The sequence below is a fragment of the Bidens hawaiensis genome, unplaced genomic scaffold (assembly GCF_021521415.1).
Source record: "Bidens hawaiensis isolate Kalapana, Puna unplaced genomic scaffold, B.hawaiensis_p1.1 tig00025172_1, whole genome shotgun sequence".
Lineage (NCBI taxonomy): Eukaryota > Viridiplantae > Streptophyta > Magnoliopsida > Asterales > Asteraceae > Bidens > Bidens hawaiensis.
In genome coordinates, this window is record NW_027493998.1 from 145,963 (window position 1) to 218,051 (window position 72,089).

Sequence of the window (72,089 nt, forward strand, 5' to 3'; positions counted from 1 at the left end):
ACCCGCCGCAACGCGCGGGCACTCCCACTAGTATATATGTATATATATATATATATATATATATATATATATATATATATATATATATATATATATATATATATATATATATAAATTATATATAACGTCATCCGGGTCAAACACCGATCTGCCCTCCTGGGTCGGTGATGGTCGGGTATTTTGTATATATATTAGTGTATTAATTATGTAGTTTTATTGAATATATTGTTAGAACTTTGTTACTTCATACGTGCTTTTGTATTTCAGGTAATTGATCATTAAAGATGCTAAATTGGAGACTTGTACGAGCATGGAATGATATCTCGGGAAGACCGAAGCATGATTTGATGTCTTGGGAAGTGTTACAAGGATTCGGGAAGAGTATGGATGAGTGATCATAAGTCGATGCTAAAACTGAACAAGATGGGTTGACAAAATGCGACATTGAAGTATAACGAGCATATTCTGAGCTAGAAAATGAGTTACGGGAGCCATAATATATGAATTTTGGGTTTCTCGACGAGAGGAATCTGAAAATGAAATTTTCTTAGGTCGAAATACGCGATGGGATGGTCATATGGCTATCGCATATCGTGATAGACATAAAAGACGGGAAAATTAGGTTTTAAGCATATTATTCATGAAAAAGAACCCTAACTCCGTTTTGACGACCAAGAGGCGATTCCAGCAGCTACAAGAGGCGATTTTCACCACCATAGCTTGTGCCAAGACCCTACATATGATTCATATAATCCGTATTGAAGATCCAATGATGTCAAGGCTCGGCTAATCTCCTAGAATCGCACCCGGGATGTATAGTTTGTAATCTTTACAGTTTTTTTCTCATGTGACTAAGAATATTATTGTATTATTATTGATGATTGATATATGATTATTGACGTTTGGTATTTCTGAGTGTTCAGTCGGTTTAGGTTTACGTTAGTCTGAACGATCTATTACCAGTTGCTAGATAATTGATCATATGACTGTTTGGTTAGATTGAATACAATAAAACATACAATTACCCTTAACTGGGTCACACTGGCAAGGACTGTTTGATAACCATTGCTTTGTGTAAAGTGATTGTTGATGTCTAAGGTTTTGTCTGATAGATCAGTCTTTAGTTAATCGTTAATAATTAATCTGTTAGGTTTCATGAGATAACTGTTGGTTGCTTACTTGAATTCTCGGGTGTGGTTTGCTTTGCTAATTGCTTGAAACTCGTTTGCTTGTTTGTTACTTAGTTCTCTAAATTCACTTTAATTGCTTGTGTGATCAGCACTAAAAACCAGTACTTCATAATATTAAAACTATTTACACGAATTACATTGATTACATACTCCTGGTGGATACGATACCTTACTTATCCTATCTAGGTAGTTTAATTAGGTTTTTGATTGACTTGAACGACGATCAAAATGGCGCCGCTGCCGGGGAGTTAGTGCGCTTAGTGTTTTTCGTGTTATTTGATTTCTTTGTTTATTTTAGTTTAGTTTAGTAATTTTTAATTTTATTTTTGGTTTTTATTTTATTTTTCCATTTTATGCGGGGTGTGTTTGTGCAGGTAACAGGTTTTTACACACCCGTCACTCGGGCAGACAGTCACCGCTTATGGGTCAAAACCAAAACCCATCCCGAAACCCGAGCACACAACTGTCACGATGAGAAATTATGGTGATTTTTGTTATTGTGAAGGCTCGTATCATTATCGGGATTGTCCAGTAGTTGCACAAAATTGGCAAGAGCGTTGCCATGGGCGAAGATATATGACGACATGCTATGAAGATAAAGAGATTTTGTCATATTATTCACACTCTGAATAACACACATCACCAAATTATGATGAAGATTATCAATCAGACATGGATGACCAATATGATCAAGAGCCGTATTATGCAAACTGCGAACCGGAGATGCCCTATTCCTCAAGTTCCCAAGAAACGGTGGAATCCAAACTTGACAAATTGATAAATATTATGGTTGAGCATAACAAGGAATTAGAACAACAAAGGAAATATCTCGAGGCTAAGTGGACCAACCAAATTAATGAAGAGATTATACACACTGAACCAGACTCGGATGAGGATGATTATGAATATTCTCATGAAGAAGATGATTATGAAGAAGATGATTATGAATATTCTCATGATGAAGATGATTATGAATATCCTCAGTCGGTTGATGAAGACAACACAAAATATTCTGCACTCTAAGCTCGATACCATCATGAACACGTTAATGGAACATAAGAGACAGATGATGGAAGAAGAAAAGGAATATGAGCTAAGACATGAAAGAATTTTGGCCTCGCTCAATCCGAATATTGAGGACAATACTAAAATCAAACGAGACCAAGAAGAGTTGGCTAGTGGTACTGTGTTTGATGGTGATGAAGAGAATGAGGTTGTTGATCTTCCAAAGCAATAAAGTGAAAGTGGGATTCAAGTAAAATATACAACTCCTTCAGAGTATGAAGAGCCCAAGGTAGCCAATGTGAATCCTATGCCTTCTCTAGTACTTATTATTCAAAACAACAAGTGTGAGGATGGAGGCTTGGTAAAGAATGAAAACAAAGTAAGCTTGCAAGATATTGGGCAAATAATTAAGAAGCGGCCTCACAATAATCATTCAAGTAGCATGCCAATCACTGTAAAGCGGTTATGGACTTCGCATGTAAGCTACCGAGCGCATATTGGAAACTCGGTGGGTAAGTGTGCACTTCGACCACCGTGAGAAATTCAGGTATTGTCTAGCTGTAGACATCAATTCAGCGCTAACCGGGAGGCAACCCGGGGTTTGTAAGTATCTTTCCAATTTATTTTTGTCTGCTGTATTTTGATTTATTGTATATTGTGTTGTATTTGGAACTTTGTGGGTGTAGTTCATTATAAACCCTCACGAGACCCCACTCGTCCTCCCGGGCTACCGGGAGGTTTACAAGGCTTGTTGCATATTCTAAATGCAATCGTGATCCTACGGAAGTGAGTTAGGTCTTTTATCGTTTTTAACTTGTTTAACAAAATTTATTATGAAACGACTTAATTCGGCTCGGTAATTGTTTTAATGAATTAACAGAAAATCATTTTCATAACTCGTAAAAGACCTATGTCTTACACTTGTGAGAAGCATGCTTCTACACGTCTCGAGATTTTGCAGGTTCAATTGTCAGTTTGGTAATTGGTTGAGACGAGAGTATACGAGTTTTTATGAGAGTTCGCGAGCCGACTGGTCCTCTTCCAGTCTCATTAATATCAGGTGATTTCAGTTTCATAATTTATTTTGTTTTCTTAGTTTAAATCTTAAAAGTGTAATTGTATAACTGTTAGTAGAACCATCACATTTGAGCCCCGAGTTTTTAAATTGCTTAACAGTCAAAAAGTCAATTTCAACCCCGTCCCTCAAATGTTCTTTATTTATTTAGCTATTTCAATATTGAGGACAATGTAAACCTCAAGTGTGGGGATGAGGGAAATTTGAAAATTTTAACCTGATAGTACCTCGAAGAGTGTTCAGAAATCAAAGTTGTTAACTGTTAATTATTGCCATTAATGCCAAGTTATAGGTTTCTGGTCATGGTTGGTTTTTTAGCTTCTCAATAGTTTTACTCACAAATGTTTTCATAACGAGAAGTTGAAAATGGGGTCGTTTAGGCGGGGATAACGAATCATGGGGACAAGTACACATGTTTATATCGTCAACCCTATTCCTCTGGTAACGTCTATGAGTTGACCCAAATATATATAATACACATATAATATATAGTACACACATGTCAATTGAGTGCTTTCATCGATGTATTACGGGATCGTAGTTGGCAAAATGCAAAAGTGATTGAGGCAATTAGGTTAAGCCTCGTCTGGATGAGCAAGAGTGTGGGTACTGGGGGGGTTGGGCCTCATACATTATACATATGAGCGTGGGTAATGTGAGGGGCGGGGGGTTGGGTCCCTTAGAAAACCATTCTTGGACTTATTTTTCATTTGTTTAACCCCGACATTATGTTACGAGATGATCCGGCTTACTAGGTTTATTTGTAAGTGTATTTTGCTTTGTTTTTGTATTTGTATTTGTTCCATTACTAAGCATCACGTTATTATGCTTAAAAAAATTGAGAAAAAGCCAAAAAGATGTTTGTTTTTATTCAGTTATGTATTCAGTAGTTCGTTTAAGTAAAAAAAAAATGAAATCAGTATGTATGTTAGTTTGCTTATTTAGAGGTTGTATAATAAGGCAGTCAGTTTGTATAGTAGTTCGTTTATTTAGATGTTTTGTAATAAGCCGGGTCGGATCGTTTGAGCTACTCAAATATTTCCCTTTTATACCCTTACACCTGGCCCCGTTACAACCCTTTTAAGACCTCTTGATTTGCATTTGTATCAAAGCAGCTTTATGGATGAATATTTGCTTATGAGTGATATTAAGAGCGGAGTGATACTAGCACATCTTTTGCTAGTCCAGATATTAAACCGAGAGGAGAGATGTTATATTATGAGGGGTATGAGCATGTGTGCCTTAAATGGAAACAAAGTACACTTGTCTAGGTGGCTCTATTGTTCTTATTATAGCACTTAACCTTATTTGTGAGATGTCAATCTCAAAAAAGTATTAGTCTGGGAAACTAGGTATGACCTTAAACCTTACTAGTATTAATGGTGATAATTTACATACATATGATGGAGGTTAATGTTTGCTTTAGAGTTTGCTTGAGGGCAAGCAAAAGATAAGTGTGGGGATGTGATGGTCGGGTATTTTGTATATATATTAGTGTATTAATTATGTAGTTTTATTGAATATATTGTTTGAACTTTGTTACTTCATACGTGCTTTTGTATTTCAGGTCATTGATAATTAAAGATGCTAAATTGGAGACTTGTACGAGCATGGAATGATATCTCGGGAAGACCGAAGCATGATTTGATGTCTTGGGAAGTGTTACAAGGATTCGGGAAGAGTATGGATGAGTGATCATAAGCCGATGCTAAAACTGAACAAGATGGGTTGACAAAATGCGACCTTGAAGTAAAACGAGCATATCCTGAGCTAGAAAATGAGTTACGGGAGCCATAATATATGAATTTTGGGTTTCTCGACGAGAGGAATTTGAAAATGATGTTTTCTTAGGTTGCGATATGCGATGGGATGCTCATATGGCCATCATGTATCGCGATGGACATAAAAGACGGGAAAAATTAGGTTTTAAGCATACTATTCATGATAAAGAACCCTAACTCCGTTTTGACGACCAAGAGGCGATTCCAGCAGCTACAAGAGGCGATTTTCACCACCATAGCTTGTGCCAAGAGCCTACATATGATTCATATAATCCGTATTGAAGATCCAATGATGTCAAGGCTCGGCTAATCTCCTAGAATCGCACCCGGGATGTATAGTTTGTAATCTTTACAGTGTTTTCTCATGTGACTAAGAATATTATTGTATTATTATTAGTGATTGATATATGATTATTGATGTTTGGTATTTCTGAGTGTTCGGTCGGTTTAGGTTTACGTTAGTCTGAACGATCTGTTACCAGTTGCTAGATAATTGATCATATGACTGTTTGGTTAGATTGAATACAATAAAACATACAATTACCCTTAACTGAGTCACACTGGCAAGGACTGTTTGATAACCAGTGCCGTGTGTAAAGTGATTGTTGATGTCTATGGTTTTGTCTGATTGATAAGTCTTTAGTTAATCGTTAATAATTAATCTGTTAGGTTTCATGAGATAACTGAAGGTTGCTTACTTGAATTCCCGGGTGTGGTTTGCTTTGTTAATTGCTTGAAACTCGTTTGCTTGTTTGTTACTTAGTTCTCTAAATTCACTTTAATTGCGTGTGTGATCAGCACTAAAAACCAGTACTTCATAATATTAAAACAATTTACACGAATTACATTGACCACATTCTCCTGGTGGATACAATACCTTACTTATCCTATCTAGGCAGTTTAATTAGGTTTTTGATTGACTTGAACGACGGTCATCAGTCGGTCCGACCTTTGACACGGTAAGGCTTCCGGGTCGGGTCTGAAAACATTGCTTAAAATAAATATAAATAAAATTAAATCCAAAAAATATATATAAATATTAAAAACGAGTAATATAAAACAAACCCGTGATACGGGAATAAAATCTAGTATTAAAATATGATAAATCTTGATGATCACTTCACATATAATACATCGCCTTGAAATCGATAAAACAAGAAAAGACATGAGTCATTATGTTTTATCTGGGTCCTGATATTGGCACATCCTTCTATCTATTTAGACACCCTCAATATGCTCCATATTGGTCAATATGGAGCATATTGATCCATATCAAACCGATAAAACTGGCAAATGGCAGAGTTGGTCTGGCGGCTTGGGATATATGATCCATATTAGGGGTGAGCACGGTTCGGTTATTGGGTGAAACCCAAACCGTAACCGAGCTATCGGTTATTTTAGAATACCAACCGATAGGCTTTCAGTTATTCGGTTATTAGTATTCGGTTTTCGGTTATTTTCGGTTTAGGTTAGTTACAGTTTTTTTATTGTGAGTAGACATTACCTACAAAAAAATAAAGTACCTCATACAAAAATAGACACGTGTTACATGAAACCACTCAAATACAAAGTTGTTTGAGTAGTAGAGTTTAAAATTCAACAAATTTAATAAAAAAAAACACTAAAAGTTTGGCCCAAATCTTCATTTATTATCTTATTCATCTTCAAAGTTTAGACTCAGTCTTCATTATTATCATCACCGTCAATGTAGATTCTTTGTATGTATTGTTTCCAGTCATAACATCTTAAAAAACACGTAGAAAACATAGGTTTAATTAATCGGTTCGGTTCGTTTTTTTTAAAATAGATAACCGAACCTGTAAGGCCCCGTTACCGGTAACCCTACTTTCGTGTTGGATTTACTCATAAACACAGTTCTAAATATCAGAGTTAATTAAAAACTTTACGCGGAATATAAAACTTTCATAAAACATTACATATCGATTCATAATCATGTCTTAAAACATTCCTCTTGTCTTTCAAAATCAAAACATAACTTAATAAACATATCAGATCTTCAGATGCCAGGCTTTAGTCTTCTGCCATGTGTCCTCCACTCAAGCCAGCTGTCTCAACCTACTCACCTGCGTGCATACTAAAAGTCAGCTACGCTGAGTGAGTTCTAGTTAATCATACAATACCATACAATACCATATTACATACATACGTACTTAACCTCATAACTTTCTTTCATACACACATAAGTACTCATGCCTTCATTCTTACTTACATACTTTCTTTACATTCATAATCATACGTTTTAAAGAGCCTTTCGCCCTATAACCTCACAGATATTATAAGGGTCTGGTCCCTAACATCACAGATATTATAAGGGTCTGGTCCCTATCATCACAGATATTATAAGGGTCTGGTCCCTAACATCACAGATATTATAAGGGTCTGGTCCCTAACATCACAGATATTATGAGGGTCTGGTCCCTAACATCACAGATATTATTAGGGTCTGGTCCCTAACATCACAGATATTATTAGGGTCTGGTCCCTAACATCACAGATATTATTAGGGTCTGGTCCCTTGTTTTCGAATATTAGTAGGGTTCGATTCCCTCTTCGTTACCATACAACCATACATCATACCTCGAGTATTATTAGGGCTCGGTACCCTTTTCGTAACCATACAACCATACAACCGTTATTTCCTTTTTTTTTTATTAACTTTATTACGTTCATACACATAAACATACATATCATACTTGCCATATTTATAACGTTACAACCTGACAGTACGTGCAATATCCGAAGATCGTTCACGTACCATCAAGCAATCATTCATACATATCATACTTACCATATTTATAACGTTACAACCTGACAGTACGTGCAATATCCGAAGATCGTTCACGTACCATCAAGCAATCATTCATACTTATCATACTTACCATATTTATAACGTTACAACCTGACAGTACGTGCAATATCCGAAGATCGTTCACGTACCATCAAGCAATCATTCATACATATCACATATATCACATATGGCATACACTTATCACTTAGGATAAATGTATTAACAACACATCAAGTATGCACACAGCCCCGAAAACATAACAAGGAATGGGGCTAGAAACTCACCTGGATCCTGTTACGCTCGCCGTTGATCGTAATTCCTTTCTTTAACTGGGCTCGGCTAACTTTCCAACTCAGATCTACCAGCAAAATCTCTGGTCTCGACTTCGGATCTCGGTCGGTTATGTGTGTGTTTTTTGAGTGTGTAAAAGAGAAAGATGGAAATAAAATGATATCTTGGGCTTGGGATGGGTATTTATATCTCTCAAGCCCACGGACCCAAGGCCCATTCTCATTTAACCCATCTTACGTAATCTAAGCCCATGACCTGTTCCTTACTCGACATTAAATAACTAAAACGTGAAATCACTAAACATAACTTTCTTTTATTTAACATTATAAAAAATTTTAGGATGTTACAAGTCTTCCCCCCTTAAAGAGGTTTCGTCCCCGAAACCTAACTATTACATAAACAAACTAGGGTAAAACTTGCGCATCTCATCCTCGACTTCCCAAGTAGCATCTGATCCCTTGCGGTGTTTCCATATCACTTTTACCAAGGGTATAATCTTGTGACGAAGCTGCTTCTCCTTGCGATCAACGATCTTTATCGGTTGCTCGATGTAGTTCAATTGTTCATCAACCTCGATGTCCATTAATGGCACGTGAGACGTGTCATCAGCTAGACACTTCCTCAGATGAGAAACATGGAAGGTTGAATGAATTCCTTCTAACTCATCGGGTAAATCCAGCTTATAAGCTACTTCCCCCACACGATACAAAATTTTAAATGGTCCAATGTACCTCGGACTTAGCTTCCCTCTCTTTCTAAAACGGATAATTCCTTTCCAAGGTGAGACCTTAAGCATCACATAGTCGCCAACGTTAAACTCAATTGGTCGTCGCCGCTTATCCGCATAAGACTTTTGTCTGTCTTGAGCGACTTTCATTCTTGCTTTGATCTGATCGAACTTTGAAGACGTTTCTTGAACCACTTCTATACTTCCCATTTCCTTCTGACCAATCTCACCCCAACACACCGGGGTTCTACATCGTCTACCGTACAGCATCTCAAACGGTGGCATACCAATACTCGAATGGTAACTGTTGTTATAGGAGAACTCTGCCAGATGCAGATGATCATCCCAACTTCCACCAAAATCTAAAACGCAAGCACGTAGCATATCCTCAAGGGTTTGGATCGTCCTTTCAGACTGTCCATCGGTTTGAGGATGATACGCCGTACTGATGTTCAACCTCGTCCCCATAGCTTCATGAAATTTCTTCCAGAACCTCGAAGTAAACCGTGTATCCCTATCAGACACGATCGATAACGGTACTCCATGCTTGGTTACCACTTCCTTGATGAACAAGCTTGCTAACGTTTCTGACGAGATGGCCTCTCGTATGGGCAGAAAGTGAGCACTCTTGGTCAAACGGTCCACAATCACCCAGATGGTATCATGTTGCTTAGCTGTACGAGGTAGCTTAGTTATGAAATCCATGGTGATGTGTTCCCATTTCCACTCAGGTATCTCTAGCGGTTGCATCTTCCCATAAGGCTTTTGGTGTTCGGCTTTGACTTGTAAGCAAGTTAAGCACTTACCAACATAATCCACTACATCGATCTTCATTCCTGGCCACCAGTAATCCCTTTTCAAGCCTTGGTACATCTTTGTAGCTCCTGGATGGATTGAGTACCTTGACTTATGAGCTTCATCTAAGATTCGACTTCTAAGATCACCATGGCGTGGGATCCACATACGGTCGAACCTAGTTTTAACTCCATGAGTGTTTTCCATCAACTCATCTTGCTGGCCATAAATCCTTTCTTTCTTTATTAATCCTTCGTCTACTAACACTTCTGACTGCACTTTGATGATTTCTTCAAAAAGACTTGAGTTCATGATCAACTTGTATGACTTAACTGTTGCAAGGACTTCCTCATTCTTACGACTTAGCGCATCAGCGACCACGTTAGCTTTACCCGGGTAATACTTAATCTCACAGTCATAATCCTTTATCAATTCTAACCATCTCCTCTGCCTCATGTTCAATTCTTTCTGCTCGAAGAAGTACTTTAAACTCTTATGATCTGTATAGATAGTGCACTTAGTACCGTACAGATAATGCCTCCATATCTTAAGAGCATGCACTACAGCTGCTAACTCCAAATCGTGCGTCGGATAAGTACTTTCATGGACCTTCAACTGTCTAGACGCGTAAGCTATCACCTTCCCTCGGATGCTCGGCATGGTCAGACTCACTCTTTGAATAAATCAATATATCGTCAATGAAGACGATAACCGACTTATCCAACATCGGCCGACACACCCTATTCATCATGTCCATAAATGCTGCAGGAGCATTTGTTAGACCGAATGACATTACGGGGAACTCGTAGTGTCCATACCGCGTTCGGAACGCTGTCTTAGGAATGTCCGCCTCTTTCACCTTCAGCTGATGGTAGCCTGATCTGAGATCTATTCGTGAGAACCAACTTGAACCTTGCAGTTGGTCAAACAAATCATCAATCCTTGGCAACGGATATCTATTCTTTACCGTAAGCTTATTCAACTCACGATAGTCTATGCACATTCTCATACTTCCATCCTTCTTTTTCACGAACAATACTGGTGCGCCCCACGGGGAAACACTCGGTCTTATGAAACCCTTGTCGAGGAGTTCTTGCAGTTGGGACATCAACTCCTTCATCTCAGACGGTGCTAGACGGTAAGGCGCTTTTGCGACAGGTTGGGCTCCTGGTATTAAATCTATCTGAAATTCTATCTCTCGCCCCGGTGGCAACCCCGGAAGATCCTCAGGGAATACTTCTGGGTAGTCGCGCACAATAGGAACATCTTTCATCTCTTTCGTCTCGGCCGTAGCGTTAACGACATACGCCAGGTAGGCACAACACCCCCGCCTTAGCAAACCCTCGGCTTTCATCATCGAAATGACATTAAGCCCAGAACTTTCCTTATCACCATAAACCGTCACCGCACTACCTTCCAACGACTTTAACCTTATCATCCTACCTTTACATACTATCTGAGCCTCAAACTCAGACAACCAATCCATACCCAAGACTACATCGAACCCTCCTAAGGCCATAACATACAAAGTAACAGGGAACTCATGTCCCTCTAACTCTATCTTACAATTCTTAACCATTTTTGTTATTTTCACTGAAGTGTCACTTGCGGTTTCTACTACAAAAGTTTCAGACACTCGGCAGCCTTTCATTTTAGCTAGTTTACTAAACGTCGTAGCTACAAAACTTCTATTCGCACCAGAATCAAATAATACAGAAGCGGAAACATCGTTCACTAGAAACGTACCTGTGACGACATCCGGAATCTGCCTGGCTTGTTCCTGGGTCAGCATGTAGGCTCTAGTTCTGGGCCTAGCTTGATCGGCATCCTTCTTTCCACTACCTCCAGCTACACCTTCAGTGCACTCCCTTGACATATGGCCTGTCTTGCCACATTTGTAACATGCTGGCTTCGCACTGCACTCATTGGCATAATGCCCTACCTTCCCGCACTTATAACAGGCATTCGACCCCATTCTGCATTCTCCACCATGAGCCTTTCCACATTTGAGACAAACATTAGAACTTTTACCCCACTTGCACTCACCACCATGCCTCTTTCCGCAGGTCTTACACGATCTCTTCTCCCACACTTTCTGTTTCTTATCCTTGGAGTTCCATAACTGAGTACCGGGTCGTTTAGCAGGAGTGACCCCTTTCTTCTCTTTCTCTTCGTCCCTTTCCACCCTATCATCCGCGGCCACGTCAGCATAGACCATTTCCGCGAGTCCAACAGCCGAATCAAAAGTAGCAGGTTGAATCGCCCTGACTAACATGCGGACCTTTTGTGGCAACCCCCTCACATAACATTTGATTCTCTTGACCTCAGTGTCAACCATGTCAGGCACCAACCTAGATAGTCGGTTGAACTCCGTGGTATACTCACGATGCGTCATCATACCGGCTTTTAAATTCTGGAACTTCATCTCCGTTCTTTCAACCTCGGCATCTGCACAGAACTTCTTCATTACCAACTCTTTCAAATCTTCCCACTTCATTGCTCCAATCTCATCCTTAGTCTTTCTCTGCTCCACACTTTCCCACCAATACATAGCCTCATCTACGAATGACTGAGTAGCATAACCCACAGCTTGGTCGGGACGGCATTCGCTAATGCGGATAACCTTGTCCATAGCGGTTATCCACTGGAGAGTAGCGATTGCGTCTCCTAAACCAGTCAGCTTTGGCGGGTCACAACCTTTAAAGGACTTATAGCTGCACCCACCTTGTCCTCCTCTCCTATCATCGACTTTAACAGACTTATCCCCACTCGAGGCCCCTCTTTCACCTTCCCCATCCTTTCTACCATCACCACCCGCCCCTTCAGCAGTTCGCTCACGGCTTCCAGCAGATCCTTCGGGATTCAGGTTCTTCACAGCAGCAACTACAGCCTGAACGATGGCTGCTTGAACTGCAGGGCTAAGTTGAACTTCCTCGTTGTTGTTCTGGTCTCCTCCAGCTGCGCTTCCTTCATCTTCGGTGTGGGAAGCTTCTTCCACCGAGGGTTGCCGGACAAGACGAGGCCTGCCACGACGCCCAGCGCGACCCCCAGCTTCAACAAATTCTCCAGCTCCAGCCATTAGTATTCTAAAGGGGAAAACACAAACATCATCACTCAAGGAACTATCTAGTACAAGGATAGTAAGGCTAATAGGTAATAACAGTGGCCAGTTGTGATTAGCTGATCACGTTACTTTCCGTGTCCTATACCCTTCCTTTTATGAGTCTATTTGTGCTGGTTCTACTTAAGTAGTTAGTCAATTCAAACAATCAATTATTCCTATCCGTACCATTCTCATATCTTTTCTTTCTCATTAACATATATCATTTAATCATACCTTTCACCTTTACTGATCTTGCTTGAGCGACACATGGCATTCTTGAACTGGCATCTTCTTTCTTTTCTTACTTAAATCCCATTCTCTGTTCAAGTCTAAGCATGTAGGATGCTTAAATCTCTTGAACTTTGCTCTGATACCAACTTGTAAGGCCCCGTAACCGGTAACCCTACTTTCGTGTTGGATTTACTCATAAACACAGTTCTAAATATCAGAGTTAATTAAAAACTTTACGCGGAATATAAAACTTTCATAAAACATTACATATCGATTCATAATCATGTCTTAAAACATTCCTCTTGTCTTTCAAAATCAAAACATAACTTAATAAACATATCAGATCTTCAGATGCCAGGCTTTAGTCTTCTGCCATGTGTCCTCCACTCAAGCCAGCTGTCTCAACCTACTCACCTGCGTGCATACTAAAAGTCAGCTACGCTGAGTGAGTTCTAGTTAATCATACAATACCATACAATACCATATTACATACATACGTACTTAACCTCATAACTTTCTTTCATACACACATAAGTACTCATGCCTTCATTCTTACTTACATACTTTCTTTACATTCATAATCATACGTTTTAAAGAGCCTTTCGCCCTATAACCTCACAGATATTATAAGGGTCTGGTCCCTAACATCACAGATATTATAAGGGTCTGGTCCCTATCATCACAGATATTATAAGGGTCTGGTCCCTAACATCACAGATATTATAAGGGTCTGGTCCCTAACATCACAGATATTATGAGGGTCTGGTCCCTAACATCACAGATATTATTAGGGTCTGGTCCCTAACATCACAGATATTATTAGGGTCTGGTCCCTAACATCACAGATATTATTAGGGTCTGGTCCCTTGTTTTCGAATATTAGTAGGGTTCGATTCCCTCTTCGTTACCATACAACCATACATCATACCTCGAGTATTATTAGGGCTCGGTACCCTTTTCGTAACCATACAACCATACAACCGTTATTTCCTTTTTTTTTTATTAACTTTATTACGTTCATACACATAAACATACATATCATACTTGCCATATTTATAACGTTACAACCTGACAGTACGTGCAATATCCGAAGATCGTTCACGTACCATCAAGCAATCATTCATACATATCATACTTACCATATTTATAACGTTACAACCTGACAGTACGTGCAATATCCGAAGATCGTTCACGTACCATCAAGCAATCATTCATACTTATCATACTTACCATATTTATAACGTTACAACCTGACAGTACGTGCAATATCCGAAGATCGTTCACGTACCATCAAGCAATCATTCATACATATCACATATATCACATATGGCATACACTTATCACTTAGGATAAATGTATTAACAACACATCAAGTATGCACACAGCCCCGAAAACATAACAAGGAATGGGGCTAGAAACTCACCTGGATCCTGTTACGCTCGCCATTGATCGTAATTCCTTTCTTTAACTGGGCTCGGCTAACTTTCCAACTCAGATCTACCAGCAAAATCTCTGGTCTCGACTTCGGATCTCGGTCGGTTATGTGTGTGTTTTTTGAGTGTGTAAAAGAGAAAGATGGAAATAAAATGATATCTTGGGCTTGGGATGGGTATTTGTATCTCTCAAGCCCACGGACCCAAGGCCCATTCTCATTTAACCCATCTTACGTAATCTAAGCCCATGACCTGTTCCTTACTCGACATTAAATAACTAAAACGTGAAATCACTAAACATAACTTTCTTTTATTTAACATTATAAAAAATTTTAGGATGTTACAGAACCTAAACCCAAAAATTGGTTTTTCGAAAAACTAAAAAATTAACCGTCGGTTAATGCTTTGGTTCGGTTTTTTCGTTTATTCGGTTTCGGTTCGGTTAATTCGGTTTCCTACTCACCCCTAGTCCATATTGACCAATATGGACCATATTATCATCATTTGGCCAATGTTGGAGTTTACCAAACGACGAGGTAATATGATGCATATAAATCTTAAATGGACTCTTGATATGCATCATATTGGGCAATATGATGCATATAGGGGCGTTTATTATAACCATCAATTGTATATATATTTGGTTTTGTATAAGGAAGAAGCTGATGCATATCAACCTTTTATGCATCATACTGGGCTATATGATCCACACAATTTTTTTTAACAAATATTAATTTTACTCAATATAACTAAAACTAATGCGGCGGAATACATTCAACCAACCATAATATAGTCTAATATGTATTAGCCTCTTCCTTATACGAGCCCAAATTTTAAAATAAATATTTGTTAAAAACCAACGGGACGGAAACATTCACCACGGGACTTTTGTCGGTAGTTGTGCACGAGCTCCTTTCATCGGAGGTCGTGCGTCCTCTCAGGGTGTTCAGAATATTACTTCACGAGCGCCTTCATCGGCAGCGGTGAGGGCCGTTGTACGGCTGGGCGAACGCCACATATCGCCCGCTCTTTGGTTTCCAGAGGGAGACTTGTCGCACCCCAACCTACGACGGAAATGCCGGGGCGTGAGCTGATTGCTCACATCTCTTAAGGTACTATCATACAATATGGACATTTTAATATCTATTAAGTTTATTCAATTAAAATCAAATATTCAATACAAATATTCAAAATCAAATAATCCACCAAACAAACGTATATCAAAATATAAAAGTCTTGTTTATTTCTCTATCTTGAATCCTAAGTTCTCTTCCAAATCTTGACTTAACATCACATCATACGATGACCTACATGTGCGTTAAAAATAAAACAGATTTTTCAACACAAGGTTGAGTGAGTAGCACACCAGTTTTGGTGTATATATATAATATATATAAAAAAATACGCAACAAAGTCAAATGAGCTATGCAATTCAACCAATGTTGATGGCTATTAAGATTGTCATATGAACATACCATTATTCTGAGATTATGTTGGACCTCTCCGAATGCGATTCACATAAAGCATGTAGGCACATAACAAGTAAGGTAAAAATTGTTATACACAAGTGACAATAGTTGCAGTTTGTGTATTAAATAGTAGAGAAATAAATATAAACGCATACGTCCTCAAAACGGTTAAAATGAGTGTAAAAAGGGGGAATGCGGTACTCACCTTAACATGCGAGCAAAAGTGAATAGATAACAATAAGAATGACGACCGTGGATCACGCATTTACGATATAGCCTAAGAAGGGAAATTGAATGCGGAGATACTAAGTACAAGAATAAATCGGATTTGAGAGTTCGATAGTTAAATATAATTAGATTAAAGTATATTATTAGTTTATAAATCCTTTTTAATCACACTTAATATTATATTTTATTATATAAAATTATTTGTGTTAAAGTAAATATTCCTTTATAATTAATTAATTCGTTAAAATATATAAGTATAAAAATTCACCTTTTTAATATATAATAAATCTATAAATCCAAGATATTAATTACGTGATATTATTTATACATATCTATACATATATGTATATCTATATATACATATACATATATACATGAACGAATTTTTAATGCGGGGAAAACATAAAATCATAATCGGTTTTATAAGAAGATAATTTATTTAGTTATTATTATAGTTACTATTTAATAAAATGGTTTTAAAAGTAAAGAATACCAAAAATAACATAAACAGGGTGGCAGGAACTCGAACCCGCGACTTGTCATTCCGTAACCAATGAATTAACCAGCTGGGCTACCAGCGACGTGCGTTATAACTTAGAAACCATTAGCTTTAACCAGTAGCGGCCAAAACAGAATTCATAGTCAAACCCTAACAACATCAATGGGTTAATCCGATTGATGTTGTTGTAATAGATGATAGGGCTTTTGTTTATATCAGTATTGTGATCATGATAGACCAAATAATTACCTCAAAGGATGAACAGAGACGGCTAATTGACCATGACAGTTGCCGGCCAAAATGAAGGATGAATGAGCAAGTAAATGGCAAAACAAATGAACTTATTTATAGGGTTATGAATGACTAGGGTTAGAGGATCATATCTATATTATTAATTGAATTATCTCGTCTTTTTTCTTATCCATCAAGATTAAACGATTGTCGGTTTGGTTATTAAGGAAAAATGAATCAAAATTGATCTAATTAACATGTTAAGAGTGTCGGTTAAGCCAAAAATAACAATAACAAAATATTAGTTGATTCATTTACCAAGTTTATTACGAGAATTGTTATCCAAGATAACCAATTTTGATAACCGGGTTTGAATTTGGGTATGAACTTGGATCCGGGTCTTGGGTTACCCAGTTTGTGAAATGGGTTAGAACAAAACTTTCCATTTAGTCCTTGATGTTTGAGGATGGGTACAAAAGAGGATTAAACTTTATATTTTGGATTAAAAGTGCAAAACAAGAAAGGTATAACAATAACATATTAATAATTAATCTCCTCGATAAACGCAATATTTTTATTTAATAAAATAACTCGAACATCAAACCGAGTCGGGTAAAAATATAAATTCGAAAACCCGAGTTCCCTATTGTAACACCCCGGCTTTAAGGGGTATACGCCCGGGTGTAACGTACAGATCACTCATAGCTCGTAACACTATTCAAGCGGCAATACTTATATCATTTCATTTCGTAACGTAACAAGTACACAATTATTCATAATTAAAAATATAAAGAAACACTTCATCAAAACAATAAATAAGTTCTTTATTCAAATATACTAAGGTATACTAATGATCTTCATCCTTAGTATGCCATATATTCAACCTGTAGCACGTTGAAAATAATACATTTGTCAACAATTAAGTTGGTGAGTTTTCATAAGTTTCTGAGTATACATATATATAAAATGCATGATTCAACATTCGTAATGTAATATATATTTAAGCGTAAAGTAAATGAAATCAATTAATTTTGTCCTCCTGTTCCTTTAGCCGATGCCGTAGTAATAGGGGAAATGAGAATCACCTTACGAATAACCGAAGTCGTAACGTTAGACGGCGTAGGTACGTCCGTCAGACCCTCCCACTATGTGTATGCGTTTGCGTAACTTCCACCATAAGAATAGTAAACACGTTTCAAGCAAGTTCACGTATAATCATAAACAATATTCAAGAATAATATTAACATGTACGGTAATTGTGAATCATTTTATAGATAAGCGCATAACTAACGAGATAAAACTTGTGACATGCTACACCCCAAAAATATTAAAAGCGTTAAAATAGGGTTATGAAGAACTCACTTGGAATAAGAAATATGGTAACGAGGAGATGGTAATGATAAGGCAACTAGATGGTTCCACGAGAAGTCCCGTTAATTTGTCCTAGTTATTAAAGTATAAACACCATAAATACCTTAAGCGAAAAGAACAATTTAAACATGAATAAAAAACAAAAATAGATTTATAATAGATTTGGGGATCGTTAGTTTTTTGCGTATAATTAAAACGGGTTTTCAGAAAAATGTAATTGAAACTTTTATTAGTTTAGTTATTTTGATAAATCGTAATGGAATATTGGACGAAAACTATAAGTTTAACCATTAAAATATAAATTCCAAATTATATATATATATATATATATATATATATATATATATATATATATATATATACCAAAATGTTACATAAACTCTATTTTAAAGGTTCGGTTTGGTTAAACGAGTGTGATACAATATTAGTTTTAATATAATATAGGATTTATTAAAGAAAGTATATAAAACCAAAAAAAATCAGCAAAAACTGGGCCTGGGAGATTCGAACCCGCGACCCAGGCCGGTTCAGGGTTTTATTAAACGTGCACTGGCCATCTGAGCCAGTGTCCAATCTGGTTAGAACACAAGAAGGAAAATATGTATATTGTAGTTCTGATTTCCCCAAATACATTATAAACCCTAAATCCAATTGATCTCAATTGAAGATTATATACCCTCTGTCGATTAAAATTGACAGAGGGGTTTTATCAAACACTTAAATCCGAACCTAATCCATATATTGATTACCTAATATGATGAAGGATTGAATGCGAACAAGAACTAGGGTTTCGGCCAAAAACGCGATATTAAACGAGTCCCGGAACAGCTTTTTAGATGCAATTATCTTAGGGGTTTGCTTCGTGATAGTGAGATGAGGGTGTGTAGCAATTTAATTGAGTTTTGATCAAGTATTTATAGGCTAACACGTTCATAATCATCCGCGACGTAAATTAATGAAAATGGTTCGTAATTGATTCGTTCTAGCTGTAAATTACGTGTTATACTATAATAGGAAGGAGCATGTATGATAAGGCTCCAACTAATAAATCAAATTCCGCAATTTATGGGTTAAATCAATCAAAAAAATTGGAAGGGGGGTTGCTGTCGGTGACGGGAGGGAAAAGGGAGAGGAGATGAGTTTGAATATTTTTTGCAAACAAGTCCTTTAGGTATTACTTGGTGATCAAAAGTTGCTAAAATACACATTTTTTACATTAAACGAATTGATGTGCGAAAAGCTATATATAAATATTAGTAACTAATTCTCGCAATTCAACACTAAGTCTTAAATTTATAAAACCAAACAATCCTAACTAAGATTCACACAAACGGCGACTGTACCGATCGCGTAGCAGCACAGTCTAATGGAAGTATGGATGTCGAACATAAAGACACGCGAGAAAGGCTAAGATAATTAACCCAAATCTAAGTCCTGCCTAAATAATGTATTTATTTATCTTAATTAGTTAAACTAACTAAACTTAACTAACTTAACTTAACTAATGGTGAAACTTAACGGAACTAATGATAATAAGAAAACGAATTACCTAGGTAGGATGAATTAACGGCTATAAGATGACATGGGTGCTAACTTGTGGTTGAAACCAGGGTTCTAAAGATGAGCTAACATAGGTAAGGTCAAGGAAACTGGATCCCTACGGTCAGTTTTACCAGAAAACTCTAACAACATCTAGATAGCTTTTAATTCGTGGTTGTTTATCTACGTACCCTAATGACTCATCACTTGGTCCATGTCTAAATCACAGATATCACTAAGGCTCGAGATAATTACAAGTCTAGTAGAAGAGGGGTAATTCAATACTAAAAACAAAATAACTTAACTTACAAACTAACCTAGTCAACAGCAGGAAAATCGCATGTGGTCTCGCAACGACAAACCAAATCAACTAAACCAACTAGATAAGCCGACACCTAAGGTTTTGGTCCAACACAAAGGTGGTGAACCTACTGACTTTAATGATCCAAGAAACACAAACCCTAATGGTATGCCTACCACAATCAATCAACACACAAAGTATTAACCAAAACATGCAATTAACGCCTACACGAAACTAATTCATGCAATAATCAACCACACGGGACACATGCAACCTGAGATACATCTATGGTAGTAGGTACACAGAATAATATCACAAAATATGAACTTACAATAGAAAAATAATCAACCGCTTGTTAAGCACCATAAACTAGTTAATTTAATCCGTTAAACATCAAACCTAGGCGATTCAAACAAGTTTAGCCAACCATAATGAATGAAAGAATACAATCATCATAATTAAGCTCAAAGTATCCATTACAAACTGATTGGAACTAGTTTCGAAGTCTAAAACTCACAAACGAACTCACAAACGTTAAAACAAGCAAAATCGATAACCGGTTGACGAAACTCCGATCCGGAAGCTCCTCCTTCTTGGTATTTCATATAGAACTGATGTGAGATGGCTGGAATGAAGTATATCTCGTTCATAGGGTTTAGGGTTCTTAGATATATCATTAAACTTGATAAACAAGCCAAACTAGGTCCAAAACAAGCCCACAAGGCCCACTAGAAGACAAAATAGACGGGATAGCAGATTCCTGAGCATTCTTGGCAGCCTTTGGAACATGTGGGACGTCGCATAGCACGGGCATGGATGCATGACTTGGTCGCGTAGCGCGGCCAGGTCCTTGGTGCTCGTTTCTTCATTTTCTGACTCGCTTATCTTCAAACGCGCATACCGGCTTCATCCGAATCCCATTTGAGCTGATTTTTTCTTCTGTAAACTCGTTTTTTCGCTATCTTCAACCATGGTACCTACATCATTCAACAATATGTAACTTTATGCATAAATTAATGGATATTCGTTAAAGGTTAAATGTAAAACAATCGCAACAATGGGGTAAAAAACTATGTATTTTGCTGCACATCACGAATAGGTTAAGAGCCACGTGTAATTACAATAAAGATAGAATCGAAAACATAGTTAATAGCTCAACTTTTAATTAAATGATATGATCCGATTACAAGCGGGTAATAAAACGAGTACAAAAACCAATTCGAATTTGACGAATGTCACAACATTCCCAACTTTTAGAAAATTTCATCCCGAAATTAGGAATTAACATCCGTGGCAAAAAGATGCGGATACTTAGACTTCATTTGGTCTTCACGCTCTGAATTGACTTCCACATCGCGCTTAGATTCCCAACGAACCTTCACCAAAGGATTCGGCTATGTTTGGTTTTCTTGTCCATTCGATCCACTATTTCCATCGATCTCTCAACAAAGTGCATTGTCTTATCGATACGTACCTCGTTGAGTAGAATATGAAGGTTCTCATCGGCTAAACACTTTTGAACGTTCGAAACATGAAACACAAGATGGATGCCTTGAAGCTCTTGCGGGAGCTCGAGGCGATAAGCAACATCTCTGATTCGTTCAAGGATTTTGAATGACCAACAAAACGGGGAGCTAGTTTACCTTTCATACCGAAACAGACTACTCCTTTCCAAGGTGAAACCTTGAGGAGGGAAAGGTCGCCGAATTCGAATTCCAAGGGTCGTCGTCGCTTATCAGTGTAATACTTTTGACGACTCGTAGCAGTAAGCAGATTATTACGTATTTGAGCGATTTTGACGACTCGTAGCAGTAACCAACGAAAGATGAGTATCTCAATTACTACCAAAATCAAGCACACAAGTTCTTAGCATTACCTCAAGGATTTGAATGGTTCTTTCAGACTGACCATCAGTTTGAGGATGATAAACGGTTCTAAGATCTAGACGGGTTCCCAAAGCGGTTTGAAGCGAATTCCAAAAATGAGACACGAAACGACCATCACAGTCAAATATAATACTCAACGGTATACCATGGCGACAAACAATCTCGTTGACATAGATTTGAGCGAGCTAATCGATCGAAAGCTTTTCCCGAATGGGAATGAAATGGGTTGATTTGGTGAATCGATCGACGATTACCCAACTACTATCATGTTGCCTCTTGGTGGTGGGAAGTTTTGTGACAAAGTCCATCGTAATGTTCTCCCACTTCCTGACTGAAATAAAAGGTTTCACGAGCAAACCACCAGATTTTTGGTGCTCGGCTTTTACCTTAGCACATGTTAAACATTTTCCGACATAGGTAGCGATATATTTCTTCATGCCGGGCCACCAGAAAGTAGATCGAAGGTCGAAATACATTATATCCGCACCGGGGTGGATAGAATATCGTGACTTGTGAGCTTCATCCATTATGAACGTGTGAAGATTGTCACGACCTGGGACCCAAAGGCGGTTATGAAAATAGAGCAAACCATCATGCTTGGTTTCGAGTTGGTGTTCAGCACCACACGACATCTCTTTGTACAAATTGCCTTTAGTGACGGAGATGTGTTGGGCCTCAAAGATACGTAGCTGAAGATCGGTCTGGATAACAACACTTAGTAGAATAATGCTTTTGACATGGGTTTTGCGACAAAGGGCATCAGCTACTACGTTTGCTTTACCGGGATGATAACGTATTTTGCAATCGTAGTCATTAAGGAGTTCGGCCCATCGTCGTTGCCTCATGTTTAAATATTTTTGGTCAAAAATATGTTGGAGGCTCTTGTGGTCGGTGAATACCACACATTTCCTTTCATACAAATAGTGTCTCCAAATTTTCAACGCGAATACAACAACACCGAGCTCAAGGTCATGTGTCGTATAATTCTTTTTATGAACCTTAAGTTTTCGTGACGCATAGGCGCCTTACCTAATTGCATGAGAACGCAACCGAGACCTTGATTCGAGGCATCACAATAGACAACAAAATCCTCGTTCCTTCTGGAAGGGCTAGGACAGGAGCGTTGCAAAGCATACGCTTCAAGGTTTGAAAAGCTTCATCTTGCTTAGCCTCCCCACTCATATGGTTTACCCTTATGAGTTAAGGCGGTGAGGGGTAAAGCGATCTTGCAAAAGTTCAAAAGGAAACGACGGTAATAACCAGCGAGACCTAGAAACGATCGAACTTCCGTAGGTGATGTTGGGGTCTTCCAATTTTTAACGGCTTCGATTTTAACGGGATCAACATGAATGTCTTTTTCGTTAAAGATATGGCCAAGGAATTGGACTTCGTTTAACCAAAACTCACATTTGGAAAACTTGACAAAAAGTTGTTATTTCTTCAACAAGAGGATATCATGAAAATGCTTTTCATGCTCAACTTTAGATTTCGAGTAAATGAAAATGTCTTCGATAAACATGATCACGAACTTATCAAGATAAGGCTTGCATACGCGGTTCATGAGGTCCATAAACACCGCAGGTGCATTGGTCAAGCCAAAAGGTATGACCATAAATTCGTAATGACCGTAACGAGTTCGGAACGCGGTTTTGGGTATATCATCCTCATGAACGCGCAATTGGTGATAACCATAACGAAGATCGGTTTTTGAAAAGCAAGATACGCCTTGAAGTTGATCGAAAAGGTCATCAATTCTAGGCAAAGGGTAACGGTTCTTAATCGTGAGTTGATTGAGTTCACGATAACCGATACACATTCGAAAGGAACCATCCTTATTTTTAACGAAAGAACAGGTGCGTCCCAAGGCGAAAAACTTGGGCGGATGAAACCTTTGCTAGAGAGTTCTTGGCGTTGACTCGCTAGCTCTTGCATTTCCGAAGGTGCGAGACGATAAGGAGCTTTGGAGACGGGGTTCGCACCAGGCACAAGATCAATACGAAACTCCACTTCACGAGTCGGATGTTAACCAGAAACATCTTCAGGGAAAACTTCGGAAAAATCACGAATTACCAGAATGTCTTTTATTGTCTTCTTTACTTGTTTCTTTTCTAAGACGTTGGCAAGAAAAGCCACATACTTTTTACGTAAGTATTTTTGGGCTTGAGTACATGACATAAGTTAAAGCCCCCTGGAAGGCTTTTCGCCGAAAATATGCAAAATCCGATCGTAGTCTAGTGGAATTCGAATATAATTCTCAAAGCACACGACTTCGGCATGGTGTTGAGCTAACCAATCCATGCCTACAATGATATCAAAACTTTCGAGTTTCATAGGAATAAGGTCGATAGAAAGATCATAGTCGTTGAGATCTAGAGTACAACCATGAATAACCGAGTCAATCAAGATAGGTTTACCATTCGCGACTTCAACCGTAAAGGACCTTTCGAGTTTAGAACGAGAAGACGAAAGCATAGGCTCAAAATCAAAACACACAAAACTCATATATGCACCGGTATTGAATAAAATGGATACATACACGTTATAAACCAAGAACGTACCGTTCACCACATCATTGTTACGCTGGGCTTGATTTGCATTGACCAAGAATGCCCTCCCGCGAGCATTGGGGACGACTTGTGTAGCTTGAGAAGTCAAGGCTTGATCGGCTCGAACTGGTTGAATAACTTGGTTGGCCATAAGTTACAAAACTTGTTGAAAGGCCTGAACTTGATAGGCTTGAACAGGGTAAACAGGCGGAGCAGCCATTTGGACTTGATATGCGATTCGGGGACACGCGTTGCGGAAATGACTAGGATCTCCACAATTGAAATACGCTCGAGAGGTGGGGTAGGCTTGAGTAATGGGTTGAGCTTGAGTTAAAACATGCTTTTGTTTGAAATCGTGGGGAGTACGGGGTGGTTTGGTGAGGGTTGGTTGGGTGCGCATGAGTTCGAACATGCGCTTAGCAGGTGTCCAAAACGGCCACAATGGGTGCATTGTCGGCAAGGGATGCCGAGTTGATGGTTTCGTTGGCAAATTTAGCTAAACGGGTGAGGTCCGTGGTAAGGTTTCTTTGGGGGTGGAGCTTGAAGGTTTTGGGTTTGGGTTTGTTGGTATTGAGGTTGAGGTGGGTTTTGTTGGGTTAAGGCATAGTTTTTCTTTCGTTTCTTGGGATGGTTGTTGTTGTTTTTTCGCTTTGGTTTGGGTGTGGCTTCGGCCTTGACCTCTTTGGAAGGTTCGGCCTCGGTTTTCTCAACAGTCTTCTTGCTGCCTTTGAGGGTTCCCGCCTTAACGTCATTGTTAAACAAGGATGCAGCAAGGACAACCGCCTCGCGAAGAGTTTTGGGAGCGCTACTTTGAACCGAGTCTTGGATTTGTCTTGGTAAGCCCCGGATATACTTTCTAATCCCATGAGAGAGAGGAGTGACAAGATGTGGCACCAAGATGCTAAGCTCGTTGAAGCGAGCAGTGTAAGTAACGCTATCACCACACTCTTGCTTAAGATTCCAAAATTCCACCTCAAGATTCTTAAGTTCATTAGGTGGACAAAACTCTTCGGTCATGATCGCCTTAAGTTCCTTCCATGGCAAGGCCATGGCTACTTCAGCACCATGAGTGGATTTTTCTTGCACCCACCAAGTTAGGGCTCTTTTTCCTAAGACACTTGAAGAAAAGCGTGTCTTCTTGTCCTCGGGACATTCGACATAGAGGAAAGTACTCTCCATGCTTTGGTACCATTCCAGTAGGGCAGTGTCACCTTCAGAGCCATCAAACTTAAGAGGATTCGTATCGGTGAAGATCATGTATCGACAAGAGTTGGAGTTCAAACCCGAAGTGGCTGAGTTCGAATTGGAAGCAATGGTTTGGTGCATTTTAGCCACCATTTCCGTAAGCACAACAGCCAATTGCTTAGTGATCTGGGCTGTCATCTTGCAGCTGGAGTTTCTTGCGAGACGACGAGGGAAACGAGAAGACATGCTGAAAAGAGAGTACTACGCGCGTGAGTTATCGAGTGATGATTTAGAGAAGTGGAATACTTAAACCAAAAATAAGAGGAAAAAAATTTGACAATACTAAAATCACATGAAAATTATATTGAAATTTGGATATTCATTTAACATCATAACTTGTATGTAATTTAAGAGCAGGAGTGCAACCATTCTCTATTCACAAAGAAAAATGGCCACGTTTGACAACTTAAAGTTATGGTTCATATGACGTTTGGTGTGGTATGATTTGGCCTAATAAGTTCCAGCACCCTTTTCGAACCCTCCAGGTAAGCAACCGGGTCCCGCGTCTGATTGGGATTTATGTGCATTGCTTATCCTTAAGTTTAAAAACCTTGGTGTCAAGGGTTTGAAAAACAAGTGTGCCACCCTTCCAGTTACGACATACCCGTCACGCAGAACCATCTTTAAGAGGATTGAAAATCGTTTTTCTTTTTTGTATTTCTTTTTGAAATCGTAAAGCAAAAACAAAAAGAAAGGAAAAAAATAAATGAAAAATAAAATAAAATAAATTATTTAGGCATAAGCTTTGGAGTTTGTGTGTGAATATGTGTACATGTGACGTTATAAAACATAATAAATTCGAGCCTATGAATGAACTTTTAATAAAAGTGCGGGCACATAGCACATAGGGTATACATGCAAATTCGGGGCCCTTAAATAAACTATAACTATACTAGGCCGATATTTCTAACAACCTATCTTATAGTTACGGCTCTGATACCAATCTGTAACACGCCGACTTTAAGCGGAATATGCCCGGGTGTAACGTACAGATCACTCATTGCTCGTAACATAATTAAAGCGGCAATAATTATATCATTTCATTTCGTAACGTAACAAGTACACAATTATTCATAATTAAAAATATAAAGAAACACTTCATCAAAACAATAAATAAGTTCTTAATTCAAATATCCTAAGGTATACTAATGATTTTCATACTTAGCATGCCATCGATTCAACCTGTAGTACGTTGAAAATAATATATTTGTCAACAATTAAGTTGGTGAGTTTTCATAAGTTTATGAGTATACATATATATAAAATGCACGATTCAACATTCGTAATGTAATAAATATTCAAGCGTAAAGTAAATGAAATCAATTAATGCCTTCCTCCCGTTCCTTTAGCCGAGGCCGTTGTAATAGGGGAAATGAGAACCATCTTACGAACAACAAAAGTCAAAATGTTAGACGGCGTAGGCACATCCCGTCGGACCCTCCCACTATGTTATGCGTTTGCGTAATGTAATATCCCGTTTTCTGATTTCAGTTAATAAACGAAATATGAGTTGTTATGATTCGGGCTAGTGTTGGGTAAATGGATATGGGTTATGGATTTGGGTTATGGAAGAAATAAGGAAAGACCATGGGCTTAAGCCCATGATCAATAATTATATAAACCATTAATCACCCATTTAATTCATTTTACACATACTCCATACACCAAAAAAACACACACTTAATCTCTCTCTCTCTAGTCTCTCTCTAGCCGAAATCACCAAGGAAACCGATCCCGACCCAAGGTATGATAGTATTTTATTGTATGAGCTTAAACCCGTTAGATATAGTCACGAAACGACGAGCCGACACCGTTAAAACGTTTAAGTCACGAGATCCGGGTGGAATCGGGTATAAACCGAACCTAGGATGAGCTTAGGGGTCACCCTAGCTCAGATCTGGATCGAACGGGACGAAAAACGGTGCTGAAACACGTTTTTCCCGGCCACCGCTCGGTTTTCCGGCACGGCGGCGCCGGAAAGGCGGCTGGGTATTTAAGGATGTCAGAGAATGTTTCTGACATTCTATGACAAAACCTAACCCTAATTCGTTACGGGAGGATAACGAATAAGCTTCAATTCGTTATGTGGTTCGTTACGGAAGAACCCTTGTTCGTTAGGTCAGTTCGCTAAGGAAGAATAGCGAACTGGTTGAGCAATTCGCTGTGATTTTCAGTTTGCTATGAAAGACCACTTCGCTAAAGTCAATTCGTTAAGATGGTCCATAAGTGGTGATTCGTTATGATATAAAGAATCAGAACTCCATTCGTTATAGAACACTAATTCATTAAAGAACTGAAGAACGAATCAGATAACTGGGTAACGAACTAAGTTAACAAGAATGGCAGAAATGGTCCCTGGACTTAGAAAAGGAATGATTTAATTACCAAGAAGCCCTTGAACTTTTGAGTTAGTAGATTAACTAATGATCCAAAATTCTAATGGAAAATGTGTTAAGCAGTTAATGAAAATAAAATTTTTCCAAGCTGACCTGGCAGCTTAACCCCAGCCAGGGGCTATGCCCCTTAGGCCCCACTAGGGGCTACCGCCCCTAGAACCCCGTTGCCAGGGGCGCTTCCCCCGGACCCCCCGTTCGTTGAGAGTAATAATTAAATGATAGTATGTAAGTAAGTACGAAAGAAAGAATGAAGGTACGTATGTAAGTAAGTGTGTAAGAAGATATGAAGGTATGTACCTCCGGGTGCATATGCTAGTATGTAAATTTATTGTATGTTGTATGATTAACTAGAACTCACTCAGCGTAGCTGACCTTTAGTATGCACGCAGGCTAATCGACTGAGGCAGTTGGCTTGAGGAAGACACATGGCAGGATCCGAAGAGGCTAGCATCTGGAGATTGTCGTGATGTTTGAAATGCTATGTTTTATGTTATGTTTTTGAAAGACACGTTATGGACGTTGTAATGATGGTTGACTTTTATATTATTCCGCGAAAGTTTTTATTAACTCTGATATTTAGAACCGCGTTTATGAGTAAATCCAACACTAAAGTAGGGCTACCGGTAACGGGGCCTTAACTTCCATCATAAGAATAGTATACACGTTGCAAGAAAGTTCACGTATAATCATAAACAAAATGCAAGAATAATATTAATATGTACGCTAATTGTGAATCGGCTTATAAATAAGCACATAACTAATGAGATAAAACTTCTGACATGCTACACCCCAAAAATATTAAAAGCGTTAAAATGGGGTTATGAAGAACTCACTTGGAATAATAAATACGGTAACGAGGAGATGGTAATGATTAAAGCAACTAGATGGTTCCGCGAGAAGTCCCGATAATTTGTCCTAGTTATTAAAGTTCAAACAACATAAATACCTGAAGCGAAAAGAACGAACCAAACATGAATAAAAAACAAAATTAGGTTTATAATAGATTTGGGGATTGTTAGTTTGTTAAGTATAATTAAAATGGGTTTTCATAAAAATGTAATTAAAACTTTTATTAGTTTAGTTATTTTGATAAATCGTAATGGAATATTGGACGAAAACTATAAGTTTAACAATTAAAATATAAATTCCAAATTATATATATATATATATACATACACGAAAACGTTACATAAACTCTATTTTAAAGGTATGGTTTGGTTAAACGAGTGTGATACAATATTAGATTTAATATAATATAGGATTTATTAAAGAAAGTAAATAAAACAAAAAAATCAGCAAAAACCGGGCCTGGGGGATTCGAACCCTCGCCCCAAGCCGGTTAAGGGTTTTATTAAACATGCACTGGCAATCTGAGCCAGTGTCTAATTGGTTAGAACACAAGAAAGAAAATATGTATATTGTACTTATGATTTCCCCAAATACATTATAAACCCTAAATCCAATTGATCTCAATTGAAGATTATATACACTCTCTCGATTAAAATTGACAGAGGGTTTTTATCAAAGGCTTAAATCGGAACCTAATCCATATATTGATTACCTAACATGATGAAGGATTTAAGGAGAACAAGAACTAGGGTTTCGGCCAAAAACACGATATCAAACGAGACCCAGAATAGCTTTTTAGATGAAATTATCTTAGGGGTTTGCTTTGTGATAGTGAGATGAGGGTGTGTAGCAATTTAATTGAGTTTTGATCAAGTATTTATAGGCTAACACGTTCAAAATCATCCGCGACCTAAATTAACAAAAATGGTTCGTAATTACGCGTTATACTATAATAGGAAGGAGCGTGTATGATAAGGCTCCAATTAATAAATCAAATTCCGCAATTTATGGGTTAAATCAATCAAAAAATTGGAGGGGGGGGGGTGCCAGTGACGGGAGGGAAAAGGGAGAGGAGATGAGTTTGAATATTTTTTTCAAACAAGTCCTTTGTGTATTACTTGGTGATCAAAAGTTGCTAAAATAAACATATTTTACATTAAATGAATATGTTACGAGCCACGTGTAATTACAATAAAGATAGAACCGAAAACATAGTTAATAATTCAACGTTTCATTAAATGATATGATCCGATTACAAACGGGTAATAAAACGAGTACAAAGACCAATTCTAATTTGACGAATGTCGCACCTGTAATCGATACACATTCGGAATGATCCATCCTTCTTTTTGACGAACATAACTGGAGCTCCCCAGGGTGAAAATCTAGGGCTAATAAAGCCTTTATCCAGTAATTCTTGAAGTTGATTGGACAGTTTTTGCATTTTTGACGGTGCTAATCTGTACGGAGATATGGCTACCGTTGCAGCATCTTGAACAAGATCTATCCAGAACTCAATTTGTCTTTCTGGAGGTAAACCAGGCAAATCTTCGGGAAATACTTCTAGGAAATCTCGAACCACCGGAATGTCTTCAAGTTTACGCTCCTTGGCTTTGGTGTCAACGACATTGGCTAAGAATGCGGGGTATCCTTTTCGTAACATCTTCCGAGCTTTCATCACGTTGACAAACTTTAAATCTGCGTTACTTTTATCACCATGGATTGATAAGACTTCTCCGTTAGGAAAGAGTATACGAACTAACTTCTCGAAACTGACAATTTCAGCCTGATTTCTAGATAACCAGTTCATTTCTACAACGATGTCAAAACTACCTAATTCAACTAGCAAAAGATCGATCTCGAATTTTCGATTTTCCAGTTGAATAGTACAGCCATGAATGATTTCTCCGGTTTCTATAAGTTTCCCGTTGGCTAATTCTATGCAATATTTATTTCCTAATTTACTTGGTTTAATGTCGAGTAAAGGTTCGAATTGTTTAGAGACAAAACTCAAATAAGCACCAGTGTCGAAAAGAACATATGAATAGTGGTTATTAAGCAGAAACGTACCAGTTACCACAGATGATTCATTCGTGCCTTCTTTGCGTTCATCTCAAATGCTTTCCCTTTAGGAGCTTGACCCCTAAGCCTTGGACATTCCTTCCTATAATGTCCCTCAAATCCACATTCAAAACATTTATTTGTACCCTGATTTGATGGTTGGTCACAACAATCCCGGACCAAGTGTCCAAATCGATTACATCGGACACATCTTTTACAAGTACCATAATGACTTCCGCCGCAAGTGTTTCATCGAGGAGTTTGGTTAGGGTTTCTAGAGTTAGCAACAAACAAGTGACCTGATCCTTTATTCTTTCCACTTTTAAATTGGCCTCCTGAGTTACCCATCCATTTCCTTTTGTTATTTATGACATCGATGACCTTTTTTACCCATTCCGCTCCATCTCTAGTAGTTTTCTTTCTGGCATCCTTTTTAACCAAAATACCCTTACGAACCGCATCGTCAGTGAGAGTTTTTCCTAAAGCATGTGTGGACTGAATAGTATTGGGTTAGAGGAAGTCACCATCCCTCTAATCTCAGGCGCCAAACCCAAATGTATCTCTCAGTTCAAACATATTCCGGGGTAACCAAATGATGTACTAGTCTAGCGAGCGCATTAAATCGTGACGTGTAGGAATTAATGTCAGCTCTCTCCATGGTTAAATGCCAGAAAACATACTCAATCTTCTGAAGCTCGTTTCTTGGACAATATTCCTGTAACAACATATCCTTATCTGTTCCCAAGATAAACCGTACGGCGCCTCTTCACCAATATTCTGGATTAAAGAATTCCACCATTCTAAGGCCTCATCTTGGAAACAACAAACGCCGTATTTGATTCTTTCTGATGGAGAACGGTTACTAATCTTCATCACGGACTCCATCTTTTCAATCCATCTTACAATAACTAAAGGACCCTCGACTCTCGTAAAAGTTTTAGGACCGCACCCTTGGAATGTTTTGTAGGTACATCCAAGTAATTGACTCCCTGTTGCATAGTTATTATAATCATAACTGATTATTTACTAATCACAGTTTGAATAGAATCAATCACATTGTTATTTCAGTCTTTTTCTACCTGAGGGGTTACCCATAGCAGTCACAGTACCCGTCGGGGTACCGTTCCTGGTTTCGTTTCCCGTGGTTTGACCTTGGTTGCGGTCAGTACTTTGGTCAACATTCTATTGTTCCATAGTCGTGTTAACATGTTGTGCAATTAACTAGGCTAATTCCTCGGGCGTCGTGGGTAAACCAGAACCTTGGGCGGTGCCTTAGTTAGTCCTTGGTGGCATTTTCTTTTTAATAATAAACAAAGAAATATTAGATTAAACACAAATAATTTCACAATTAATAATCCAACATAATAAATAACATAGTACACATTTATAAAGGAAAATTCTTAATATATCATTAAACATCCCAAAATTTGATACTGATATATAACGGTACCCGAATTGTCTTAAAATTTTCCCAAACACAAGTACAAATAGGTCTAAAGTGCCTATGAAAGATACAAGGATATAACCAAACAAACATCAAAAGAAACTAACATCCTATCTTCATCAGCACCAATTCCCCTTAGCTACTAATACCCTTTACCACCCATCATAGACTTGGTGGTAGCTACGGTCCCAATACCCTTCTAATGTGAGCCATGTGGGCCTCGACCCTCCTAAGACTCTGCAGAATATCGGGGAATGTCTGAATATCAAAAACATCTATCATCTCCAAGTGGGATATGAGACCATGAAGGTGATCGATAGCAGAGTCCTGAGTGGCCAGTCTGTCCTTAATGTGGCTCATATGATGGTCAAATGGAGAGCATCGTTGCACCCACTGCGTCATCTCCATCTTTGGTGAGGGTCCACTAGAAGATAAAGGACCACCACCACCTGTTGCAGGTCGCTTACCCCTTCGGGTGTACACCTTAAGCGGTTTAGATGTCACCGGTTCAGGAGTAGGGTTCGCGATTGGTGGTGGTGGAGCAGGGGTAGCAATGACCGGAGTAGTAGGTGGAGCAGACATAGGTAGGGCCAGTACAGGCTGTGAGGTCACTGGAGATGGACTACTAGTTGATGCGGAGGCAAGTACCGCTGATTTAGCGGCTTCCACGGCAGCCATAGCTGCCATGGCTCCTCGGACACAGTGAACTCAGCCACGGGGGTCTCAGCTTTTTAGAAAGAGCCACCAGTCTCAATAGAAATCAATATGAACTGGCTGATTGGGGGTAGGGGAACTAAGGGTGTGCTAATCATAACAAGTGGAGGTGACCCGTCGGCTTCTACCCATCCGTTATTTGTACCTATCGCCGAAGTACTCATGTGGGAGAGAGTGAAGTTACCCGATGGGGGCGGGTGAGTAAGCTGATGGAGCGCAGCTTGTGACATTTCTAGCTGCTGCTCTGGTGTCTCCACTAATACCGATTTCGGGGAGGGTATATCCCCCGCCTCTCTATCGGAGTAAATGTCGGAGAGGTCAACGACGTTCCTAGGTTCAGACACATGTGACATAAGACCAAAAATTTGTGCTAAGTAATCATATCATATAATCTACAATTAAACAAAATGAAATGTAACCTTTTCATTTATATTTCCTTAGCTTCATGAAGTGGGAAAATATTGTTGTGATTAAATATTCAAGTTATAGTTTAGAAATTTTTCACCAAAAATTTATAATTCACTATAACCGTTGGCTCTAATACCAACTTCTGTCACACCCCGAAAACTTAACTTAGCAGCAGAAGTCTTAATTAAGACGTTCGAGTGGTGATAGACGCCGATTACCCACAAAATATTTAAACCAATGTTGTAAAAGTAGGATTACAAGGCCGAGTACTCTCCGAGTACTCGCTACAAGGTATGTCACCGAGGCGAGTTTCTGTAAATCCGCCTAGTTACTAAGAATCGGTCAAATGTGGTCAACCTCAGCCAGAATCACATCTTATCGGTGAACTTGGGCCGATTTTGACTCAAAAAAATAAAACATAATTGTTATTTCAATAATATTAAAGAACAAATATCATTTTTTTAATTAATGATTAGTAATTTTTAGAATATTTTATATTTAAAAATGTATTTTTTTATTTATATTAATAATCACCTATTTTGTTATAAATATCAGTAAACTTATGATATTTGACACATATATAATAATCAAATATTAATTTTCTTTATATTTACCATATCCGAATACTCTCCGAGTACTCCCCGAGTACTCCGAGTACTCCCTCCAAGGGGATCGGCCGCCTAGCGACTTTTGCAACATTGATTTAAACACACGCACAATTGATGTACAAGTTGGACATTTATTGTTGGAAACACAATTTTTAAGTCATCACAGTACATATTATTTTAAAATATTATTTCCAACTGTCGGGATTTAAAATCCCCCATTTTCCCATATTCTCTTCAAGAAGCGCCAAGTTTTCCTTTACCTATAAAACACGTTTAACATATACGTCAACACAATGGTTGGTGAGTTCTCAATAATTCTAAAGAAAATTATCATTTTGTTCAATTCACACGTCATTGCCCACACTTAGACAAAGATTATCCCAATACCTTATCTCTTCGAGACTAAGGTTTTCTACCATTTTTTACACAAATCATTTTCTAATTATGCCATGATCTTTGCTTACTACAAAAGACCCATTTGACCCCTTCTTTCGTTATACTAACAAAAGTGTTGGAAATTCCTCATTTTACTTTATAACAAATGTGATAGTTATAAACTAGCTAGGAATATAACAAATGTATGACTCCATTATACATATAATCAAAGCGTACAATAATTCAAAATATTTATCATTTACCCCACATGCACAACCGATGATGATAGGGCGTCACCCCGATAGATCTATCAATATTTCTATGCCTGTTAATAGTTAATGATTATAAGGTTGCGGTAATTTTCTCGATTTTTACCATCGGCAGCCCGACCATGTTAATCAACGTCGGTCAAATTTAAAGTCATCCCAATACCACAATTATCAAAAATAAAACGCGTTTTAGACCCAAACGTGTTTTCCCCCAAAACATTTATAAATCATTAAAACCATTTAAAACGGTGGGGATTTATGAGAAACTCACGTTGTTACAGTCGGTTTTCGTTCACGTCTCGTGTCCTATTCATTTAGTACAAGTTTTTAATAATTTATTCCCATAATAACCTTAAGTTGTTCTTTCAACTTAAAGCGTTCACACCACTATTTTAGTCTTTCAAAATGTTTAACTTGTTTATCAGTTTTAGTGTTCCAACAACCCACTGATGGCTTTGGTTTGGCTAACTCCATAATATATATTCACTCAAGCACACATCACAAATATTATAAGTACATATAGTCATACACATGTATTTTATAGAGCAAGGTTAAAATAAGAAGTAAAACTATCCTAAGAAGTGTAAGAAGTGTTTTTTACCCTTAAAAAATAAAACACACCGAACTAACAATATCCACCATCAGATGATCAAATCCAACGCCCGATATTACTTCTCACACTTCTTACAAATAACTCACTTCTTATTCTAACCTCACCCTTATTTTATATATCTACTTCTATTTTACTAACATATATATTTATATACACATTATCATCAATTATGCAAATAAAACACTTCAGTAATTTTCTTAAAATTGTTTATTAATTATTAATTAAATATTTAAATGTAAATATAATAAAAACATATTTTACTTGCTGAATTATTTAACTCTTTCAAAATGTTGCAACACTTAAATTATTTAGTGATATTTTACCGGTTTTGTCGGTTTAGCGGTTAACGGTGAATCGGTTAATGTTTTTATTAAAAATCAAATCTTTTTAAGTAAAAATATAGTTTTTATAGCTGAAGTATATGTATTTATAAGTTAGTTTGTAAAAATATATTTGATGTCGGTTTAGTTTAAATTTTAGCAAAAATGGTTATTTTTAACGTTTTCGCGACGCGACTCGTTTATTGTCAAGTTTTATCATCTTGACCACATTACACATGTTATATGGTGTAATGTATATGAGTGTTTTAGTTTTAGGGGCTGTTTCATTTCAGCTCCTAAAATCTTTGTCGGTTTGCGTTAAAAAGCCGATTTTTCGACTAGTTAAGTAAATGACACTCATTTTAAACCAAGTAAAGCATGTATTGCATATAACACACAAAATCTAATTATTATAAACATGAAAAAATATATAGATTTCCAGAATTAATATTACATCACACTAATCATATTTTATTAGTTAGACATGCAGTTATTTCGTATCACAAGTTCAATATGTCACACATTATTAAATACACTTATGATATTATTTTCTAATAATTTGTAACATTTATTATACTTATGAAATTAGATTTTATTCCAATTTTTTTGTAGTATATTTTTTGTTTTTATTATTTAAGTCAAACTATTACTTTTTCAAGATTTATCCTAGCTTTTTATGACAATTTTTTGTATTCTTTTTACTAGCTTGTTTTCAACTTATCAATATTGTTTTACTGATCTTTGTCAACCATTTTCAAAATAATATTAGCAAGTTTAATAATAACAATTTAAAGTTTAAACATAACAATCTTAAGTAGATTGCATGCATGTATAGTTTATGTGTTTCTATCAACAAGAGCATTCATGTAAGCTAATGATATTATCAATCTTGTATTGTTATCATATTAATCTTATTTCCAAGAAGAATCATACATGTATTATCAAACTTTAAGCATGCATATCAATATTCAAGCATAAATCATCAAAATACACACATGCATGTAACATTAAACATTTGAAAGTTTACATATTCATACTCTCTCTCTCTCTCTCTCTCTCTATATATATATATATATATATATATCTTTTCATATTCATACTTTTTAAACTCATTTTAATCTTTTAGATCTTGAAATCACCAAACCAAGCTTAACACATATGAATATGGAAGTGATATGCATGTGTGTATGTAGGGGTGTTCAAAACCGGATATCCGAACTTCGGATATACGGACCTTTCGGATAGTGGATTTCACTATCCCAATCCGTATCCAAAATTTTGGATATCCGAAGTTTGGTTATCTGAAATTTCGGATATCCGTTCGGATAGTGAATCGGATATTCGAAAATCTGGAAAAGGAAACTGTATAACATATCTAACAATTTAAGAATCTGTGATAAAAGCTTTGACAAATCTGTAAATGTAACTTAACAAATCCTTGAGACAAACTTGTAATTACATATATAACAATATGTAACTAACAAACTTACATCCCTAAAATTCTGAAATAGGATAGACGACTTGACGAGGGCTATGGTGATGAATGACGAGGGTTGGGATTGCGGTGTTTGACGGTGAGACGATGGTAGCAGCAGCCTGGATGTGGTGACGTACTGACGCTAACGGTAAGACGAGTATCGGAGGTGGTGCCGTGGAGGCGTGAATTGGTCGTGGATACCTCCAGAGGCTGAAATGGAGACATGACTCCCTGGCGGCTATGTTTTGAAACAAGGAGGGTTTCATCATATAAAATAATAATAAAAATAATAAACTTTATATATCAGATAGTTCGGATATCTGAACCATCCGAAAAATCTCAGATTTTCTATCCGAATCTGAATTTTGGATATCCGGGATTCGGATATCTGAATTTTCGGATAGTTCAAATACAGATTTCTGGATAGTTCGGATACGGATTCGGATTCGGATTGTTTTGAACATCCCTATGTGTACGTATGTATATGTGGGTTCAGGTTCCACATACACACACACACACAACCCACGAGTCATACATGCATACATACTCACTTTGAAATCTTTCATTTTTCACATGAGTTTATATGTTTGGTTGCTTGTGTGAACCCTTTTAAGATGCAAGAACAAGTGTTTCTGCATAAAAACTTAAAGAATGAAACCAAAGGTTTTGGATTTTACCTTAGGGTTTTAGAGAGAGGTGAAAGAGAGTATGCTTGATGGTCTCTAAGTATGTGTTCAAGGCTTGAATCTTCTTATCTTTGCTTCTAACTCATCTTTCTTGATTTGATATTAGGGTTTTGGTTATAATATGTATGATAATATAAAAATGGAAGAAAGATATGGGGATGTGGGTGGGTTTCAGTCGTGAGAAGGAGGGAGGGAAAGAAAGGAGTGGGGTGGTGGTTTGTGTTGGGAGATGAAGTGTATTATATTGAGATTTCCAAGGATATGTGTCTTATGCATGCATTTGGTGTGTATACTTGGAAAAGCAAGAGACTTACACCACACTCAAGCTAGATTTAGGGTTAGGGCGAAGGTGGACGGATAAAAGGAGGAGTGGGTGGTTATTTATATATATTTTTTATTTATTTGTTAAACATGTAATTTAATTTACCCCTTTCATCTTATTTTATAAAATACAACTAGTTAGGATTAGTTTTATGTAAAACCAATTACATATCTGAATTCCTTGTAAAATTAGCTTCGAACCCATACAAAGATGTACATTTTTGGAGTTGGTTGGTTTCGGGTCCTTACGGTGTGCGGTACTGGCTTATACTCGCTTATTTTCTAAATTTCTCGAACCGAACATTTTAAAATTATGTTTATGACCTAATATTAATATATTTACTGAATTCTTATTATTTTAGGCCATCCCGACGTTTATGAATTTATTTGGACCTTTAACCTTACCCGGGTCACTGTCAGTGTCAGTTTTGAGCAGTATTCGATATGCGCCAAAACTTAACTTATTGAACACATTAAAATATAATACTCATATTTTTGGAGTCTTTGAACTAAAATATTATTATTTTATTTTCCATAATATCATATTAAACAATAACACGGATTACATTAGCACGGTATTAGTCTTAAAAGCTCGGTTGTCACATAATAAATGTAAGGAAATAAGATAGAAGTAGGCTTTAATAAACAATCTATTTAAACAAAAGGGACTTTATTCATGAGATAGAAGATAAATAGTTCAAATGGGGAAATAATTCAAAGCCATAAAGAGGCATTACAATACGTGATTAAGAAAAAGACGAAACAAAGTAAGATAGATAAAAAAACGGTAAAAGTCTTCGGGGTCTTTGAGTAGCTTAATTGACGTGACTTGGAGCACCATGAGGAGTTGCATTCATAGATGTTGGAGCAGCTAAGGTATATTGATTCGACATTGCTTGGATAACTGGCGCTTGAACGGTTTGCAAGAGGGTTTATTGGTTAGTGTAGGCTTGGTAAACTTGAGCTTGTGGGTGCGGAACTTGATAAGTTTGGGTTAAGTATGAATTATCTTGCTTGACGAGAGGAGCTAGAAGGACGAAGGTCTGATAGGTTTGGATTTGATGAGTAGTATGGTAGGGTGTTATATTTTGAACTTGATTAGTTTGAATAATCTGAGGTCACATATCGTAGAGAGGGTTAGGGTCTCCTGAAGGGTAGCAAACACGGGTAGTAGGAGCATCAGGTTGAACATGAGGGGTAGGTTGTTTCGGAAATGCTTGTGCATTAGGGGGGACACGGAAAGTGTTAGCAAAATGGCCATAACGGTTACATTGGGGGAAACGACGGCATAGGGTTTTAGTTGGGTGATGATGGTTACAAATGAAGGATAACGGGAAAGGACCGAGGTAAGGTTTCTTATTTGAGGAGACTTGAGGGTGGGTAGGATTTGTTGCAGGAAGGTTGTAACATCGTGAAAATATCGGGTCAAAAGTGCCAAGTTTCAAAGTCCAAGGACTAAAACAAAAATTCTGTTTTCCTGCCTGATCGCGATACGCGACGCTCAAGACCCAACGTCATCGCGTATCGCGAAGACGTGGTCTGACACAGGGACACGTGTCTCACCACGTGTTCCCACGTGGCACAATGCCCGCCACGTGTCACCACGTGGCAAGCCAACATGGTGTGTCATCATAGCTACGTCGCGATATGCGACGGCTATCTTTAGGCCCATCGCGTATTGCGACGGCAACCCGATATCAGCCTATAAATATGGCCAACCAGCCCTCTTTCCATCCACACCAAACTTCAAACATCTTTCTCTCTCTAGAAAAGTCTCTCTCACTAACATTGTAAAGCATGCCGACGTTACCTCGATTTCTGTGCACTAACCCGAAGTTATCTTGAATTCCATGCCACACACCGATCAAGTTATCTTGAATAACGTGTCATCCTGAGATGAACCAACGCTCAGCCTTGAAGTGCGTGTCAACGTGTTGTAAAGATTAAGGTGCCTCGATTCGCGTGCCAAAAGGAAGTGTTGATCAAAGGAAGCTCGAGAAACGATAAGGCGTCGAAGTGCTGCCCAAGTGTTTAGAATTTGTTAAGCAAATCAAGATAGGGATAATGCCCGAATAAAATATTAATATAATATTAAAAGGCTTAAAACCCTAAGTCGAGGGTATACTCGATACCTTAAATATAACAAAAGAAAACATAACAAAGAAATATAAAAGAAAGAGATATAAATATTATGTAATTCTTTGTTATTAATATTATTTAAGTTTATTATTAAGATTCTTAAATAATAAGTAAGTAAAGTATACGTTTCTTCAAGAAGAAGAAACGTAGTGTTTAAGAAAAGTAAACAAATAAAACTAATGGTTTAAACTTGTAAAAGAAAGAAAGTTTATTTAAACTAAAGGTTTAAAAAGAAATTATAATCTAGGTAAAGATTATACAAAAGAGACTAAAGGTCTTAAGCCGGATTAAAGATCCGGTATTAATTAAATGTTATACTCGTACTATAGGTCCGAGATAGCAAAGACGAACGGATTAGTGAAGTGAAGCTGATCCTTTCAAAAGGTGAGTACGCCCAACTTCATAAACTAGCTTAATCGAGTCAAATTAAAACTTATTACATGAGATTACGTATCTCTAAAACATTATAATAAAAGTAACTGCTGGCCCTCAGGCTGTCGTGTACGTTTGTTTGGATCCTTACATATGTGGTAAGTCGATGGGCACACCGCGCCACACTTGGTTATTTGCCTCCGCCACGATGGGCGGACCTAAGTTACGTCCGAGTGAGGGTAATAATGTGTATACTAATGGTATCTAAGTTATATCGAATACAGTAGTGTTTGTTGAGCGGTTTCGAATAGAGCTAAGTTTATAATTGTGTTTTGTTTTAACTTGATTATTCCTAAGCCACGATGGGCTGGACCTAAGTTATGTCTCAAGGGGTAATCAAGTAAAGAAAATATTTTTGCGTCAGCTTATTCACCAACATTTGTTGCTAACGTATTTTCAAACATTTTTACAGGTAACGAAGATTAGCGGCGCTTGAAGAATCAAAGTTAATGGTAGATGATCTGATGGCTCGGATCCTTTTGATAAACTTTAAAATATGTGTCTGGTGGTTTATGAAACAAGTAATCTTTGTAAAACTTTAAACGGGTATTTTATAATCCCGTCTTTTGATTTGTAAATATAATATTTTAATCCACACTAATATTTCCACAAAAAACTCGTAACTCTGAATTAATTACAAAAATGGTACCAACATTTGGGTCACACGCCTAGTCCGTGGTTTGGGGTGTAACAAAGGTTCTTACATTTCTAAGGACCACCATATTTTAGTTTCCGTGCCATTTATTTTTGCACTCGCATTCGTAGTACGTGCATGCTCAGTGGGCCCCTTTGTTTTTGCACCCGTATTCGTAGTTTCCTTTGTACCTTTGACATGTTGATGTGTTACGTGGTTGTATGAAAATTTCTCGCTCATGCTTTTGTTTCGAAAGAAAAGGAAGATAACTACATATGGGTCATGGAGATGCTCAAGTCTATGTTGGAAGAGTGTATAGAGCCGCGTGCCATTCTAACAAGCAGGGACCTATCTCATGACCGTGTGTGATAAAGTTATCCGAACACGTACAACTATCTTTGCAGGTTCCACACTGAACAAAACATTTTAAGGAACAACAAGAAGCGATTTCCAGAAAAGGAGTGGGTAAATTAATATTTGTTAATGGATACATATAAGGCTGATATGTAGCACCCTCTTCTTTTTAATAAAATTGATATTGAAAAAAATCTATATATGGTTCATATTGGCCAATATGATGCATATCAAGTCTCCATATAATGGACATATGCATCATATTAGCTCTTCCATATCACTAAAATAAATAGATATTTAAAAAGAAATTAAAATAAAAAAATATATGGATCACATTGGGCAATATTATGCATATCGGTTGTCCATATAAGGATCATATGCATCATATTGTCTCTTCCCTTCAAATAAATTTGATATTTAATTTAAAAAATATGAAAACAACAAACTATATAGATCATATGCATATAAGGATCACCCTCTTCATATTGCACGTTCCCCATCTTTCAAATATAAGTTAATATTTTAGAAAAATAATCATAAAACTACATAGGTCGTAATGAGCAATATATGGCATTGTAGGTGTCCATATAAGTGGTATATGTATCACAGTGCATCTTTCATATAAGCCCCAAGCACACACAAACCCGACCCGGCTACCCGACAACAGTATCCGGTGGCCGTTCGGGATCTGTATGCCGCTCAGGATCCGCCCGCCGATCAGGATCTACATGCCGCTCAGAATCCGCTCGCAACTCAGGATTTGCATGTCGCTCAGGATTCGTCGGCCGCTCAGGATCTACAACCATAACTTAGGTTGTTAACCAATGTAACACCACCTAAACTATCCTATTAGAATTTAGCCTCTAATGACATGCTCTTAAAGTCTAGGGACTAAAACTAAAAATTTTTAAAAACTTCATCCGTCACGATATGCGATGGGATAAGCATAAGACCATCGCGTAGCGCTATGGACTTGCAAACAACTCAACATTAGGGCGGCGCAGCTATACGCGATGGCCAAACCTATAGGTCCATCACGATACGAGATACCCTAGTTAAGCAACCAGGTAAACGTGTCCAACCACGTGTCAACACGTGGCACGTTTTGACAGGCCACGTGTCACCACATGGAATGGCGGTATAAATTGCAGCGTCGCGCTAAGCGACGGGGTTAAAGAAAACCCATCTCGTATCACGACGGGTTGCAAAATCTACCTATAAAAGGGGGTGACATACATGAGTCATTCTCATCCCAAAAATACACTCAATTCTCATATAGTCAACCTATGGAAGCGTGCCTGATTGTCATGACAAACCGACGTTCCGTTTTCTCGAAGTTTGTGCAAGTTTTGAAGCTATAAACAAATTATCAATCGTATAAGAAAGTTTAGATCAAGATCCCACCCGTAAAGTATCTTTTCTTAATATTCCGAGTACTCGTTTAAGGAAGGAATTATGTTTAAGTTATTTAAGTTATAGCTTAGACTTTAATCGAGGCTATGGCCTTTAACTTTGAAAGCATTTTATAAACATTCAACGAGTTTTCATAAATGTTACTTCTTGATAAAGTAATGTTAACAAGTGATATATTTTGAAAGGACATATAGTAAACTGTAAGGGGGATATCACTAGTAGTGAGTTTCTAGCCTAAAGAAAAGTAATTCGCACAAATCTCAATCGAACGCGGGATCCATTTACTTACCTGGAGAAACTCACCAATGTGTTAGAACCTATTAAGCCAAAGCATGCTATATCAAACCTCACATAAAACAAAGTGTTTTCATTCACAAACAAAGTTGTAAACTACTTCAAGGTTAAGCTTAAGAGTAATAGCTTAATCAAGAAACACCATTCAAATATTTATAAAAACCTATTTATGTATAGTTTAATATTATTCTCAATCAAGAAAGGTTTCAAACGCACCGACGGTACAGGTGAATACTTTAACCTTTACAAACAGTCAAAACATATTTATACTCTACAAGATGAACGGGTTGTTTGTCTTAAAGAGCCAGTAAATGTTTACTTGAGATTACGTGATCTCTAAAACGTTTTAATACAAAAGATAAAATAAAATCAACTCAGACTGATTACACATGTGTCTGGATCCAAACATAATTGTTCAGCCTAAACAGCCAAAGGCTACGTTTCCGCAGGCTAATAGTCATAACTAGTTCTCCATTAGGGCTACGTGGCTCAGGGAAAACTTTTGTGTGTGTAGAGTAGTGGTACAAAAATTCCAGAAGTAGAAATACTTCTGCTGAGCTTTTACAGAAACTATATTTGTATTGTATCTATTATTTAAATATTTTAAAGTCATACGTGTTCACCAGCACACAGCTGACTTATTTTTCCAACCCAATGATGGTAACTAAGTACTTATAAGAAGTAGCAAGGATTTGAGTCGTTGTGGAGTTAGACGCGCATTATAAGATGGCTCAACTTTTTGATATTAAAATCCTTGTAATATAAACTCATATTCTGTAAACGAATACTTGGGTATTTAATTCCCAAGTAAATTTTCAATGTAAATTAATATTCTAAACAACTTTAAGTCTTCCGCTAAAATTAACCCATAAAATCTTATATATTTACAAAACAGGTACCAACTATTGGTCACACGCCTAGACCCTAAGTCGGGGTGTGACAGGTTGGTATCAGAGTCATCAGTTTCAGCGAATTATGTATTTAAACATTAGTAGCTAAGATTTAACCTTAAAGTTATTATTATGATTATTATTTCGTAGGGATAAGATAGGATTGGTAAACTTCCTATCCCTAAATCTAATTAGTGCAAATGTATTATATTAACTATCTTGGTCATAGACGCCGAGTAGCCATTCGAACTAAACCGACAATCATTCGCGAACCATCAAATATGGCCAACAGTAATAGTTATTACACCAACTTCTTAAGTCAAAACCAACTAATAGTTCCAGTGCAACCCTATGGGAGTCAACCCGTATATCTCCCGGGATGCCAGCACTTACCGATCGAAATTTCTGATGATACTGCCCATAACATTCCCCAATACTATCTATATGAAATTCCATCTTATCATCCTTCCGAGGAGCAAGAAGTTCAAAGTATGATTAAGCAGGAGGTTAGTTCCAGCTCATCAAGTTGGATGTATTGTCATTCTGATCAGAGTAAGTGGCATTTTGGATCGCCACCACCAAACTATTAAGTCCCACAATTTGCCGATGGACCAAGCCGAAAACCTAAGATGAGGGTTACTATGCCCTATGAGAATATATCATTTCAAATTCCAGTTAATGATTCTTCCGAGGAAGAAGATGAAGAAAAGAATCCTCAATTTCCTCCATATGTAGGACCGAGACCCTCAATCTCTCAACAAGCCAATGAGATTCGAGAGGAAGCTAACCTTATTTAGAAAATTTATACTACTAATGTTCCCGATGAGGAAATGCATACATGTGTTGCAAACCCACATCTTTATCCAAGAGAAAATGCTTATCTCTTCCCAACTGCATCTGCACCAACGGGATATCCTAACCCACCTAATGTGGTGATGGATGAGCTGCGGAATGAGAAAGTGGATATAAATAGAGTAGGAAAGAAAATCGTCAAGATATGTGATAAAAATCTTGTTAAGAAATGGATTAGAGATTAAGAAAAAATAGTTGTTAAGAATCGTTGTTGACTATGTGTTTTCTTTCCTGTAACAAAAATAATGTTTTATAAGAAGATGTGTTTCTCTTTCAAACTAAAACCTTGTCTTATAAATGTACAACATGTCTGGACAAGGAAAAGCTAATAGTAATCCAGAAGCCCAAGTAAACAGCAAAGAAAGGACTGTAGAAGAGAATATCCAAGCAATACCGAATGAATATGTGCTCGGTATCCATAACTTATTAAAAGAGGCTGTAAACCCACTTTATGAACTCGGGAAAAATGATCCTAGTAGAACGGCTTCTCAATCTAACAAAAGATATAGTCGAAGCAGAAGCGAAACTATAAACTCAAAGAAAGAAACTAAAAGAGAAACAGAGAAGAAAGAAAGTAATAAAAAGGAATCAGAGAGAAAGAAGGAGGAAAGCGCACAAAGCTCGACTACTGAAAATGAGTTACGTGATAAAACCAAGAAATTAAAGATAAAGAAGGTTGTGACTTTAAAATTTTCAAGGTTTATAATCCAAAAGAATTTCACGGTGATAAGGGAGCAATCATTACCTTTTGATGGTTGGAGGAGATGGAGTCTATTTTACTGATTAGTAAGTGTACGGAGAGGGAGAAAGTTCAGTATACCTCCCAAATGTTCAAGGGAGAGGCGTTGGAATGGTAGAATACCCTCATTGAGATCAAGGGTAGAGAAAATCTATATAACTTGGAATGGAGAACTTTTAAAGAAATGATATTAAAGAAATTCTGTCCGATTCATGAAATGGACCAGATTCAAACCAAGTTATGGAGCCAGAAGGTTGTCGGAACGAATCTCAAGGAATATAATACCAAATTTCTTGAGTATTGTAGGATTATTCCACATTTAGTCACTCTATAAATTATTAAAGTGACACGGTATATTTACGGACAACCAATCTACAACGGAATCTGCCATAGTGTTGGCCGGGTATTTGATAGATGGAATGATCAGGAATAGGGATGAGAAAAAGAAAGACGATGGTAGATCGACTGTTGGAGGAAAGATAAGGAAGGTTGAAAAGAAAAGAGAAGGAGCATTCGTATATAACCATCTGATTTTTGCAAATCCTGTGGAAGGAGACACTTTGGCAAATGAATTCGACCACTTAACACCATTACATGCAATTTCTGCAAAAAGGTGGGTCATGTTGAGGCCGATTGTAAGAGGAAGGCGGTGGTATGTTTTGATTGTGGAGAAAAGGGGCATTTTAGTACTAAATGCCCAAAAAGAAAGCCGACAACAACAGCGGCTGGAGCAAGTGGTAGTGGTGTTAAAGCTGATGCCAAAAAAGGGAACGCGCATGTCTTCATGTTGGATACTCTATAGGCTGCGGACATACCGGACGTGATCACCGGTATGTTTCCTATTAATAATGTTTATGCTAGAGTTTTGTTCAACTCAGGTGCGAACCAAAGTTTTATATATTATAAGTTCTGTAGTCTATTAAATGAACCTCTAGTTAAATTAGAAAAAACATTATGACGTCGAAACTGCTGATGGGAATGTGAGTAGAATAACCGAGGCTTTAAATAATGCCACAACTTCTTTAGCCAATCACATCACGTGTACGATTGTTACCCATGAAATTAGCAGGTTTTGATGTAGTTTTAGGAATGGATTGGTTATCATCTAATCAAGCATGTATCCTATGTAATGATAAATCCATTGACATTCAAACACCTAATAATAGAAACATTCGTATAACTAGAGACAAAGAGGCGGAAAAGATAGGAATAATTTCGAAAATAAAAGCAAGTCATTGCTTAGGTAAATGATGCCTTGCATTCATGGACTATGTAACCAAAGAACCCGAACTCAAGAAAATAGAAGAATACCAGTTGTGTCTGAATTCAAAGATGTGTTTCCTGACGAACTACCTGGAATCCCACCAGATAGGGAAGTAGAGTTTAGAATCGACCTCATACCAGTAACTTCGCCAATAGCAAAAGCCCCATATAGACTAGCACCCACTAAAATGAAGGAATAGAAGAAACAGTTAGATGAACTGTTAGAAAAAGGATTCATACGAACGACTTCGTTACCATCGGGAGCTCCAATTCTGTTTGTTAAGAAAAAGGAAGGATCGATGAGAATGTGCATAGATTATCGAGAACTAAACAAGGTTACAATCAAGAACAAGTACCCATTACCAAGAATTGATGATCTGTTTGATCAACTTCAAGGGGCAAGCCATTTTTCCAAAATCGACCATAGATCAGGATACCATCAATTGAAAGTACAAGAGGAAGATATACCAAAGACAACATTTAGAGCCCGATATGGACATTATGATTTCATTGTTATGCCTTTTGGACTCACTAATGCTCCGGCAATTTTCATGGACATGGTGAATCGTATTTGCAAACCATATAGTGATAAGTTTGTTATCGTATTCATTGATGACATTCTTATTTACTCTAATTCCAAAGAAGATCATTAAGTTCATCTCAAAATCATACTTAAAACTTTAAAGAAAGAGAAGTTGTACGCCAAATTCTCTAAATGTGAATTTTGGTTACCGGAAGTTCAATTTCTTGGTCATATTGTAAACAAGAAAGGTATTCAAGTAGACCAAGCGAAGACTGAAGCAATTACGAAATGGGAGAAACCTTAGACACCGACTCAAGTCAGAAGTTTTCTAGGATTAGTCGGAGACTACCCGAGATTTATTCAAGATTTCTCTAGAATAGATGTCCCATTAACTTCACTCACTAGGAAATCAATTAAGTTTGAATGGGGACCAAAACAAGAAGAAGCATTCGAAAAACTTAAACAAAAGTTAACCATTGCACCTATCTTGGCCTTGCCAGAAGGACTGGATAACTTTATCATATATAGTGATGCTTCGCACACGGGTATGGGATGTGTTTAATGCAAGGAAAGAAAGTTATTTCTTATGCTTCGAGACAATTAAAGGTTCATGAAAAGAATTACACTACACATGATCTGGAATTAGGCGCTATAATTTTCGCATTGAAACTATGGCGACATTTTCTAGTATGGTGTAAAGTTCACAATATACACTGATCACAAAAGTTTGAAGCATATATTGTTGCCTCAATTATTGTTTGGCCCAAGTGTAAGGCCCAATCCAAGAATTAGGGTTTTATTATATTTGGTAAATGTCTTGGCTAACAAGTTAGGTTTGTCTATATAAACTGAGTTATGGTTAGACATTAGAGATGTGAAGTTGGTGTAACCGAGTTAGGGTTCATCAAGAGTCAAACCGAGTTAGGGGTTGATAGAGTTGTAATCAGTTTTAAGAGTGAGATTTTCTGATTAATATAAAACGAGAGTTATTCATTTAGTTCGTGTTTGATTATCGATTCGGGACTTGAATTGATATCAGAGCCAAGTTCAAGATATCGATAATCGGTCGGAGGCGATTGGTGGCTTGAGGAGGAGCTATCATCGGCCCATATCGGAAACGAGTTGGGTTTTCGAATCAGAGTTTCTTTTAACTAGCAAAAGCTAGTAGGACCTGTTACGGTGGGTTGTAGTTGTTTTTGTCCGGCAACAACAATCGGAAGAACCAACGCGGAGTTTCGAATCAGCAGCCGGTGGTGACAGGTTGCTCGGTAAGTTACAGCAGTGGCATCAGTCTTAAAAAGAAGAAGAAGAGGATTCCGTTTTTCGGGATTTTGGAAATCGGATCTGAGAAGGGTTTCCAGATTCGTGGCTATTTATTTTTGCTTGGACAAAGAGACGTGCTACTTTGTTTTTTGTTGAAGTTATTTGCAATTAAAGGAGAAGAAGTTCTCTATTGTGATAGCTGGTTACGAAAGAGAGAAAAAAAAAGAATTCAAGATCTAGTGGGCTTACTTTGGTGACGAGAATTTTAACAAAATAATTTTAACAAGTTGGTTAATAATTATTTTTTCTTGGGTCAACAAGCTAGAGTTCTTTTTTTTTTCGGTTAAACAAGTAAGTTTAACTACTCTTGCCGGGTATTGTTATTGGCTTGAATAGATCGGTTCAATTTAGTGTTTGTATTTTATTGGGTTAAAACGAGTTAGGTTTTAACCAAGGTTTAAGCAAGCGTGTTCGCTTCTGAAAAGTTGTTCAGGATTGATTGGTTTGTATTCGTTCTAATGTAGTGGAGCAAAGGGGTTCAAAACCGTCAACGGCAGTTGACAAAGAATAGTCGATAATCCAACCCAAAGCGAGTGGGGTGGGGGGGGGGAAACATTACAGGTTCCAAAGCTGAACGGAACTCATTACATCAGATGGGCGATTGTGGTGGAAGCGATCTTAGATGATCAAGAGTTACGGGAAGTTGTTCAATCGAGTGAGGGTGCAGTTATTGATGCGAAGAAGAATAAAACGGCAAGAGTGTTTTTGCTTCAAGTAATAGAAGGTGATATTCTTCTTCAGATTGCTCAATACAAGAATGCCCGGGAAATATGGAAGGCTTTAAAGGAACGGTATGTTGGGTCCAAGCGAGTTCAAAAGGCTCAACTACTAACGTTGAAAAGTGAATTTGAGAAACTCAAGATGGCGGAAAACGAGATTGTTCACGAGTTTGCAGGAAAAATGACAGATATGGTTTCAAAGGCAATGAGTCTAGGTCTTGGTGAAAAAGTTACTAGATGCGGTTCCAGATAAGTACTTTCAACTTATAGCCTCAATCAGGCAAAGTGTTGATCTTGATAGTTTTATGTTTGAAGATGTTGGAAGACTTAAGGCATTCGAGGAACATCTACAAGGGAGATAACGCGCTTCAAATTCACAAGGTTAGTTACTTTTCAATCGGTCAGAAAGTAATTACAAAGGCAATTCGTATGATCATTCCGGTAGCCGATTTAAGGGTTTTCCGAGTTCACATGGACGTGGAAAAGGCCGGGAAACCGGAGGTCAAGACCGAGAGGATGAGGATCAAGATGGTTGTGACAACCAAGATGTTCAACATCGTGGGTCAAGGTATACGGGTCAAAGAAGATCGAAGGATCGTCAATGGAGAAGGAAGGATATGTCACAGGTTCAGTGTTACCATTGTGATGAGTTCGGTCACTTTGCGTCTACGTATCTGGAACGTATGAAGAAAAAGGAAGAATCTAATTTAAACAAAGTTGATGATTTTGATTCATCTTTATTTATGATAAAAGATGATCAGAAAACGGTTTTTTTAAATGAAGACGGGGTGATTCCAAAGCGTTTCGAAGCCGAACTGATGGAGAAAGATGTTTGGTATCTCGACAACGGCGCATCAAATCATATGACGGGTAATAAAGCGTATTTTTATGAACTGAATGAAAAAGTCATGGGAAAGGTGAAGTTTGGAGATGAATCTTGTATTGATATTCGGGGTAAAAGGTCAGTCTTAATTGAAGGGAAAACAGGGGAGCAACGCCTGTTGACTGATGTCTACTACATTCCGAGCCTACAATGCAATATCATAAGTCTTGGTCAAGCAACGGAAGGTGGATACAATATTCACATGAAACATGATTTGCTAACTATAACAAACCATAAAAGAAAAAGTAAAGGAAATAGAAGAAGGCAAATCCCATCCCACATTGGTGGATGAAAGAAAAGGAGAGGCTTCCACCTTAGTATAAATAGGTTTGTAAGTTTCTTGTCCCACATCGCTAGATTATAAAACTAGTGAGTTCTTTATAAGAAAGAAAATTTATATGTTAATGTTCTTATAAGACAAATCACACCCAGTTGTCCTAGCGGAGGGTGAGAAGCACCAGAACGCGCACGAACACGGGCTCGGGCACGGGCACGGGCGATGGGCGCAATGTGGCGCTTTGATGGCGCACTTTGCACTTCGCACGCTCGCATCGCGTAGACTTACTATTTTTCTGACACTGTCATGGTGATTTCAAAACCTACAAAACCCATGATAGATTGTCTAAATATTTTCAAATGTATTTATAAAGTATTTTAAATACATTACAGTGATTAAGTCTCTGTAAACTTACGGGATGGTTACTACTGGTATTGTGGGGTTTTGTATACAAGGCTTGCCTACTGGGCTATTAGACGTTACTTATTGGACAAGTGTTAGCCAATAAGTAATATGACCACAGTCATAGATACGGTCGAGTGACAAGTACCTTTCGGTAATTTGTAAGCAGGCAGGTGTAAAAACATCTTAATGCTGTAACTGTAAAATGTGTCATTTACAAATGAATGTACTTACCAGTATTTCTTGCTGATCAAATATTTTAAACATGTTTCAGGTGACTTGTTAGAGACAAATGAATGATGCCTGCGGGCTTCTAGCTTAAATAAGTGGCTTGTCACCATAATAAAGAAACGTGTTTTGTAAATTAGGGTTTAACCCTATAAAATTTATGTTTGTATCAAAAGGGATTAAATTCCCGGTTTATCATAATAATAAATATGGTGTTTTTATAACTCTGATCATTTTTCCTAACTACGGTTCTGATGAAATATTCCGCTGCAAAATAATTTAATAAACACCGTACCACCAATCAATGTTCACGGCTCCCTTCTCAGGGTATATGGGTCGGGGGCTGTGACAGCTGAAGTGGTATCAGAGCCACTGGTTTAAGCAATATGGGTATTTTAATAATACCTATTCTTAAAATTAAGAGTTATGAAATACATGCATTAACCAATGTGCTAACCAAAAAAAATAAGATTTTAACCACATGTAAAAATAAGTACTATTCTCGTTTGGAGTTCGTTGTTTTATAATTTTTGATTAACAGCATGAGTGAGCTAGTTGATGCTTTTGAACACATATCGGTTAACTCCACGGATATAGAAGAAGGAGAATGTAGTCAACAACAACCTAAACCCATGATCTTTCAAGCCCAACCTGTAGAAAAACCAAAGCCTAAAAGAAGAAGAAGGCTCAAAGACTGGCAACGAGGATTGAGAAGAAATAAGAAAGGAAAAATCACAGTCAATCAACCAACTCAACCACAACTCGAACAACCAACTGAACCACAACCTGAACAACCAACTCAACCACAACCAATTGAACCACCACCAACTTTACCACCACCTATGTCAACAATACCAATGCAAGATAGACTAGGCAGATGCCTAGATGAATGTGAAATCTTCCAACCAGCATTCAACGATATAGGTGCAGGAAGCTCCAGCAACCCTAATATATCATCCCAGGATCCAAATAATACCATGCTCCCTGATGACATCATCAGTCAAGCTCAAATGGAAGAATGGTGGACAAACGATTGGCAATATCAAACAATGACGTCAAATCCTTATGCACCATTCCAGGCTGAAACCGCAAACTACCCCACCATGACACCGGAAATGACGACAGAGCTCCGTCACTATGGGGATGAATTGGTGGATACCGCCAATAAACTGAGGAAAATTGGGGAGACCCTACTCTGGAAATACTATGACCGAGAGCCTTATATATAAAGCTATATATATAATATTTATATGTTCATTATCGTAATTTTTTTTGTGTAAAAAAAAGTGTAGTGACGCATATATATATATATTACTATATATAATGGATATAAGAGAGAGAAGGTTAAGTTGAAAAATAAGAGTTGTACAAAGAAGTAAGCCTATTGTACCAACCTTATTGCAATAAGAAGCCACAAATGTTGAAACTCAAAATTTGGCGGGGATTGGATTTTATGAAATACTTTGAATCAGACCTCTTTCTATTGTTGAAACTCAAAACTTACAAACCATTCTCCCTCTCTCTCTCTCTATTACCCCAACCGCCTACGATTCATCTTCACTCCCATCATATGTCTTTTATTTTGCAAAGCCTGAAGGTTTTGACTACTAAGCTACAACTGCGTGCATTATGGTTTTGGGTTTTGGTAAGAGTAATTAAACAAGTTGACAGTGGGAGGTTGAGCCGCCTCATGTGGTGATATTCTTGAATCTAACAGGTGAGTTAATCTGCAATGGTAATGGTGTTATTGGAACCCTAATTTTGCTCTCTAGCTATTCGTTTATCTCATGATAAATCTCTAACGGTGATTTGATCTATACATTTGTCCAGATCTCAATATTGTACTTCGTGTTACCTGATGGAAACGCATAGGATCATCAATATGGATAAATGACCTCGATTGGGCAGGAACGTGCCTGATCCTGCTCATTCGCCTCTTCCAAAGGTTAATTTATGTAATTTTGTTAGGTTTCACTCCATTGTGATAAAAACTATGAATTGTTTTTTATTTTTATTTTTTTGAGTTACTTTACAATCCGGTTAATTTTCCTTAATATATGAAATTTTGTAAGTTAACAGATTAACTTGTTCTGAGCTATTTAATTCAGTTTATATAACATTTGAATGTCTGATATAGTGATATTGGTTAATTTATGTAAGAGATGATCAATTTGTTAAACCTTACGACTAGATTTAGAAAAAATGGATTTGTTTTTTCATTGTTAGACGGAGTTAGGGCTATAAACGAGCTGAGCCCGAGCTTAACTAGGTTAGAGGTCTGCTTATTTCATTCCCCTTTTTTAAAGCTCGAGCGCAGCTCAAGAGTTACTCTTCAAACTCGAGCTTGGCTCTTTAATTATCTATTAGATCATTTATATTCATTTTTATTATTTTTATATGGTGATGGAATATTTTTTGAGCTAAGAGTTGATTGATTGCTGCAAGTTTTGCTTGGTGACTTTGTTTTATGATTATATTTATAATAGCATACGGTTTAAGTTGCGGGAGGCACAAATAATGAGGAAACATCTTTAGTAGTTTCTCATCTATTATTAAACTGGTTTAATATTTTTATTTACCTTTTGTAAAACTGAGTCTGAGGGTAACACTGCAGCTTCATGCAGATAAAGGGAGATAAATCATTGTTTACGAGTCACAATTGAGTCACAAATTTGGTGTGGTTACCAGACCCTTCAGGTACCATGTGTTTGCTATTCTGAGTATGTGTTTACCCATTTCCACCTAGCTAACAAGTCGCCTCCTATGCAATACAAGACCTGTTAGATATGAAGTTATTGGAATTGAGTTGGGTACCTGAAGAAACACTAAGTGACCCCGAGTAGATTATGGATAATCTGGGAGTTAAGTAATGTTTCCCACGAGGGTTAGGTCCGGCAAAGAAGGATGTTCTTCAGATGACCTGCAAAACAGACACCGTGAGCTCGTCACTGAGAAGGGGGGGGGAGGGGTTCCTCCTTGTGACCACCCTCCGGCGTGAGAATCAGACTAGATTGCTCTGAATATAAGTGTATATTGAGAGAAATAGCTAGTGAAGGTAAAATACCAGATCCTCCTACCGTTCCAAGGTGTTGGAGTATTTATAGCCGAAGGTAGGTTTCCAAGCAGGTATAGCCAGCTGTATAATATTCCTGTTCTACCAACTACGGGCTACGCACGTGCCATGCTGGTTGGTGGGTAGGCAGCGGCTGATAGTGACCAGGCCGGCTGTGTACTATTCCTTTTCCACCAACTGCAGGCTATGTGCGTGCCACGACAAGGGTTGGTGAGTAGGCAACGGCTAATAGTGACAAACAGTACTAGAGCATGCTCCTCGTACTGTTTGTCGGTGAGCTGTCACCCTGTGATTGGTTCATGGGCTGCTTTGGTCAGATCTTGTCTGTTTTGTCCATACCTTGGCAGGTATAGTACAAAAGATCTTCCAGAAGCATACGGACTGGCTCATTTGGGCGGGAGTATTCCCGCCTTGCTCATTCATTCAGGTGACACTGAATTATTTAGTGCCTTGTGCGTGTAGCCTTGCTATTAGTGCGGGTAGCCTTCCCTGATGGCTTGTATCCGCAGTTGCGGGTACAGGCGGGGTACTTCACCATTGGGAGGCTTTCCCTGCGTGAACAGCTGGCGTACTGCGCGTAAGGTCTTCATCTCTGAGCATGGTGGGTCCTGCGGAACCAGTTGGTCCTTGCGCAAACGTCCCTCTTCAAGGTGAGTCTTGCGGGTCCAATTGGGCTCTGCTGGGACCTACCTCTTCAAGTCCCCCCAGTCCAATGTTCTTCTCATGAATTGTTAATGAGGTGAACTTTGGACTTAAACAAGGGGTTTTGAAAAGGATTTAGTTTTAAGGTTGTCCGTGGGGATTCTTCCCGCGGTTTCCCTAATGTCACGCAGAAATTCCCGACTTTTCTGCTTGATATTTGGGTATGATGCGGGTAGGTCTGTAACCTCCTCGCAAGTCAGGAGCGTTGAGTTCCACTTGTGTAGATTTTCCATGAGGTTTTGGTAGTTTTGAACATAATGATCAATTATGTTAAAACAACCAATTCCATCTTGGAGCTTCCAACAATCTAGTTCTCGACGTTCCCGCTATGCGGGGATGATATTCCCGTTTCCGCAAGCATGGCCCAGAAGATCCTTCTTGGTTTCAATTCCCTGCGGAGTGCTAGGTATGTGAAGGGTTTCGCCTTGACACTGTACCCGCACTCGTCTTATAGTTACTTTACTTCCAATGTATTCCTGGCTTCAATTCCCTGCGGGTGCTAAGTATGTGAAGGGTTTTGCCTTGACACTGTACCCGCACCCGTCTTATAGTTACTTGGTTGCCGAAGTATTCTTGGCTTCAATTCCCTACAGGTGCTAAGTATGTGAAGGGTTTTGCCTTAACACTGTACTCGCACCTGTCTTATAGTTACTTAGTTGCCAAGGTAAGGGGTATAGTCCCGCTTACTTTTGAATCTTTTTTGAATCTTTTTGAATCTTTTTGAAATTTGAAGAGTTGGTGAAAGGATAAGAACAGTCCAAACTGTTGAAACGTCGTCCGACGGTTTCTTCTGACAGTTTCAGGACGTACAGGAAGTTATGGCGACGTGACAGTACATGGTCATTCCAGAGGCTTTTTCAGGCGCGTGGGCGCAATTTTTTGGGCGCGTGGGTGCGGATTTTACGGCGCGCGTCCCGTCAACAGCTGTTGCCAGCTTGCTTTTTCCACGTGTCATAGTTTCATTACACCAGCTCTTTTCTCTCTCCTCCGCATTAAATTCATCGCATTCATTGCGATGAGTATATAAAGGAGGAGAGGGTCCTTGGTGATCCACACTTTCACTTCTCTCTTCTCCTTCTAAGCGATTTCCGGCGAATACTCTTTTCTGTCGAGCATTCTCCTGAACTCGTTCTTTACCTCCAAAACATGTCGTCTACTCATGATCCAGAAGCTATCGTCGAGGAGTCTGACTTGTATGTCGAGAACCCGACGTCTACGTCCGATAAGGACGATAAGAGCACTGCTGGCGAATGCCAGTGTGCTCTTCCCATCGAGCTTTACCGGTACATCGTCCAGAAGTTCATGCTCGAGCCGTTCGAGCCTGAGTTTCCGGAGCCACACCAGACGGTGTACGATGCCCCCAAGGGCAAAATAGGGGTATATGCCTGTTGGGTTTTATACAAGATTATCAAAGTTCAAGTTAACCATATTTAACATGAAAACGCAACGGAAGCTTAGATTTTAAAACTTGTTATGAACATACCATTATGTTAAAACTAAAACCCAAAGAACAAGGATCAAAATTACAAGAACAAGATGCTCACAAATGTAAATTGTACCTTCTTCTACCTTTAGAAGAACAAGTGATTTGTTGAAGGAGATGGTGGATGAATGACAAGCCTCCAAAGAAGAAGACCTCAAGAGTGTGATACCCCAAGCTATTTGTGACAACACCAAGTAATTGCTAGGATTTATGAACACTATATGAGCTCCCAAAGACTCCCAATTTTCTGCCCAAAAGGGGCCGTGAGTTTTGAGAGGGAGAGAGAGAGTATGAACTTAATTCAACACTTGAAAAATTCAAAATTTAAAGATACAATTGCATGTCTTGGATGTGGAGATAAATCAACTTGTCATCACATGGAGACAAGGCATTTGATTGGGTAAAACCACCACCCACATGGGTGGCCGGTTTTGTTTTTTTTTTTTTTTTTTTTGTTTTTGTTTTAACAATTAAAACATCTCCATCTCCATCTTATACTTTATAAAAATAATTTTATAAATCATGCATGCTATCTTAATTATTTAACCAATTAAATAATTAATTTATATAAATAAATTATCCAGATAATTTATTTAAATTATCAAGTGTGTTTGTTTAGAAAACCAATTTTCTAAACACGTAGTGTTCGGTATTCGTTTAAATGATCAAATCATTAAAGAATACATTTGGTGTTGTCTAGCTTGTTATTGGGTATGACCCGACTTGGATCAAACACAGTTAGCCACATTAGTATAAGTATGTGTCTCGGGCATACGTAATTCCAACAATCTCCCACTTGCACGAGATACATAGAAAATTAATGCAAGTGGTGAATACTGCCTAACAACAGTTCACCACCCCTAATGTGTTTGACGAAGTGCCATTCAATAACATCATCCCTTCAAGTCCCTTACTTGATATGATTTAGGTGAATCTATCATTATATCCCTTTGTTACTAGATGTCATGTTGGATCTAAGAGACATAGGTGATCATTCTCTTTACAATTCAACTTTATCAGGCCTTAGACATCTAAACTCTCAACACATAAGAGGAACAAATTCCTTCTTGACTGTATACGCCTCTCACTATCACTTTATACTCCACCCGAGCTCATCCTTATGTACCATCTTTTACGAATAGCGAAGGGGAGAGTCAAAGTGTAATACTTGGTGAAAATCAAGACCCAGTATACATCTCAGGTCTAAGGATAATATGAAATTCTCCTTTACTCAAAATTACTAATGATCAGGTCAATTGACTCCATGTAGTAATATTGAGAGCGGGTCAGTCCAATATTTGTATCCCACAAATATCTATGAACCTTGGCAGCATACCTATGTTCTATATTCATTCCTTATGAATATCCACCAATCCTAGTTCATAATAGTCTTGCTTCATATTTGTTCCCACAAATGTGATCGACTACGGACTTTTAGAATAAGATAACTTATTCATGGATTAAACATGCAAAATTAGAATTTAACTCAAGATTCCATAATCATATAAAAGAGTTAAATTACAAAAGTCTTTTAAACTTTAATACAAAATAGATCAAATCCAATTACTAGAATATCGAAGTCCTAAGCCACTCGCATGACGCTCATGTTTCGGTCTTTCTAGGAGCTTCGTGAATGGATCCGCAAGATTTTGATCAGTTCCAACTTTGCGAATACATATCTTTCCCTTTTCAACTTCATCCCTTATGTAGTTGAATCTCCGCTCTATGTGCCTTGTCTTTTGGTGCGAACGAGGTTCCTTGATTTGTGCAATCGCACCCTCGTTGTCACAAAAGATTTCTAGGGGGTCTTGAATGGAAGAGACCACCCCTAGATCAGTAATGAATTTCTTCAACCATGCAGCTTCCTGAGCTGCCAATGAAGCGGCGATGTATTCTGATTCTGTAGTGGACAATGCTACCACTTCCTGTTTTGAGCTCTTCCAAGAGACAGCTCCTCCATTAAGAGTGAACACATACCCAGATTGTGATCGAGAATCATCTCGATCAGTTTGGAAGCTCGCATCCGTGTAACCTTTTATAGCGAGTTCCTCCTCACCAGATCCATATATCAGAAACATATCCTTAGTTCTCCTAAGGTATTTCAATATGTTCTTAACAGCCATCCAATGACTGTTTCCTGGATTTTGTTGGTATCTGCTTGTCATGCTCAAAGCGCATGACACATCCGGTCTAGTACATATCATCGCATACATGATGGATCCTATAGCAGAAGCATATGGGATTTGTTTCATTGTTTCTTGCTCACCCTTTGAGCTTGGACATTGAGCTGAACTCAATATAGTCCCTCTTTGAATAGGTACAAAACCTTTCTTGGAGTTTTCCATCTTGAACCTTTTCAAGATTTTATCAATGTATGTACTTTGGTTCAAACCTATCAAGCGCCTTGACCTATCCCTATAGATCTTTATTCCCAAAATATAGGCAGCTTCACCAAGATCCTTGATGGAAAATCTACTTCCAAGCCAAGCCTTAACGCTTTCCATGGTTGGAATGTCATTTCCAAATAGTAGAATGTCATCGACATACAATACTAAGAAGGTAATTATACTCCCACTAGCCTTTTTATACACACAAGCCTCATCAGCGTTCTTGATGAATCCAAAATTTTTGATTTCTTCATCAAAACGATGATTCCAAGTTCTAGATGCTTGTTTCAATCCATAGATTGATTTCTTTAACTTGCATACTTTATTAGGATGTTTCGGATCGACAAAACCTTCAGGCTGAGCCATATAGACATCTTCCTCAAGATATCCATTTAGGAAAGCGGTCTTGACATCCATTTGCCAAATTTCATAATCATAATATGCAGCTATGGCAAATAATATCCTAATAGACTTTAGCATTGCCACAGGCGAAAAAGTTTCATCATAATCAACCCCTTGAGTTTGAGTGAAACCTTTAGCTACAAGTCTTGCTTTATAAGTATCCAAGTTTCCATGCATATCAGTTTTTCTTTTGAAAACCCACTTACTTCCAACAGCTTTGGAGTTGAGTGGTAGTTCAACCAATTCCCAAACTTGGTTGTCATACATGGATTGCATCTCAACGTTCATGGCTTCAAGCCATTTGTCACAATCATTCTTGGACATTGCATCACGGTATGTGGTTGGTTCATCAGAATCTACCACGTAGCAACCTTCTACAAAAAATCCATATCTTTCAGGTGGATTGCTAACTCTACCAGATCTGCGAACGTTTTGTGTGTTTTGATCAACCACTTGATCACTTTCAACAACCTCTTGTTGAGTGCTAGTATCAACCAATTGTGTATCATCTTGTGATTCTTGATCCTCATCAAATTTCACTGTTCTACTATTAGTTCCTTCCTCAAGGAACTTAGTTTCCAAGAACTTACCCTTTCGAGCAATAATAACATTTTGCTCACTAGGGTCGTAAAAGTAATATCCTATATCATCTTTAGGATAACCTATAAAGATACATTTAGTGGATCGGACTTCTAATTTGTTTGGGGTGTATTGCTTTACATAAGTTTCACAACCCCAAACTCTTAAGAATGATAGCGATGGAGCCTTTCCATGCCATATTTCAAAAGGTGTCTTCTCCACTTTCTTGGTTGGAGCCATATTCAATATGCGAACAGCGGAAAGTAAAGCATAGCCCCAAAATGATAGAGGTAAACTGCTTCTAGCCATCATCGATCGAACCATATCTAATAGGGTACGATTTCTCCTTTCAGACACACCATTATGTTGTGGTGTTCCAGGTGGAGTAAGTTGTGAAATAATTCCACAACTCTTAAGATGATCTTGAAAAACATCACTTAGGTATTCACCTCCTCTGTCACTACGAAGTACTTTGATTGTGGTCTTGAGTTGTCTTTCTACTTCAGCTTTGAAGTCTTTGAACATTTCAAAAGCTTCATCTTTGTGTTTCATTAAGTACACATAACCATATCGACTATAATCGTCAATAAAGGTAATGAAGTATCTTTCACCATTCCTAGTCATTGGTCTAAAAGGACCACATACATCCGAATGTATGATACCCAATAATTCTTTTGACCTTTCAAAAGTTTTATTAAAGGGTTGCTTTGTCATTTTGCCTTGTAAACAAGATTCACATACATCAAATGAATCATACTCATTTGTTTCTAGAATACCACTCTTGCGAAGAGTTTGCATGCGATTCTTGCTTATATGTCCAAGGCGACAATGCCAAAGATAGGGATCACCCAAGTCCTTCTTGAGTTTCTTGGTGTTGACATTGTACATTGAACTACTATGTGACATACCACTTTGATCTATTTCATATATACCATTCATGGGTATAGCTTTAAAATAAAATATGCCATTCATCAAAACATGAATATCATAATCCATAAATTTAAAATCAAAGCCACATTGTTTTAAAAGGGACACGGAAATAATGTTTCTCCTTAACTTAGGAGCATACAAAACATTCTTCAAAATTACTTCCAAACCACTTGGAAGCTTTAACATGTAGTCTCCTTGAGCTTGGACTTCAACTTTTGCTCCATTGCCCATAAAGAGACTAATGTCCCCTTTGTTGAGTTGTTTACTTCTTTTGAACCCCTGCAACAAATTGCAAATGTGAGTTCCACATCCGGTATCAAGTACCCATGTATTTGAAGAAATAACATTCAGTTCAACATATATAGTAAAGATAATACCTGAGGTATGCCCCGCATCCCTCTTATCTTTTAATGCATTGAGATAGGTCGGACAATTCCTTTTCCAATGACCTATCTCTCCACACTCAAAGCATGGATCTTGCGTCGCAACCTTTTGCTTCTTTTCCTTCGGTTTGTAGGGCGTGATGGCTTTCCTCTTTCCCTTTCCTTGGACGTGGCCCTTGCCCTTAGCAACACTTGCTTTGGGTTTGGAGTTATGTCCCCTTTTCCCTTCATCGATTGTTAGAACGGGTAAAACCTTTTTACCCATTCCCGCTTCGGCCGTTCTTAGCATTGCGTGAAGCTCACCAATGCTTTTGTCCCATCCATTCATGTTATAATTCATGACAAAGGTTTCAAACCTTTTGGTCAAAGAGTTGAGGATCAAATCCGTAGCCAACTCATTAGACACGGGACAATTCAACCTACGAAGCTTTTCGATGTAGCTTTTCATCTTTAGGACATAAGATGAGACGCTTTGGGTTTCCTCCATACGACATGCATGAAACGCTCGAACCATTTCGAAACGTTCGGCTCTAGCTTGTTGAAGGAACATTTCCTTCAATTGAGTTATCATGTCGTATGCCCCATGATGCTCGAAATCCTTTTGGATTTCGGGAATCATAGTCGCTAACATGAGGCAAGAGGCTTGCACCGAATCTTTGGTGTAGTTGACCCAATCGTTATAAGCCTCCTCATCTTCCACGTTAGGCTCGTCGGGAATGGGATCGTCTAAGACATATGATATCTCTTCTTGTTTGAGAACTATTCTCAAGTTGCGATACCAATCCATAAAGTTATTATGGTTTAGACGATCCTTTTCAAGGATGGTTCTTAAGGATAGGTTACGGGTGTTATGGGTAGAGGTGTTAGCATTGTTAGCGGCCATCTACAAAATTTAACAAAGTTTTATTTTAGTATTATAAACAATTTAATTATTAATACCCTTTTATTCCAAATTTTAAAATAATAATTAAATTCTAGAATCCAACGATAAATCAAATTTCGGTTAGGTGACCTTTATCCCGTTATTTGATTTAACAAGGTAGTCAATCTTGACAATTGCAACCCTTTGCAACTTCTAGAGGTATGGGACCATTCGAAATCCTTATTTCGTGTTGGCATGTTTATCCCATCAACACCATTGGACCCCATGCTTAGGTGACCTTTATCACATGGTTTCCAATTCAAGTCGTCCTACTTGTATAAACATGTAAGATTAACATACAAGTGGTTAGGTGACCTTTATCCCACAAATATGTTAATATTACCCTAAGTATATTAGTTTGCTCAAAATGGTTAGGTGACCTTTATCCCATTTAAAGTTCCCTAATACGTTAAGTGTCATACAAAAGGATGGTGTTAGACTTGTTTCCTTGGTAATTATGAAAAAGGGATTTTTAAGTTTTCCAATATTCTAGTTTGAAAAACATTATGCCATATCCTAACATGCATTTAGTAATATGGCGATTTTGAAAACCAATTTTCAAGGTTCAAGTTATAATAAAACCAATTTTATTATATGTGAGTAATCGCTTAGTTTTAATAAACCCATTTAATTAAACTAGTTGACGCGATATTACCAAATATATATTAGAACCCGTTTCATGCTTGTTGTCGTTCCTATGTGACGGTTTGGATATCCTAATATCTATCAACCACACATTACATAAAGTAAAACAAACAACCAAGCATACATATGCAAAATATAGTCATAACCGAGAACCGCTAAGTTTGACCATACTTGTTAGCCGAAACAAGTATAGGTCATAAGTCACACCTAAGGGACAAAACATGACACAAGGATGGAATGTTGACTCCCACTTGACCTTGCATCCAAATGCTTCAAGTATCCTTTCCAAGTTGTTGTGTTCTTGTTGGGCTTGTTAATGGGCTCCAAACTTCCAAAAGTCTTCTTGGGCCCAAGAGTGAAATTTATGGGCCTAATGGGCTTGAATCCCATGATGGGCCGGTGAGGCCCAACAAGCCCAAAATTTCGGTCCAAGGCCCAAATCCACCAATTCTTGCATCTTCAATTTTTACAAAATGTATCCTAATACATATTTTTCTAAAAAAAAGAAAATGCAACTAATCTATTTATTACAAACCAACTTATGAATAAATAAATTACACAAGCCTAAGATTATGAATTATTACAACCATATTGAATAATAAACATAATCAACACATCCAAGGTCTAGGTTTCGGTTATGACACATCCAAACATACCAAATGTTCTAAGCATGCAACCTAAGCAACCAATGCCCAAAATCACCAAATAAAATCGGCCCCCCCCCCCAAGAGGCTACGGCCCAAAATTTTTTTATTATTTTTTTTTTATTTTCAACATCCAAATGTTAATAATGGTTTCCTAAGATCTTTCCATGCATGTCAAGATCTTACAAATCCATGAGGGGTAAAATCCACCAAAATTTCGGACCCCTTTTTCACCCATGAAAAACCCGAAATCTATGAACATGTAAGAAGCATAAGTCCTTGTAACCGGCTCTTGATGCCATTGTTGGGTTTTATACAAGATTATCAAAGTTCAAGTTAACCATATTTAACATGAAAACGCAACGGAAGCTTAGATTTTAAAACTTGTTATGAACATACCATTATGTTAAAACTAAAACCCAAAGAACAAGGATCAAAATTACAAGAACAAGATGCTCACAAATGTAAATTGTACCTTCTTCTACCTTTAGAAGAACAAGTGATTTGTTGAAGGAGATGGTGGATGAATGACAAGCCTCCAAAGAAGAAGACCTCAAGAGTGTGATACCCCAAGCTATTTGTGACAACACCAAGTAATTGCTAGGATTTATGAACACTATATGAGCTCCCAAAGACTCCCAATTTTCTGCCCAAAAGGGGCCGTGAGTTTTGAGAGGGAGAGAGAGAGTATGAACTTAATTCAACACTTGAAAAATTCAAAATTTAAAGATACAATTGCATGTCTTGGATGTGGAGATAAATCAACTTGTCATCACATGGAGACAAGGCATTTGATTGGGTAAAACCACCACCCACATGGGTGGCCGGTTTTGTTTTTTTTTTTTTTTTTTTGTTTTTGTTTTAACAATTAAAACATCTCCATCTCCATCTTATACTTTATAAAAATAATTTTATAAATCATGCATGCTATCTTAATTATTTAACCAATTAAATAATTAATTTATATAAATAAATTATCCAGATAATTTATTTAAATTATCAAGTGTGTTTGTTTAGAAAACCAATTTTCTAAACACGTAGTGTTCGGTATTCGTTTAAATGATCAAATCATTAAAGAATACATTTGGTGTTGTCTAGCTTGTTATTGGGTATGACCCGACTTGGATCAAACACAGTTAGCCACATTAGTATAAGTATGTGTCTCGGGAATACGTAATTCCAACAATGCCGCCTTCTTCGTCTATGGGAATCTTAGGTTCTCATTGACGAAGTTTGTATACCGTGTTCTGGATAGACACGGTGTGCACCTGACGGAGGTACACCCAATGGCGATCGCCAAGATCCGCCATTTTGAGTGGGTGTGCCTCATTCTTGGCGTGGATCCCCACGTCGACCGCCTGATGACCTTCTACTCCTGGAGGTGCATCCAAGGCTGGTATACCCTGGTCACCCGGATCAAGGGTTTGAAGATCTGCGCTACCGAGCGCAGTCTTCGGTCTTGGAAGCGGGAGTTCTTTTACATCTCTGCCCGTGTCGTCCCTATAGCGATGACATTTAAGAACGGGAGAGCTCTCCCCAGCCTTCACGCCTCCAACTACCAGGAGGCGGAATGGTTCTCCAAGATTTCCCGGATCCAGACTCCGGTTTACCGCCTTCCGGAGTCCGGGATGGTGATGCTCGGTATGAGCAGGGTGTGGAACGATGCTGGGGCGGATGCGCCACAGATTCCCATCGTACTTGAATACGGTTTGAATTTTATCCCTTACGGTATGCTCCGTCTTCTTTGTTGATTTAAGGTTTTTTCTAACTGTTTTTCTTTTTATTTCAGAGGGAAATGACTTGCAGTCCCTCCTGCATCCGCGGGAAGCTGACTGTCCCGCTCGGTTGGGTACTCGCGCTCTTGACGAGAACGAGTTGCCCATCCTTGCGCAGACTGCGGATCGGTTTGTGGAGGCCTACCCGCCAGGCCACGAAATACTGAGCGCCACGCGGCCAGGTAAAAGACTATTTAACCCTCGCCCTCTGAATGCTGAAACCTCTGCCGGAATTCCTCTAATCTTGTCATCTTCTGATGAGGAATCCGCAGATAGTCCTTTTCTTGCGCGGAAGAAGAAGGCTGCTGGCGGGAAGGGCAAGGCGAAGGTAGCCTCCACCGCCGACCAGGTGAACCGGTCTGAGTCGGAGACCGAGAGTGAAGAGGCGGCGGGGAACCCAGGTGGTGTTGAGACCACTGCTCCAGAGGTTGAAACGGCTGTCACCTCCGAGCAGCCCAGGACGACGACGGTGACCGGTACGAAGAGGCCGGCTCCATCGGGTTCGTCCCCGCCTGTTCGCACCTTCAAGCTCAAAAAGACCCGTAAGTGTACATAACTTTAACTTCATATCTTTCCGCTATTATACTTATATATCTTGTCTTCGTGCAGGCGTGGATGCTACAGCATTCCAGAGTGGAGCGGGAGGGAGCAGCTCTGGACCCATTAAGGTAGGTTTGGTCAACCTACCCGAGGCGATGACCCAGGCGGCTATGCCTGCTTACAGTACTGGTTCAGTTGCTCATCCCGTTGAGCCAACTGTTCCAGCTGTAACATTATCCCCGCCGGCCGTCAGTGCCATTTTCACAGAATCCATCACTGAGCCGGCGGTGATTTCTCTTGCGGGTTCTTCCGCAGCCGCGACCACGGTTGTGAGTTCACCTCCGGTGAGTTCACCTCAGTTGGTTTCCACCGCGGCAGCCTCCACCATGCCTCATCCGGCGCCTGCGACTACGGCCAGTCCTTCAGGTACGTTTGGGGTTGGGGCGTCTAGCCAATCCCTGCCTCCTTCCCGTCTCCTTGACCTTTTGGATGGATATCCCTTAGGTTCAGGTGATGGGTTTGGTGGCTATCGGCCTGTTGTCGACCCTACAGGTGCGTAGGGTTATTTTGGCCTATATCCCTTTCATCATTTCTCTCTTAACTGTTTTTTTGTTTTATTGCAGTTCGTGATTCTAACGAGGTGTACGCTCCTCGGTGGAAGATCCGCCGGGGAACGACCCTCCGGATTGCTGAGGATTGCGTCGAATGGGCGCCTCACGCCGCCCCAAGCGGTGCGCTGAAGGAGGCCATGGCCAGCTACCAGGAAGGTAGGCTGTCCAACGAGCTCCGAATCCTCCTCGCCCGGATGCAGCCGCGCGTAGAGCTACTTTGTCGTGAAAACGACAAGTTAAAGACGGCGCGTAGCCTTGAAGTGGCTCAGGCGCGGGCTATCCGGGAGGAGAATGCGAAGCTTGCCGCCGTTGCTGCGGAAAAGGAGAAGGCCTTCAAGGCCCTTGAGGTTGACGTTCAGGCTCGTCTCGAGGCCCGTTCCAGGGCATCCCAAGCTGTTAATGAATAGCTTCGGTTGGCTAAGGAAACTGCACGGAACGCAACCGGGAGGGCCACCAAGGCTGAAGCTGCAGCTGAGCCTCTACGCATCGAGAATAAGGAACTTAAAGCTAAATTAGAGAGGCTCCAGCAGGCTCATGATGCCTTGGCCATGGAAGATGCCAAGAAGCTCCAAGAGATCTTGGACCAGAGGGGGGTGCTTGACCACACTGAGCGTAAGCTAAAGGGCGTCGAAGAGGCTGCAGCCAAAGATGTGTTGCTTGCCAACCTTACGAAGAACGAAGCCGAACGCGCCCGTAATGAAGCTCAAGCTGCCCTCCAGGAGGCTCTGGTTACCAAGGAATTGCTTCTTCGAGAAGGGTTGTCGCAGGTATGCGCAGTTTCACAATTTCTTTACGTTTTTCCTTACACTTTGAAGAGTTTTTGATATACTTCTGTTTTTTAGGTTGTGCATCGGGTGTTCACGAACACATCATATGACGATGCGATGAGCGCAGCCCTCAACGCTTCTCATGAGGATGGGGAAAAGGCTGGCTTCCTGCTTGGTCTAGGGTTTGTTGAACAAGGCATTCCGCCTTCCAACTTCCCTCTTTACAATGTGGATACTGAAGCTGCGTATGACCAAGCAATGAATCATTATGCCGCCTTCCCGCATCCGGTGGTGGAGAAGGTAAACGAGATTGCTGCTGCTGATGATGAGCTAGCTATCCTCAAAGCTTTCCTTGAACCGCCACACTCTACTGATGGTACGGGTCCAAGTGAGAGTGGTCCTGAAGCTTGATACTTTAGATCCCTTTCCACCATTAGAGTAGATTTTTATTTGTAGACTTCTAATCTTGTATGCGGGTATGTACCCAGCAATTCTTGTAATGTTTGAATGTTGATGGAATAAAAATTATTTGTTAATACCTTGCCTTGTTTATTTCGCTCATATTTTATTTTAACTTAGCAATTTCTTTAGTACTTAGATAAGTTAACTTTTCAACGTGGCAGATAATAAGTTAAAGTTTTGCTTCCTCTTTCGTGATTGTGCGGATAAGACCGTCACTTTCACTTAGTAGGATGGCTAAACTTTACCTATATCTGACCTGCGTAGAAGTTTTCCTCATCTTTTCCTTTGAAATTTTCCAAGTGTTTTGAATAAGTTAACCTTTCGACGCGCGGTTGCCAATTGGTCAATGTTCAGTTTCCTTTATCATGATTGTGCGGGTAGGACCGTCACTTTCATTTATTGGGATGACCAAACTTCACCTATAGCTGACCTGCGTGAAGGTTTTCCTTAGAAATTTTTACCGTTTTATGTGTTTATGCGGGTTTTTCCGCCTTCCACACGCAACGACTTACTTCTTCCCATATTTATGCGGTGAATACCGACATATCAGCGTGGGAAGTTCATAAGTATAAAGGTAAGGCTATCAACACAATGTGAAAGGAGAATCATTTCCATTAGAAGTGGCTGTAGGCCTTTTCTTTACAAGTTTGGAATTGATCTACATGTAACATTTTCGTAATTGAGCTCTATTCCATGTTCTTGGGATAGGAGTGCCATCGAGCCTTTCGAGCCGGTATTCGCCTTTTCCCAAAACTTCTTTGATAATGTACGGTCCTTCCCAGACCGGTGCCAGTTTTCCTGGGCCCTCTTGGTTTGAAGCCTCGTTGTTACGCAATATGTAGTCTCCTACATTGAAGTTGCAGAGTTTTACCCGCGTGTTGTAGTACTTTTGCATTTGTCGCTTGTAGTTTTCTTCACGCGCTGCGGCTAAGTCTCTGCGTTCCTCGGTTAGCATAAGGTCTAACCGTCTTTCCGCATCATTGTCTTCTGGCTGAATCAAGACCCTTGGTGAGGGCAAACCAATTTCGACTGGGACCATGGCTTCAGTGCCATAAGTGAGGCTGAACGGGGTTTCTCCCGTACAAGCCTTTTTCAGCGTTCTGTTTGCCCAAAGGACGTGTGGAACTTCGTCTACCCAGCCGGATCTGTGTTCCAGGAGTCTTTTCTTTATGCCTTCGACGATGCTTTTATTTGCTCTTTCCACCTCACCGTTACCTTGCGGGTGTGCCACTGAGGTAAAGGTGTGGGTGATTTGAAGTTCTTCTAGCCATTTTTGTAGCTTCTTGTCAGCAAAGTTGGTGTCGTTATCACTCACCAAAGTCTGTGGAAGTCCAAAACGACAAATAATAAATTCCCAAATAAATTTTTTAATATGTTTTGCGGTTGTTTGGGCTAAGGGTTTTGCTTCTATCCACTTGGTGAAGTAGTCGATGGCTACCACTAGGAACTGAACGTTTCCTGCTGCTGTAGGAAATGGGCCTGTCACATCGATGGCCCACTTCTGAAATGGCCATGAAGAGGTGACTGGAACAAGTTCGTTCTTCGGGCGATGCGTGTTGGGTGCGTAGAGCTGGCAAGACCTACACTTTTTGATGTATGCCAGTGCATCCGTATGCATCCCCGGCCAAAAGTATCCCGTGTTGTTTAGCTTAGCTACAACAGCGCGTGGACCTGCGTGTACTCCACAGATGCCTTCGTGTACTTCCCTTAGGAGGTAGTCAGCATCTTGGTTGTCCACGCATCTTAAGAGTGGGCCAAGAAAGTTACGTCTGTAAAGGATGTCATCGATGAGTTGATAGTTTAATGCTTTACAACGTATTTTTCTTGCCTGTGTTTTTGACTCTGGTAGTATACCCGCTGCAAGGTAATTTATTATTGGTGTCATCCACGTGTCTGTACCGGTTTGGATGACATAAATTTCCTTGTGCGGGACTGATGGTGCTTCAAGGAGTTCAATGCGGATGTCCTTTCCCAAATGGGTGAAGGCTAATGATGCAAGCTTGCTTAACGCATCCGCAGATTTGTTTTCGCTACGCTTGACGTGTATGACTTTACAATCATTAAAATCGCGCATAAGGGTTTTTGCTTGTGCGACGTACAGGGCTATTGTGTCGTTCACGGCCGTGTACGTTCCGTTTATTTGGTTGGCTACTAACATGGAATCCACGTGGGCTTCCAAGTTTTTCACTCCCATTTTACGCGCAATTCTTAGCCCTGCCAAGAATGCTTCATACTCGGCTTCGTTATTCGTACTTGGAAAATCCAGTCGAATAGCGTAAGTGTATTCTTGGCCTGCTGGGTTGGTTAATTTCAACCCTGCGCCTGAACCCTCGTTGCTGGCTGCTCCATCAGTGTAGAGTCGCCAGACATCACTGATGTCCTGTGCTGGGGAGGGTTGAGCCTCCTCCTGGCACTCTTTCTCCCGCGAAGCGGGGACTTCTGCAATAAAGTCGGCCAGGACCTGGCCTTTCATAGCTGGTCGTGGCTTGTACTTTTCGCATATTCCCCCAACTCAATTGCCCATTTGGCTAGACGTCCCGATAATTCGGGTTTGCCTAGAACGTTTGCGAGTTTGAAGTTGGTGAGAATGGTGATTGGGTGACCTTGGAAATACCGTCTTAGCCTGCGTGAAGCCTGTACAAGTGCTAAGACTAGTTTTTCCAAGGTAGAGTACCGGGTTTCTACGTCTGTTAGGACACGGCTAACATAGTAAATAGGCATCTGGATACCTTTCCGCTCTACTAGCAGGACTGCCCCGGTTGCTCTATCTGTGGCAGAAAGATATATGATTAATTCCTCCCCCGCTTCTAGTGCTGTGAGCGTTGGGAGTTCGATCAAGCGTGACCGGATTTCCTGAAAAGCTGCTTCCGCTTCTGGTGTCCAGCGAAAGTGCGTTTTCTTTAAACAGTTTCTCAATGTTGACACGAATGGGAACGACCTATCCGCATGGTTTGACAAAAAGCGGTTAAGTGCGACTAGGCGTCCATTCAGTATCTGGGCTTGCTTGATGGTAGTAGGTGATTCCATTTTGATAATGGCTTCGACCTTTTCAGGGTTCGCTCTGAAGCCATCTTTAGTAACAATGACTCCCAAGAACTTCCCTTCTTCCATCCCAAAGGAACACTTGCTCGGGTTGAGCTTCATGTTTATCTTTCTGAGCGTGTTGAAAGTTTCTTCGATTTCTTTCAACATCGCTTCTGGCTTAGGGCTTTTGATGACCAAATCATCCATGTAGACTTCCAAGTTTCTCCCAATTTGGGCATGAAACTCTTTGTCCATCAGGCGTTGGTATGTGGACCCTGCATTCTTAAGTCCGAATGGCATCATTTGATAACAAAATGTGCCATCGGGCGTCCGAAATGCGGTTTTGTCGTGATCATCTACAGCCATGTGGATTTGATGGTACCCCTTATATGCGTCAAGGAAGCATTTAAGGCGAAACGGTGCTAATGAATCCACTTTAAGGTCAATTTCGGGTAACGGGTAACAATCTTTGGGGCATGCTTTGTTTAAATCTTTGAAATCTATACACATGCGCCATTGTTTGTTAGCCTTCGGTACCATAACGGGATTTGCAACCCATGTTTGATATCTACTAACGCGTACGATGCCCGCGTCAAGGAGTTCCTTGACTTGGGTTCTACACGCGTTAGCCTGTTCCGTCCCCATTACTCTGCGCTTTTGTATGACTGGCGTAAAAGCCGGGTCACACTTGAGCTTATGCTCTGCTTTACTTCGAGGTACACCAGTCATGTCAGCTGGTTTCCACGCGAAGATGTCAGCGTTTCTCTGTAGTAAGCGTTTGAGTAAGGTGCCCGTAGGATCAGCGATTGTTGGGCCAATTGTAACAGCCTGGTCAGGGTATCTGCCATTGAGGGCCCATTTTTTTGGTTCGGTAATGGTTGGTTTAGCCATCTTTGGTTTGGGTTTAGATGAGACGGATGCGATGCATACCTGGGGGATACCGGTGATCATCGCTACACCCTCAGCAGTTGGCCATCCCATCATGCCGTGGACTGAAGATACCACGGCGTTGAATCTTGCCATCCCGTCTCTCCCGAAGAGAATGTCGTATGTGTGATGTGGCTTCCTCATTACGACGAAGTCCACGTCTTCTGTGCGG

The 72,089-nt window shown here is 38.9% G+C and overlaps 1 protein-coding gene across 1 annotated transcript; it reads right to left on the bottom strand.

The window, feature by feature from the left end:
- Positions 1 to 24,142: 24,142 nt before the first annotated feature.
- LOC143570901 (uncharacterized) lies at positions 24,143 to 24,661 on the bottom strand. Its single transcript, XM_077056423.1, has one exon. The coding sequence runs from the start codon at positions 24,659 to 24,661 to the stop codon at positions 24,143 to 24,145; it is 519 nt and encodes a 172-aa protein (XP_076912538.1).
- Positions 24,662 to 72,089: the final 47,428 nt, after the last annotated feature.

Coding starts and splice junctions, on each gene's coding strand:
- LOC143570901 (XM_077056423.1), bottom strand. CDS start 24,661: ATGGCCAACCAAGTTATTCAACCAGTTCGAGCCGATCAAGCCTTGACT.